This window comes from Nicotiana tabacum, chromosome 15 (genome assembly GCF_000715075.1).
Source record: "Nicotiana tabacum cultivar K326 chromosome 15, ASM71507v2, whole genome shotgun sequence".
In the NCBI taxonomy this organism is placed as follows: Eukaryota; Viridiplantae; Streptophyta; class Magnoliopsida; order Solanales; family Solanaceae; genus Nicotiana; species Nicotiana tabacum.
Window position 1 is genome coordinate 22,351,270 of NC_134094.1, and position 71,958 is coordinate 22,423,227.

A 71,958-nucleotide genomic window follows, 5' to 3' on the forward strand; every position below is an offset into this window, starting at 1 on the left:
CTCATCTTGACAAAAGATGCCTTTGAGACTGATTATTTGGACGGTGTTTTGTGTTCTAGAGAGAGAGAAAGAGAGAGATTTGACCATTTATTATTACAATTTTTTTTAATAATTAGTTGACCTACAAAGTTTAGGAATAATTCTTCGGGTTATCTTAAACCGGTGTGTACTAAGACGGATTTTTAAAATTCTTTTCGTGCTTATGTAGCTTTCATATGTATAATAATTATGTCACTACTTGTAAAATAGCAAGTTATGGGTGACGTTTGGACATTCGAATAGTACTACGATTGACAGCGTAATTTCTTTTTGCACGGCCAATGTAATTTAACCCATCGGTCCAACCTATGATTATGAGCTTGTTTTAAGTGATTTTTAAGTCAAAAGTCATAAATTAGGGATTTTAGCTTTTGATTTTTAGCTTATTTTTATCATTTTAGCTTAAAACAAATGTTTAAAAGTACTTTTTTATTTTATCCAAACATTACAAAATGGCTTAAAAGCTATTTAGCTTAAAAACACTTAAAATAAGTCAATCCAAACGGGCTCTATTCTGATTATAGACATGATCAAAGCTATAAAAAGGTTGATAACTTAATAAAAATACAATTCAAACCCTACCATTTTATTAGATTAGTCATTAATGACTATCCTAGAGAAATTCATGTAATTACCTTATAGTGTGAATGTCGAACTTAAACGCATTACACTAAAAGTGACCTAAACGACGAAAATGCAACGAGAGCACCTCAAGGCTTTCTCCTGATCACCCTTCTTTTAAAGAACATCATCAATTAAATTTTACTTGGTCACAGCTAAAATGTCGCTGATGGGGAGTCACCTTTATTTGTATTTATTTCCATTTGCTCCTTTGTTTCGGGGCAGTGATGTATTATTTTGTGTAGTTACTCTTAAATAGGCTTGTGACTTGTACCACCGGTTTTGGAAATTATAAATTATTAAGAGTTATAGAATTTAAAGTTGGCAAATATCAATATTATTTCAGTTAATGCTAGGCTTTTAGGTTATTTTTTCTTGATTTATATAAACACGTACTGCAAAGTCAACTGAATGGCTGACCATAATGCCAAGTTAAGCAACGAATTTGAATATCAATAATTTTTCAATTGAAGAAATGATTTCTCAGTAATTATTTTAAGTCGAGTCGTATTCATTGACGATCACAATCTCCAAATGACCGTAAGGGGACAACATCATAAGAAAAGGACTTGCAAATTAATTCTAACATCTACCAAGAATTTCTACTTTGGTAGGGCCCAAACCCGAACATCGGGTTATGGATGAAATAATCTCATCCATTCTATCACGTCTGTTAGTGATTGAGTTCAACTTGGACAATGTATATTTGAGTTCTCCCTATTTCAAGTAATATGAACTAAGTATGCACTATTGTGCTAGAATAAAATATGCACTTGGTCACCCTTTGGGTTGTCCAGTTAGTTTGGAGGACGGGATCGATTCACCCTTCAATACCTTCTGGGTTGAGTCTGTCGCACAGGGTTTGCCTAGTGCTGTTTACATCCTCTGTGTGGTTTGCAGACTATTACACGGGAAGAGATTTACCCAGTACGCACAAAGTGCTCACCCGAAGGGCAGAGATTGTAATGGCAGCGTGTTTTCTCTCTTACCAAAAATAAATATGCACTTGGTCCTTGACCTTGACTAAGAGGAGTAACTTCAGCTTAATCACGTCTGATGGAGATAGTTTTAAGGGAACTTTACATAACTGTCACAATTTAAAAGAAATATAACAAATTCGTAGCATGAAATCCAATATTACAGTTGTGGCAGGAAAATATTTATATTTGTAGCACACAGTTCCATTAAAATAGGAATATTAATTATTAATCTCTAAACATAAGCAATTTGAATGGAAAGTCAATAATTCTTTGTACAAAAATCATACTTTTTTTCTCTTTATCTATTAGCTTTCCTTCTTTTTCTTCATCTTCTTAATTTTATTTTCTGCCGAAACCAATATATTTTCTAAATTTGTTCCATTCGTTTTCTTTTTAATTATCTTTCTTAAGTTTTTCTCTTCCTTCTTTCTTCCTTTCTTAACATAAAGATCTTACTTCGATAATAATATACGTTAATATATACAAAACGTATATAAAAATATATATATTGAATTAACACATATAAAATATACAAAAAATATACATAAAAATTTATCTTCAATTAAGATGACACTTACACATGTAAAATATACATAAAAAATATATCTTAAATTTAATTAAGATGGCATATAAATATACAAAAAACATATATATAAAAAATACATCCTGAATTAAAATGGCACTTGACATATAAAATATATTTGAAATATACATTAAAAATACATCTTAAAATAAGATGGCACTTCACAAATAAATATACAAAAATTATATACATAAAAATATATTTTGAATTAAAGTGATACTCGATATACAAAGTATAAAAGACGTATAAATCAATACATCTTGAATTTAGGTGCACATATGCATCAGATTTTAAAAAATGGAGTGAAGAAGATGAATGTTGGGCTTAATTTTTGTAATATGCTAATAATGAAAAAAAAAGTGCTCTTTATGGAATAAACAATAAATGATGCTATTTTTTTAAATAATAGTTAAAAAGGGATCAAGTGTGTAAAAAAACTCTAGTTGGTTTGTGATTTTAATTTGTTATTTAATAAATCAAAGTAGAGGCATCCTCCAAATTATTGCCTTTTTGTTATTTTTGTTCCCCTAAGCGTTTACTATTGACCAATTCCAAGTGTGTGTGTGTATATAAATGAAAACTTCTCTTATATATATATATATATATAGCTAGTGGACAAACTTTAAAATCATAGAATAAAGGGTATAAAATCATCTTTGTGTTATAAAATCGTCTCAATATATTCATTAAAAGAAATCATAATAACTTGAGCTAGAGATTAAAAGTTCATTCTAATTTCAGTTTTACTAGTCCCTGAACGTGCGTGATACACCCATATAATTAGTACAAAAATTGAAAATATTATATTGTTTTGTACATGAATAGTAAAACATTTTGAACATTTATAAGAAAAGAATCGCACTTAGAAATCATAACAATCTGAATATTTAAGCTAAAAAAATATAAGGAGAAGACAAAATATAAGAAATGTAAATCTTAGCTCAAAAAAATTATTATACGCATGTAAAGTTAAAGAGCTTAACTTTATAAAGTGAAAAATTTAGATACATGTACCTTAATAATTCTTTTTCCGGGGTGTTTTGACTCACAGTCAGCTTGAGGCTTGGTCATTTCTGCCCTAACTTTATTTTAGCATACAAATACCTCTTAAACTTAGTTTTTAAGGAGTTGGACAATATTTTAGAGAGAAAAGTTGGCTGTAACAAGCGCAAGCAACGGATCGCAAGGATTTTTCTTTCAATTCTTTCTAGTTTGTATATCAATACTTTCAATTATTAACATGCTTGCTGGCATGACTATGAATAGTTAAATTTCCATCTAGAGTTTCATTGAACATTTTGAAGGACGACTTGCCATTATATTTGAATATAATTTTGCCATTATATTTGAAGGACTGACTTTAAATTTCTCTACGTATTCAATATGAGAGTACGACAAGTTTAAAGACGGGTATAGAAATAACAGAACCTTGACATGATCATATCGAGCGGTAAAAGAAGGTGCAACTAGCAGAATTCAGACATATATTCTGTCTTTTCATTGAGAATACAATTAAGTAAATAAAATTATACTTTCTCTAACCTTTCGACAGATGGTCACACATTAAATAATTTTTATCTTTTATTTCACTGTTTCCTGAAGCAGCTTCAGAACTCCAGCAGAAGACGTGGAAAAACTGAGACACTTAAACAATAATCAAGCACGCTCACTTCAAAGTTCAAAAGAAGGGAAACGATAATAAACTCATGAATTGCTCTGGGAGTCTCTAATCACCTGCAAATCAACATAAACAAAATGCACGCCATTGATGAAAATGAACTCGGAAGAAAAATAGGACAAATAAGATATATTCATCAACCAATACAAACCAAGTTACTGGAAAACTACAACATTTCGATAAAAGCAGAACTGCAATTTGCTGCCCTTCTATCTGTGTATCTGCTTAATCATCAGATAGTGAATTGTCATTTATTCATATTCAACTAGCCTTCTCCACCAGAACAAATTGATGAACTGAACCAAGCTGCTCTGCTTTTTCTTTCATCGTACTAAATGCCAAAATAAGCTGCTCTGCCTGAAACTAAAACAAGAAGGGGAAAAAAAAAAAGAAGAAGAAACTGATCCTTATACTTTATTGCATCCATTTTCTGACTCTTTTGGGGAAACAACTGAACAACAGCCACACTCAAGGGGGGAAGAGGATAAGCATCTCGTATCTGCCATATGCATGCTATTTAACTACAAGCGGATGATAATGTCAACTCCAAAAGCATCATTTATTGAATGGCACCATATCTATCTGGCAAAAAGTACACTTTACCATCATGATAAGTTTGAGAAGTGGAGTTTATTGGGTCTATGAGGATTAAAAAGGAATTTCCCCGTAGGTATCGTTATTTTCAGGTGAAATCATTTCACCTTATACGGATCTCTGCTGGCTGTAGCGTAAGATTCCATAAACATCAATCACACCAGGAGGGAATACAGGGTCTGTTGCCGCTCTTACAGCAACTTTAGCTACTGCAGTGACGTTCACAGGAGGAGTAAACAGTGGCCCAACAAGGGGTATTTGACTCAATGGTTTTGCACGTTGCAGAATCTGAAAATGTAACCAAGAGAAACTTTAACCAAGAATATATGAACATACTAAGAGAAACTATCACAATGCACAGAAATTGCAAAAAATGCATGGATGAAAGAGTCATATAGCACGACCATTCATTGTATGGATCTGACACGAGGCAAGGAAAAAGACTCTTGTTCCCTTTCCAAGCTAATTATTGTTTTATTACTTCAATTATTAACTTTGTACAGATGGGAGAACAGGGTTTGAGGGGCTTTGGATCTTCGGATAATACAGCACATGTTCAATTTAATAACCTAAGGAGTTTCATTAAGGAACGACTGCTAGACGAAACAAAAAAGTAATATCTCTTCGATGTACATTATAAAAGAAAAAATGTAACGGAAGGTGGATAGTCCAACTTTTGTTCATCTTCCAGGAGGAAGAAGCTGTATGTGCAGTAGATGTACATGAAAAGAAGTAAAGAATAAGCAAAGGGTACACACCATCTCTAGAGGAGAACCAACTACACCAAGGGGCAATTTCATGCTCCCGACACGACGGGTTCCGTAGATAAATCCAGGCCTCAGAATTATTCCTGAAAAAAAAAACAAGATAACGACAGATGGGTGTGAATAAATCTTCACACTTGAATCTTAAATCATCAAAACAGAGATACAATAACAAGCAGAGAAAATTTACAACCTTGTGCAATACAATAAAGGTGAAACGCATCAAGTCCAACATTCCATAATGTTTCTATCTATAACAAGGAGTGCTCCTCTATAGTCTATTACCCATGTGCGTTTTCTCCCGTGTTTGCAGAGTCAGGTCACACTAAGCACTAATTGTGGATAATCCTCAAATTTAAACAAGCAATTTTGCGCCACTTGTTAACGGGTCACCAATTCAGCAGATTGTCTTACATCCATCTAAACACTCCTCACATCACTCCTCTGAACCTTCCTCAATAGGACCGATGCATGTTGCACAAGCCACCACTAATGGGGTGGTGAATGTGCTCATGAAGACATACCATGAAATGAACTAAATGAATGGAAAGGGAAACCCCTAAACAAGCTCTAATAGTGTGTTACATTGCCCCTGCAGTTCATTCCCTGTCAGAATGGGTTGGCCAAAGCAAGTGAAGATCGGGACAGGTACATTAAATTGCCAATTTTTATGATCTATTGACAATTACCTGCAGATAAATTATCAAACTTTTGCAAAAAATAATTGCATCGCCCTAACATGAAACAAAGAGCCATTTTGCATGCCTATTACTTTGATGTAAGTCGCACATTTAAATTGACATGTGTGCACCAGAAAGTGGTTAGGTACCCAATGAAAACCAAAATAGCTTACCTCCATAGGGATATCTTGTTAGAAGCTCAGTTTCAGCAGCTCGCTGCATAACATAATACAGACATGAGACAGAAGAACAAAAAGGTCACTTTCAGAAGTTCTACAAATTTTATCACCTCATTGACCTACTTAAACAGTAAGCTCCACCACTGTATGCTTGTGGTCTAACACAAGCCCTAGGCATTTATGTGGCTATATATCATCTCATTAAGGATAAATAAGGAGGTTTAAAGTTAAATTGTTTCTAAATAAGGAAGTATGACATTTTCTTTTATGACCGAGAAATCCGCGACCCTTTGGGCCAACACAACCATCGAAACTCGGGGATGATGGATTGCCCCTCTACCCTTCTCCAATACTCTGTTAGTTCGCTTAGCATGGGCCTCGAACCTTTGACCTAGGACACAAGTCCCTCAACCTTTACCAACTGAGCTAACCCCTAGGGTAAATAAAGAAATATGACATTCTTCTTGGGACCAACTAAAATGGAATGGAGGGAGTACAAATATTATATAAGATACCTTAAGATGTATCTGTATTTATTATAGAACATTTGGTCACTTTACTAGTATGAGAAATAATTACTTATCACATTATATGTAGCCTAATATTCCTACCAAAGGAACCGCAATTATGATGCCAATAATCAAGTCAATAAAAGGTTCTCTTTTATTTGCACATGGTAGCAGAATCTCCACGATCTAGGTAGATTCTCAAGTAACTTCTGCTTATAATTGCGGTAGATCTAGGTAGATTCTCAAGTAACTTCTGCAGATGTTCTTGCTTTTGTCGCCTTTTGTGGTCAGCACCGCTTATTTTTAGTGACCGGCACACTTCTATCTTTGATGACCGATGCCTCTCCTATTGCCAATGAACAACGTTCCTCATCTTTCCTCTCTCTAGCAATCGTCACCACTCTTCTTTTCTCTTCAGAGACAATGCCCGTCCTCTATCCAGCCGCCACGTCTCTCCACTTCCCTCCCAACAACAGACGCCCTTCTCTATCGGGCGATTAGCGCTGTAACTCTTTTCTTTCAGCAAACGGCACCGCTCATTCCTCCTAATGATCAGCAGAACAACTCTCTCCTTCCGATGCTATTCTAGTAGTGAGTAGTGACATGCATCTTTCCGACCATTATTTTGACAACATTTCTTACCCCAGCGACATTTTTCAATGTAATCTAATTCAAAATGATTTTTCCACTTCATTTGAGGGTGTACGTTGAATATTAAGAAAATGTGTCCAGAATAACACATCTTCGTTGGCTTATCAAGAAAGAATAATACGTGTTCATTGAACACAAATATTATATATACTGTAATATTTTATAGAATACTTCAGAATATTCTGTATCTAATTATAAAATATTCACCTACCTTATTTGCATAGAGACATATGAAGAGTCCCTCCTTTACATTGCTCATTAATCAAGTCAAAAGAAGTTATTTCTCTTCTATTCGTTACAACTTAAAATACAATGATTGATCGGTTAAGCAAAATATTCTTCTAACTTCTCACAGCATGGGCTAGGCAGAAGTTGCTATGCCCTTCATGTCTGGAAGGAATTTGTCCTCGAGTTCTTGTATTGTTGCAAAGTATAGAAATCCTTTATTAAAAGAATCGAGCAAACCTCAAGCACGCAGCCACAATTGACGTAACCCATGCAATCAGTTCAGTGATAATCGAGATAAACGTTCATCATTCTTTTAAGCAATAGACAGCAACAAACAACATAGTTTAGGGTGTAGTGATTACTGCTTACTGCAACTGTAGGATCTTGACCATACAACTTCCATCCCAACTACGTAATCTTATATACTGTTCAGACTTCGGATCTAGCAAGACATTTGATGACTGAACGCTTTCGTACAAAAGATGCATCTTCTATCCTGAGCTTATTAGATCAAACATTTCAATGCTAGCATCAATCAAGCAATACAAATTCTATATGCAGCCATGAAAGGATATTCAATGAGTAGGCATAGTTCCATACTTCCATGCCAGAAACCTTTTTCTCTTCTTTTCACGACAGTGGTCCCTGGTTCTGCTACATAATTGGTAGTAAATGACTAGCTCTCTAAATGTAACGATAACTCCATCATCAAAAGTACATCATATCAACACCTGAACACAGAAACGCTTGAACCCATCTAAGCCCAACCACTTCCTTAGAGGATATATTGTTAGAAATCAAAACACTTGTTTCTGTCATCCAACGACTATTAGATGTCACTTGATTTCTAAGTAAACCTCAGAGACGCTATTTATCAGGAAAATTCTTAGAAACCTGGTTGAAGGCTAAGGCAAGGATAATGAACACTTTATGTGCTCACTTTTATCATACATAAAACTTGATAAAATCGAATATACCTATCATTACTTGCATATGAGACACTCATACCCGCGTCCTAAGTTGCTCCACCACGGCAGTTTAGGTGCCGCACCCGTGTCGACACAACACTAGTATGTGTGTGGGTATAGGATCCGTACCGAATATGTTCAAACAATTTGGGGTACTTTGACACGATGGACGGAAAATTTCGAGACGAGATACAATTTGATTCCCGAAATCAGAACCAAAACTAAGGTAAATTTGAAGAAAATAGCATACTTTATCTAGGAAATCAATCTTTAACTTATCTACAACTTGAAAATAAAAAAGAAATCCACAGTACGTAAGTATTTCATAAAATTTCTCATAATTTACCGATATTTTTATATTTTTATTTTTTTGAATTACTTTTAGCCGGATCCCCATATCCGTACTAGGATCCGTATCCCCGATTACATCTCGAAGGATCCGACCTCTAGATCCACACCCGTGCAACTTAACACGCGTCCACATAACACTTCCTAGATGAAACTCCATTATGTACTCAACCCTCCCATTGCAACTGAATATCGCGGGCTCACAGCCACCAAGAAATATTAGTTCTGACATGGTTAAAAAGCTTTTGACTAGAAAATAATAAAATATACTATGTTATAGAAAGGAAATTTATCTTAATCTCTCCTACAACCATGTCATCTAATTTGAAAAGAGGTCTAACAATTGAAGAATGCCAGATTACACTAAAACCTAGAAGCTTTTCAAAAGAAAACAAGTTAATTGAGTTGATATTCAGGACTCTCAGTAACTCTTGGCTCATGCCAAGCAGAAATTTCTTTGGCCGCCGTAAACATAAAAAGCTTGAATCAACAAGAACAACATACCACACAATGTCTTTTACTACTCTCTAAGTAGAAGTTGACATCTTTTGCATATTCTTAATTAGTCATTTGTCTACATCAATCAAAAGTATTGAGCTAATACCTTCCCCTCATAATAACCTTGTAACACGTAATTTGCAACACCAAAGTCTGCAGCGGAGATGTAAACAAATCTTTTAACTCCTGCACATAGAGATAAAGCATATTATAACAACATTACATGGAGCACTCCAGCATGGACAACACATTCGGTCTATCAATACAACAGCGTGGTCCTCTTTTAGCAATAACAGCTTTTAGTTATTTATCCAAAATTGATGCCTAAACAAGACATTCATCATGCAGACTGAAGATCTGATTTCCGGTGCAAACCGATAAAATGCGCATATAGGTTAAAGAGTGTTAGATATATTGAGAATATGTTTTAACCATGTTAGCACTTCTACTTTACGTACTATGCTTTTCTAAGAGTTGTTTAACCTTTTAGAGATTTAAACATCAGCAGAAAAAGGAACTTCTAGTACTTTTTATTTTTATTACTATTTTTATTTTGTAAGATATTAGCTAGCCGACCAAAACTTGTTTGGGACTGAGGCGTAGTTAGTGTTATTGTTGTTGGCACACTGGAGATGAAAAAATCTTACTGTTCATAGGCATAGGTATTTATTTTATTATAACCCTCTAAAAGAGAACACGGGCCTAAAATAAGGGTATGGGGAAAAGAAGGTTATGGATAGGAGGAAGAGTACAAGGAAGCGGATGACTTAAGCTCAAACAGTATATATCCATGAAGTAAAGTTTCTAATCTCGCTCGAGAAATCATCAACTACTTATCATGTATGTAGCACACCCGGTCCCACGCAAAGCAAGAACTAAATCTACCTTAAATATACTAGGAATATACTCTGACCAAACAGACAACCAACAATTATGTTTTCATAAACTCTTGTCCTTCTTGTTAGGACAATGTCTAACGACCACTCATATTTGAAGACGGAGCGAGCAATATAAGAGTTCCAAACTAAGTCGTACTCCTCCTGTCCCATTTCTATTATGATGGTGTTCGACTGAACCCAAAGCTTATGATGTTAATTAGACCTATATATAAAATTAGATATATGTAAAAAAAAAAAAAGGTAATCATTAAAAAAACTAGTTTGACTTTAAAAATAGTGAAATGATTTGAATTCTTAACGGCTATCAAAGTTGTATAAAATAATATTATTAGTGGAATAGTATCGAACGTTCTCATACCTCCCGGGGATGGGAAGAGTGTCATATAAATTGGGATGAAGAAGCTATATATTTTTGCAGTATGTCTATTGCAAAAAGGGTAGTACAGGGAGTAGAAACAGATTGCAGTCACTCTTGCAACTTTTCCCTGTGCAAGATGCATCAATTAGGACTCAACAGATTGCTAGGCTTTCTAATGGTCACAAACCATTGATACTTAGTCTACCATAATCAAATAAATGTGTCAAGATTGACTGAAAACTTAAAACTATCAACAAAAGAGGCAAATTCTTACGATTTCTAGCAATCACAGCCACTCAAATTTAGTCCACCGCAATCAAATAATGTGTGTCTCAATATTGACTGAAGCTTAACCTTTCAACAAAAAAGGCAAAAGCGCATTTCCTATGTGAGAATGCAAAGAAACGGGCCAAAAGGAGAAGATTCATTGAAGACTATGGAGAGTATCAATTCCAACATCATGTCTTGAGCATTGGAATACAATCATGGTACATGGGAGCCAAAATAATTATGGGACTATCCACTTCTCTACAGTCAAACTTCGAAAGAAATGGAACCAGTGAGAAATTGAGTTCCCTTTGGCAGAAAGGAGAGAGGCATATTTACGGCTCAAAAGCTGAAAGATAGAAAGGAATGTCCATATTAAAGGGACCACCAGAAGGTAAGTTCGGTCACTGTTATCTACTCTTATGGACACTAACCAGAAGATAAACTCATGAAATTAATGATCATGCTCTTGGACATGCAATACTTTTACAAATTGTTAATCATTGATTTGATGGCTGCACCAATTTTTCATCTAACCCCCTTTGTTTCCGATCAAATATGCCTATAAAACTAAATTGATCACCAATGTAATTGGGTGGTGCTGAAACGGAGGTAGTAGTTATTAATTACCACGCCAAAGAGGATTAGGTTCTCATTTGAATATCCCGAAAACTATTTCCTAATAAGGAAATGTTTAGGACGCTAGATTACATAGATCAAACTTTCCTCCTACTTAGATAGGCTCACAACGTCCAGTCAACAAGATACCACTCCCCTCCCCCCCCCCCCCCCACACACAACCAAACCCACCCACAATACCTCAGCTCTACCTATTAAAAAGAATGTTGTACATAGAATATCAATCAAACTCACAACTCCCTTTGGGAGACAAGCTTGCTTAGAGTAATATGCTCCTAAAAGATAACAAATACCCTTTCCAACTGTTTAACATCATTTACACATGCTACCAAAATCAGATTCAGGTCCTTACAGGCAATTAACCAACTTTTACCTCCCAGAGGCACCAATATATATTAAAAAATCCAGGTCGAAACAAAGCAATCAACTGTAGAAACAATAAAAGGTGGTTTTATGACAATTGTGAATTCCCAACAGGCATCTCCATCTCTAAGACTTTAAATTTAAGGCCATAGAGAAATAAAAAATTATCTTAAACACTGTACATGGTGCTTTAGTTGGTCGAAAGAGGAAGGATTCCATCTGTAGCAATTAATAAAAGACTTCACAACATTACATATTCTAACATTCAGGTAAAGTTATCTCCACTTCATAGCTAAACTCCTTTTATTGCATTGAAAGATCACAATTTTCATGGTTTAAAAAAAATAATAATAAAGCTAAATGTCATACCAACACAGAAAGGTGCTTAACAGCTTAAGTAGACTTCTATAGCTAGCTAATACCTTCTTCTGAAGCAGCTCTGATGGCATTTATGTTAGCTGTCCCGTTGATTTTATACATGTACGAGTTAGAGCCAAACCCGCCAACGCATGAAATCTGCAAAAATATTTTGCCATCGCATAAGAGAGAAAAAAACCAGTGCTCTTAACTCCTCATATCTATACTATATTAAAAGCACGAAGGCCCTTAGCGAAATGTCGTTCGCCTTTTTTACCCTCTAAAAATAGATTTCACATTGGATAGAATTGTAATTTAAGTTATTTTCCTAATATTTAGGATTTTAAAACCAACTAAAATTTGACTTATTAAATTTTTCCCTATTTAAACTATGTATATAATCCGAATATTTAGGACACTAAAATCAATTAAAAAGTTACTTTATATAGATAAAAAAAATATAACCATGATTGTTCACACGATGGTCCATGTTATTATTAGTTTAGCTTTTAATTCTAATTAAATATTGGTAGTCTTACCCAACTTTTCTTAAATATTTTTTAGAGAGTTGAATGAGGCTGAAACCAATTTTAAATGAAGTAGTATGTTCTATACTACGTGCACATACATTGCTATGAAGAAATTAGGAATGCCGTTTTTGGGTTTTTTAATTTGGCCGTTTAATTATGAGCACGCTTATAAACATGACAAAACAAAAAAATTGATTACAAAAAATTAGAAAAATATACAAGAAAATTATTTTGGTAACAATTTACTCATGAAAATATTTTTAATAACAATTATAATATTCTTTTTGAATTAAATTACACTAACTTTAAAAACGTCCCAATTAAAATATAAAAACTGATTATACAAACACAAGAAAACTAACACAATAAATCCGTGAGAATTGATTGAAAAAATAAACTCTAAATCTGATTTTTACATGAATTTCATATTTTTACTCCTTCTACATAGTATTAACATCTTATGTCAGTTAGATACGTCATGTTTATGTCTTTTTAGAATTAACATAAGAATATATAGCTTTTTGAAAATAAAAATATAATAATTCTAAATCTTCAGAGTTATATGATCTTGTTAAAACTAAAAAGGATGCATAACTTGTAAAATTAAAGCAATAAAATTATAAATCTTAAATAAATTTTATGTTAAATATATTGGCTGAGATGACTGAGAACTCCCGTGGGACAAAGTTTCTTCTTTTATTGAGTTAGCAAAATAGAATCAAGAATCATCAATTTAGGAACTTAAAATTTTTTCTTTGACATATATTTCATGATTCAATCAGAAATTTAATATAATTTTAAAAATAATTGTACTCATTGAGATAAAAATACACACGCAACGTGCGTATCCTTAGACTAGCAAATACTAAAAGAATCAGCTGTGAACATAGTGGCTGTTCAGAAAGTGAAGTTCATGAGAATCAAACTAGTTAGGATAGCAACAAAACTTCATGAGAAGCAGACTGAATCGGAAACAGTAACTTTAACTAAAAAAGTGTAGACAAATATCTCAGAAGACAAGAAAAGGGTAAACATAGTTTATCAATAAGTCTATTAAATTGAATCTGCGGATGAAAAGAAACTATCCACCAGTACAGGTAAATTTAACTGTTTCTGAATATAGTGAAGCTCTATGAATTAATGCCCATTCATTGTCAAACCACTAGAGATCCAACTTACTTTCCTTTGCTCACATAGCGAAAATTCCAGTTTTGAGGGTAATAAGTTAGTGGAGCTGAGGACTAGACTCACACCATTCATATGCATCCAATTATTTATATCAGACTGCCAAATAACCAGCATAAGAGACAAACTCTCTCTCTCTCTGGTACTACCAAACTGACTGATTGACTACTTGCATACTGTATCTAACTTCCTTACACCCTATTAAATGATGATAAACCAGATAGTTCCTTCATAACGTGGTAAAATTGACTGTTCCAACGATTAACATGCACATATCTAAGGAGAAGTTTCAGTTAGAAGAGAACACCAGCAACAGCCAACCGAAATATATCAGCTTAATGAGTACCTATGCTGAAACCCCTCTTTTAATCTTCACTAAGAAGTTCTGTATAAACCAAGCTAGTTTATAAGAGGAGGAGAAAAGACACTAATGCAATTATGCAGATCAAAACCGAATTCACTTTGCAGAAAACACAGAATCCAAGAATGTTTTTTGAATAAGGTATAAGATCCTCTCTATCACATTAGCTGTACCACAGATCAAGATGCATGCTGATATGAGCTCGGGAGGGTCAGCTTCAAGTCAACAAAATGCGAAGCATCTAAGGATATAAGTGGAGAGTGATTAAACATAATGAGGATGCCTTTGAAGTCAAATGATGATGGATAATATGGAAGTTACAAGAAGTTGAAAATTAGAGAACTGGAGCCACTATCCTTGCTCATATCACATGTTAACACAGAGGAAGCTAATTCTGACCTAAATTAAACGACCTACTTTGGTTTAGAAGGATCCCATTTGTTCTCAGTAGATTTGGCCGGAGTCTTATGGTTTTTAGCATAACCTCTATAAATTTTCCAGTTTAAAAACAAACATATTAGCATATTTCACCAAAAAATGTTCTTCAGAAATTACCACAGATTAGCATCTTCTCCATAAACAATTAACAACGCAGCATGTGAAAAATTGGAAGTTGCTGCCATTTTTTTTTAAAGGGAAGGAAAAAGCCTTAAATATGGGCCATGGCAGCCAACAACTTTCTTAGGGGGGTTATACTAAATATGGAGGAAAATCTTGCCAGAAACCACCGAAACTTTCAAATTACTTCCTCTATCACCCAAAAAGAAAGAGATAGAACCAATAAAAGATAGGTAACAACATTTCTGCTTCAGTGTGCTTTAACTCCAGTAATGATTCCAGATAGTATTATTGTAAAAATCAGGGATAGAGGCAGTACATACAACAGATGTTACTCCCTTGAGTGCATCCTTCCATGAATCAGTTGAAAGTAGGTTTCCTGTCAGCAGGAGAAAATGCTTAGAAGGCCCACCAGCACCATACAAAAGAAGAGCTAAAAGTAATTTGCACAATGAGAATAGCCAACCTTGATGCCAAACAACATTGTTAGCCCAAGACTCTTGTATGGACGGCCTTCCTGTTCTACAAAAAGGTCAAAAACATTTATTTGAGCAACAGCCAACAAGACTGGCAATCTAACAAAAATGCCAACTACAGAAGGATCATATCCTAGAGGGGCCTCAGAAGCATACGATATATGATAGATGACACAATCGGACACTCTTAGACTGCCCCACAATCTTTGACCATGTCCAAAAACTATTTTAAGCACATTTATATTAGATATAGCAGGTATATGCATGAACTTAAACAGAAACTTCGTGTGACGCATGGTTTTGCAATGACATAGGGAAACAAAGACGGCAAGAAAAAAAGGAACCTATAAAACTTCATCGCATCAAAATTATGAGCTATACACAGAATTCATGGTAAATAATGACAGTGCTTAGATTTACAGAGAAACCAATTTGGATTTATGCTTGCTAGATCTGATGCTATATTCTTGCTAAAAATGAAGAAAATTTATAAATAGAGGAAGAAGGATCTAGACAAAATATTCATTGATCTAGAGAAAAAGCATATGAAAGACTGTAAAAAAAGCATCCTTTGGTAGGACGACGAGTTCTTGCAGCGGATTAAGAATGCCATGACACCCAAAGAAGCTGGAACACACTGGCGACGATTTTTACAAAGAAGAATGATGCACGATTAAAGGATTAAAATTGAGCTTTTGTTGATTTCACAGTGAAACATGACGATCAGTCAATACTTCTCAAAGGTTAAATCTTTATGTAATGAAATATCAATATTAGATCCCGATAATGCTATCATAGAGACAAGGATGAGGAGAATCATGTCCGTGGTCTGAGGTCAAAGTATAAAGGCATAGTTACAACCACACTTGGGTGGGCCACAGAACCAACTTTATCCAAGTCGGAAAATCTGTTGGCAAATGAATAAGACTTGGAGAATCCACTAACAGGCCTTTCTATAAAAGATGAAGAGAAGGCTCTCTTCGGCAAAAGGAGAAACTACAAAACTCAAGACGGCAGAAACGGTAACGAGCAAGGCTACCGAGAAAAAGGATGAGGAGAGAAGCTCATAACCAGAGGGAGATCAGAAGAAGCAAGATCAAAGAAGACATCAATCCAACAAGCAGGCAAACCATGGTTTCAACAATCGACGAAGGGATAAATGCTACAATTGCGGGAAGAAAGGAAACTACACCAGAGGCTGCTGGTAGAACAACAATAACAACAACATAACTAGTGTATTAAGGTAACATAGCCACGTCTACCCAAAATAAGCCGGATGAAGAAGAAGATTAGGATTTCGAGACTGTTAGAATAGTTGTGTGAATATATGTAATTAGTCCTAGTCTTGTATGTAATAGGAGTAGGTTATGTGTTTTGTATACATATAAATTATAAATAGGGCTCATAGTAACCTAGAATAACAATCAATAATACTCTCTCGTGCTTTCTCACATTGTATTAGAGCATTTGTGAGATAATTATCGTTGCGCGTCATTCCAACAACATCCGGGAGGAAATCAGTCGTCACCGTGCAATTTTCCGGTGACTCAAGAAGTTGTTTACGTTTTACACCGCCGTTCTCCTATCATCGGCGACCAAACCCCAGTGAAGATCTCCAGCAGAAAACTTCACACACGCCGTCATGCACCTCTGACAGTTAGAGTTCCGGCGAGAGTGTTACTTCACGCGCCGGCACGTGAGGTCGTTTTCCGGCATCTTTCAAGTCTGATTTTTTCTTCGCCTGCTTTTTCCGACTCCACCCTTCGAGATTTTGTGGATTTTCAGTTACCGGAAAAGTGTTTTCCGGCGAGAGCAGTGGTCTTGGTCCGTCACTATTCTTGTCACTTTTTCGGCCATCTTGTTCACATACTAAGGTCACCTGTTGATTCCGACCTCATTTAATTTCCACCATTTTGTTGACTTCAATTTGCTTCCGGCATAGATCTGGTAAGTCAGAGCAATTGCGTGTGTCAACTGAAGATCTTCAGCACAAAATTTTCAGCACTCTGAAGCTCGACATATAAGGCTTTGATCTCTCTTAAGTCCATTATAATGTCACCCAGATCTGATGCTTTTGGCTCAAATACTGTTGGATCATATACTTCAAATGTTCCTATGGTTTCTTTATCAGATTATATCGAGTTCCTTCAGTATAAAGCATATAAGCAAATATCTTCTGAGATAGTTTCTATAGCTCAAAGAGGTAATAGCGTGACTTGTGTCTCTCAATCTTCTTCTTCTTCCCACTCTTGGGTCATTGATTCAGGTGCATCTGATCATATTTCTGATAACATTCTTTTTACTAGTATTTCATATTCTCAATCTCTTCCAACAGTAATAATGGCCAATGGGTCTCAAACCATGGCAATAGCAATAGGTCAAGCAAGTCCACTTCCTTCCTTCCTTACCTTTAGATTCAGTTCTTTATGTTCCCGGTAGTCCTTTGAATCTCATAGTCATTAGTCGCTTAGCCAAATCACTTAAATGCGCTGTTTTATTTCTTGATGACCTTGTTTTTATACAGGAACGCAGTACCAGGTGGATCATTGATACCGGGCGTGAATCAAATGGACTTTATTACCTTATCCTTGCTAAATCACATGAACTCACATCTTGTCTTCCTTCAACAACTTGTCCTATTACTGATTCACCAGATTTATTACATAAACGGTTGGGACATCCCAGTTTGTCAAAACTTCATAAAATGATACCTGATTTATCTCACTTGTCCACTCTAGAGTGTGAGTTATGTCAGCTCAGTAAGCATACTCGCTTCCATTTCCCTCGGCGTCCCGATAATCGAGGGGAGTCACCTTTCACTTTAGTCCATTCAGATGTTTGGGGTCTAGTCAGGTCAGTTCTACCTTGGGATTCCGCTACTTTGTCAGTTTCATTGATGATTATTCCAGGTGCACTTGGATATTTTTGATGAAAAATCGATCTGAGTTGTTTTCTATTTTCCAGACCTTCCACGCAAAAATTCAAAATCAATTTGGGGTTTCTATCGGCATATTTCGTAGTGATAATGCCCTAGAGTATTTGTCTTCCCCATTTCAACAGTTTATGAACTCTCATGGAATCATTCATCAAACATCTAAACATCTTGTGCGTACACATCTTAACAAAATGGGGCAGCTGAGAAAAAGAATAGGCATCTCATTGAGACTGCTCGCACACTTCTCATTGAGTCTTATGTTTCGTAGCGTTTTTGGGGCGATTCAGTTCTCACAGCTTGTTATTTGATTAATCGGATGCCTTCATCTCCCATCGAGAATCAGATTCCGCATTCAGTATTGTTTCCCCAATCACCCTTGTACTCTTTTCCCCCTCGTGTTTTCGGGAGCACATGTTTCGTTCATAACTTAGTCCCTGGAAAAATAAGTTAGCTCCCCGTGCTCTCAAGTGTGTCTTCCTTGGTTATTCTCGTGTTCAGAAAGGATATCGTTGTTACTCACCTGATCTTCGTAGGCACTTTATGTTAGCTGATGTCACATTTTTTGAGTCTAGACCTTACTTTACCTCTTCTGACCACCTTGATATATCTGAGGTCTTACCTATACCAACTTTTGATGAGTTTACTATAGCTCCTCTTATGCCCACAAAGGTCTTACCCATGCCAACCGTTAAGGAGTCTAGTGTTGCTCCTCCTAGATCCCCAGCCACAAGAACACCACTCCTGACTTATCATCGTCGTCCGCGCCTAGTATCAGTTCCAGCTGATTCACGTCCTGCACTTGACCCTGCTCCTACTGCGGACTTGTCTCATCCTAGTTAACCGATTGCACTTCGGAAAGGTATAAGGACCACACTTAATCCTAATCCCCATTATGTCGGTTTAAGTTATCATCATCTGTCATCACCCCATTATGTTTTTGTATCTTCTTTGTCCTCTGTTTCCATCCCTAAGTCTACAGGTGAAGCAATGTCTCATCCAGGATGGCGACAGGCTATGATTTATGATTGACAAGATGTCTGATTTACATACGAGTGGTACTTGGGAGCTTGTTCCTCTTCCTTCAGGTAAATCTACTATTGGGTGTCGTTGGGTTTATGCAGTCAAAGTTGGTCCGGATAGTCAGGTTGATAGACTTAAGGCCCGTCTTGTTACCAAAGGATATATTCAGAGATTTAAGCTCGATTACCGTGACACTTTCTCGCACGTGGCTAAAATAGCATCAGTTCGCCTTTTTCTATTCATGGTTGTTGTTCGCCATTGACCTCTCTGTCAGTTGGACATTAAGAATGTTTTTCTTCACGGTGACCTTAAGGATGAAGTTTATATGGAGCAACCACCTGGTTTTGTTGCTCAGGGGGAGTCTAGTGGCCTTGTATGTCGCTTGTACCGGTCATTTTATGGTCTAAAGCAGTCTCCTCGAGCCTGGTTTGGCAAGTTCATGCACAGTTATACAGGAGTTTGGCATGACCCATAGTGAAGCTGATCACTGTGTTTTATCGGCATTCTGCTTCAAATCTCTGTATTTATCTGGTTGTTTATGCTGACGATATTGTTATTACCAGCAATGATCAGGATAGTATTACTAAGTTGAAGCAACATCTCTTTCAGCAATTTCAGACTAAGGATCTGGGCAGATTAAAGTATTTTTTGGGTATTGAGGTCGCTCAGTCTAGCTCAGGTATTATGATCTCACAACGAAAGTATGCCTTATACATTCTTGAGGAGACAGGAATGACAGGTTGTAGACCTGTTGACACTCCGATCGATCTGAATTATAAACTTCTGCCAGAACATGGGGAGCCTCTTAGCGATCCTACAAGATATAGGCGACTGGTTGGTAAATTAAATTACCTCACAGTAACTAGACCTGACATTTTCTTTCTTGTGAGTGTTGTGAGTCAGTTTATGGATCCTCCCTGTGATAGTCATTGGGATGCAGTTGTCCGCATTCTTCGGTATATAAAATTAGCTCCAGGCAAAGGTTTATTGTTTGAGAATCTAGGCCATGAGCAGATCATTGGATACTTAGATGCTGATTGGGCAGGATCAATTTCCGATAGATGTTCTACGTCTGGATATTGTGTCTTAGTAGGACGTAATTTTGTGTCTTGGAAGAGCAAGAAACAGAATATGGTTGCTCGGTCTAGTGCAGAAGTAGAATATCGAGCAATGGCTATGGTGACATGTGAGCTAATTTGGATCAAACAGTTGCTCAAGGAGTTGAAACTTGGTGAGATCAGTCAGATGGAACTTGTGTGTGATAATCAAGTTGCTACTCATATTGCATCAAATCCAGTGTTCCATGAGAGAACTAAACACATTGAGATTGACTGTCACTTTGTCAGAGAAAAGATACTCTCGGGAGATATTGCTACGAAGTTTGTGAAGTCGAATGATCAACTTGCAGATATTTTCACCAAGTCCCTCACTGATCCTCGTATTAGCTACATATGTAACAAGCTCTGTACATATGATTTATATGCACTAGCTTGAAGGGGAGTGTTAGAATAGTTGTGTGAATATATGCAATTAGTCCTAGTCCCGTATGTAATAGGAGTAGATTATGTGTTTTATATCATTGTAACCTAGAATAACAATCAATAATACTTTCTCCCGTGCTTTCTCACAGAGATCTCTTATGCAGTTGAAGAAAACAGTGGAAAGGAAGAGCACTCCATCTCTCGCTCTGACGAACCAGAAAACGAACATGCACTTGCAACTATAAGTGAGAAATTAGTCGACTATGAACATGATTGGATTGGTGATTCGGCATCCTCCAATCACATGACTGGTGATGAGAAGAAGCTCATCAACATTAACGAATATAGAGGCGGTAGAGTAGTGGTGGCTGTAATTAATTGAAAATGGCCAATAACTCATATTGGCAAGACAGTATTTGTGCCTCGTCACAGCTCCAGACAAGTGCAACTTCAGAATTCCTACCATGTTTCAAGTATGAAGAAGAACTTATTGTTTGTATCACAACTAACATCTACTGGCAATTATGCAGTGTTTGGGCAGAATGACGTAAAAGTATACGGGAGCTTGAAAATTACAAGCTTGTCAATCATGGAGGAAAGAAGATTAGAGTCGATATATGTCATGTCAGCCGAAACAGCTGATGTGGACAAGGCTCAGAGTAACGAAACAACTGATCTATGGCGTGTACGCCTTGGCCATGTGAGTTACAGCAAACTGACAATCATGATGCAACAGTCAAAATTAAAAGGTCTTCTCTAACTTGAGATTAGAGGAAACACTGTGTGGTGGATGTCAATATGGGAAAGCACATCAATTACCCTATCAAGAATCAAAGTATCAAGCCATAGAGCCACCGGAACTAGTACACTCAGACGTGTTTGGTCCAGTCAAGCAGCCTTCCCTCAGTGGGTACTAATACATGGTAACATTCATCGATGACTTCTCAAGGTACGTGCGGATTTACTTCTTAAAGGAGAATTCTGAGGTAATTGAGAAGTTTAAAGAGTTACATCATACTGTGGAGATCGATATTGTGAAGGAAAATCAGATATCTCCGTACGGACAACGGGGGAGCATATACGTCATGTGTGTTCAATGACTACCTCAAGGAGAATAGTAAGAGCCCATGGAGAACACAATATAAAATTCAAATAAACAGCCTCATTAATAGTTTGTCAAGCTACACTTTTGATTTATACTCAAATTACATTTTCGATTTATTCTCACCAAAAAAGGACAAACTCCTGCGAGACCTAGAAGTGCACAACAAGAAAGATCCTAAAGAAATACTCATGCTCTAGTATAGCAGATATATATAACAAACTTATCGTGAAAGTGAAGCCAAATACCTGCTAAGACTAGCAACTGTAAGACCACGATCCAGAGCTTCCTTGCAGACATGTGAGCCGACAAATCCATTTCCACCGAGCACAAGTAACTGAAGTGAAAGTTTAAAGAGTCACTTCAAATGAGTGAGAGCAAGCAGCAACATATGACAGTGATATAGTCCTGCTAAAACTTTAAACTGTTTAACACCTTCTCCGTTGGGGGTGGAGGCATATTTACTGTTTCTGCTTCCTCAACTTTAGAGGAGTCATCTCTTTCATTGGACTCAGTTGTTTCCTCAACTTTAAAGGGCTCATCTGTTTTATAGGATTCAGTTGACAAAAGCCGAACATTTCTGGATGATGCAACACTCCTGTTTAAAAAGTTGTAAATCAGCCAAACTAGAACATATTGTCTCCGAATGACTGAAACTATACCTCAATTTTACAACAAAAGAATTAACGGTTTCCCAGCAGAGTTACGCAGTAAAGCAAAATGAGAAAAGAAGTCAGTTCACCAAATGAACAGTCCTAGAGGTGTATAGGTAATCTACAGGTATCTAAACAAAAATAATATCATGACCAGCAAAAATATCTAAAAGGAAGCTCAAGGACTAATATGGAGGTATAGAGATACCTTAGAATTCTATGACCTTATTCCTTTCATGATTGAAAATCCCATGATCATTCTAGTCATATGCAACAGAATAACCTGCTTGCGATGTTTTAGGCTTATTTATCAGGAAATAAATTGAATGCTCAATAACACGTGACATATTTCGACTACACCTTTAATATTGAGGCATCTTTTTATTGTAAATAGTATTGTGGTATCTTTTCTTTGAGATGAACAGTATTGTGGTATCTTGCAGCAAAAATATCTCTCCAGCTACGCATACAATGCATGATTGAATTTTCTTTTTCTTTTAAATTCCAAAACTAGTGCATTTAAGAACCAATAAGAGACTCTATATGGAATCTACTAAATGCTCGGGCGATAGAATGTTTTATCCAATTTGCTTGATTTTTTCTTATCAGTAATCTGTCTTCCGTCTTTGCCCTTATAATTTGAGATTTAAAACCTGTTTTCAGGCAAAACGCTCCTTAACTCAACTAAACTTGGATCAGTCACTAGACACATTATATTTGAAAATTCTAAGTCCTTATGATGTACTACAGCCGATTTTTCATTCTGTAGCAGAAATACTAATGATGTGATTTTGCAAGAAATTATCAACAGTTGAACAAAGAAAACCATTAAAACCAATACTTACTCCCTCCATGTGATGTTGTTTGCCTGGGTCTAAAATAAGTCATTCATTTGTGTGGCCATAAATCATTTATGAAAAATTTTAACTTGTTTCTAAATATAGAAAGTTAACATTTTTTGACAAACTAAAAAAGTAAGTGCATCAAATAAGTTGGAATAGAGGGAGTACTATTGTTCTTTCCTTGATGAACAACACAAAACAGAAGTTAGCCCAAACAAAGACTCACCTCCAAATTATTCTAATTCAAAAACAAAATACAAAAGGCAACATAAACATTATTATCTCACCATTCTCCATAAGCTCAAACACATTAATTAATAACAGCACAAAACAAATCCACACATTTTCACAAAACACAGAAACAATCAACAATACAAAACAAAAAATTAAAAAAAAAACAATTAAAACAAAACAGACGCGAATTCCAGCTTCTTAATTGTGTAATCCTGCACGAAATAAGCTTCACATTCGAACAACTCAAACAGATGAAATGTAAAATTAGGGCTAAAAATGGCTTACGAGAATCTGGAGAGAGAAAATCGAGCTTGGATTAAACGTGACATGATCCGTTCACCTTTCGAGTAAATTGCGAAGAGCTGTGTGTTGAATTGAGAATTCTGTGGGTTTTTTTTTTTTTTGTACTGATGCTACTGCTATGCGTATTTAAAGTTCGTTACAGAGAGACTGATAGAGATTTACGTGGCAATTTTATATGACGGCACCGCAAGTAGAACATGTGGCTTTATATGTGCCGAAGCAGACTATCCAAAAGTATGAGTTTTTAACCAAAATTATCCTTTATGTTTGGGCTAAGTTCATTTTTATTCTTTAAATATACATGTGAGCACATATCTTCCTTCATATTTGTAAAAGTTGAGCAGATTTAGTCCATTTAACGGAAGGACACAAACAGAAGCTAAAAGCTAACGGCTAAGAAACAGATACTTTTCTGAACTTATGCTCTTTTCTCATCTCCATTTATTTCTTTTCTTTATTTGATAGGAGGAAGATAGTCTTTTTCAACACACTAAATTCTTTATCTTTATGGACCCGTTTGTCCATAGATATTTTTTTTCAAAAACATATTTGTTCATGAAATTTTATAAGTTTTTGAAAAAAATTTAAAAATGAGTTTTTCAAAAACCAAAAAATGATTTTGAAAATTTTTAGAAATTTCTGTTTCCCCGCTCACAAAACTGCAACATTTAAAATGTATGTCTAAACATAATTTCAAATTTCAAATATCATCTTTCAACTTAACTTCAAATGCTATTTTTTTTTTGTTCAAATAGTACACTTTTAATGTCCAAACACCTGTTATGTCTTGCTTCCTCAGTTTCAGTCTATTCTGGCCCAACCTAATTTAAAGCTAAAGTTGTGGACTAATATACTCTATTTGGCTAATATACTCTTTCCGATGCCAAAATGGGCATAATTAATTTTTGAATTAAAATAATAGCACATAATGACAATACTTTTTTTCATGCTCTATTTACTCTCTCAAATGAGAAGTTGGTTTATTTTGCTATAGGGACGTCTCTTTTCAGGAAGGGGATTAGTCGTAATGACTAATGAGACGCACCAATACCAATACCAATACCAATACCACTACTTAGAGCTGGAAAGTGGTCCGATCGGAGGATGAGCAAGATGACCTCAAAATTGATCTGGCCTACTTTAGACTGAACATCGATAGAGTTCGGAACCCAAATAGTGTATAATTAGACTCAAGCGATCAAAGTATGGTGAAAAAAAATGAGAAACAAAAACAGGTATAACACATTAATTAAATGTGTTATGCCCATTGTTTTACCCAACGGCGTTAACGTCCACTCCCTCTTTCTTTCTTTTTGAAATACACATGACACAGGAAAAGCAAATAAAAGGAATTTAATGTATAAAAAAAAGTAAAATGTTGGGTGGTGCAATGGTTAAAGGCTAGATTTAAAGTTAGTTTTGGCCTTAATGTCCAAGGTTCGATACAGGCCACCAACAAAATTTTGATTTTCTATTTCTTTTTCATTTTTCTTTTTCTTTCCATTATTATTTGGATTAAGTATTTAGATATAAATACTTTTATATTTATAATTACTTTTCAATCAAATTAAAATAATTTAATATTTATTAAAAAATTATGATTTTTGAATTCATTCAAAGTAAAAAAAAAAAAAGAGAGAGAGAGAGAAGCCATTAATTATTTCATTAAAAAAATCTATTGATATTTGTAATAGTTGTTATTTTGTATTATATTCAAAACGAAATTATTTTTTTATCTTTTTATTTTCAAATTAGAGTTATGAGTTCTATTTTATAGTTAAAATTTTCATAAGAGAATAATATACACTTTTAATCTATTGCTTGAATTGTTTTTATTTTTTAATATTTTACTTTTTAAATTTAATTATTAAAATTTTAGTTATATTTACACTATATGAATTTTATTAATCAAAATTCTAATTATAAATCTTATAATTTTCTTATTATTAAATTTAAACTAATTATAACCATTTAGTCTTTAAAATTATAATCCAAGAATTATTATTAGCTAAGTAATGGATTATGATTTTCATATTCTTATCAGGACAATTAATTAAAGGATTGTTCATAACTAAATGGTTATAATACAATTTAGTTTATGAAAATTTAGTTTAGAAAAATTAATTAAATGGTTGTTCATATATTAAATGGTTATAACCAGTTTAGTTTAGGAAAACTCTTATTAAGAAAAATTTAGTCTATGAGCAACCATTTAATTAGTTTTCCTATTAAGAATATAAAAAATATATTCCATTACTTAGCTAATAATAATCCTAAATTGATTATAATTTTAAAAATTAAATAATTATAATCAGTTTATGTTTAATAATAAGAAGAACCATATTCTTATTTAAAACTTTTTAATGGATAATACAATTACAATAGCCAAGGAATAAAAGGAGAAGTAAAAAATACATTTCAGGAAAAATATATAGAAAATGTAATTAGAATTTTGATTAATAAAATTCATATAGTGTAATATAACTAAAATTTTAATAATTAAAAATAAAAATAAAAATATTAAAAAATAAAATAATTCCAAACAATAGATTAAACTGTATATATTAATTAAATTTCTCTTATAAAAATTTTAACTATAAAATAAAAATCATAATTCTAATTTGAAAATAAAAAGAGAAAAATAATAATTTTGTTTTGCATATAATACAAAATAACAACTATTAAATTAACGAAATAATATAAGGTTTCTCATTTTTTTTGCTTTGAATGATTTCAAAAATTATAATTTTCTAATAAATATTAAATTATTTTAATTACATTGAAAAGTAATTATAAATATTAAAATATTTATATCTAAATACTTAAACCAAACAATGAAAAGAAATGAAAAATGAAAAAGAAATAGAAAAACAAAATTTTGTTGGCGGAAGAAATCGAACTTTGGACTTCTAGGGCCCCACCAGCCCTTCATCAAGCCTTTAACCATTGCACCGCCCAGCACTCATCGTCACTTTTTGTACATTTACTTCTCTTTATATGCAAAAAAAAAAAGAGGGAGATGGACGGTAACGGCGGCCGTTAAGAAAAAGGGACATAGTGCATTTCATTAATGTGTTATACCTATTTTTGCTCCCCTTTTTTTCGCCATAATTTGTCGCTTGAGCCTAATTAGACATTATTTGGGTTCCGGACTCACATCGATACTCCCACCTGCCTTTTTCCCCTTTAAATTTTTTCTCGCCCGCCACAGGAAATCAGATTTGGAGAAAAGTCGCTGGGAAAAAGGATTCACCGTGAGATCTTTTTCTTAACCTAGTCATGCTATTCACAAAAAGAGGGTCTTAGTTTTAGCTTCGGTTTATGTCCTTCCATATAAGTGGATCAAAGTTTTCTCAAACTTAGCAAACTTAAAAGATAGTAATATATATGCTAACATGTATATATAAATTATAAAAATGTAAGTAAAATTTTTAGAGCTTTTGTTACAATAATGTAAGCGTTTGCAAAGTATTGCAAAAAGTCACAAAATAAAAGTGCATCCATTTTTTTCGAACTTCAGTTCTCGCAGTTCAAACTTTAGGAAAATCGCCTCAACTTCATGAAAATTGCCTGAGATTCAAGAAAAATTAAAACTTCAAATTCCATATTTTAACTTCAGAACCAACAATCTAAAGTTGATTCAAAGACAACTAAATTTTAAATTCTTTTGTAAATGTCAGGAATTCTTTAAATATGAGTAAACACGACTATTTGTGTGCTTCCCCTAGGTGCATGTTATGAAAAATAAAACAAATGGCCACTAAAAATATGTGGAAATGATATCAACTAGCCGCTCGTAACACCTCTCTTTAAAATATATCTAGCTTTTAAAAATTATTAAAGTTTAATCCGTTTTGGCAAACTTGAGACTGAACCTCATCCTCCTCCTCCTCCTCCTTTTTCTTCTTCAAACAATCGGGTCTAAATTTGGGCTATGCCAAAGTCTAACTTCATTTCATTGGATATGCTACAAACAGTAAAGCATGTCGGTTTGTGGTTCATAAATCTGATAATCCCGAAATTCACATTAATACGGTAATGGAATCAGATAATGCTGAATTCTTTGAAAGCATCTATCCGTATAAAACTGAATGTGAGTCGTCAAGTGAAAGACCTAAACGACCTTGGGAAGAACCAAAGGAAAATACTCCAAGTATAGAAGATCCAAGGCGTAGCAAACGTCAAAGAACATCTACTTCCTTTGGATCAGATTTTGTGACATTCTTGCTTGAAAATGAGCCTCAAACTTTTAAAGCAGCTATGTCATCTTCTGATTCAGCATTTTGGAAAGAGGCAGTCAATAGTGAGATTCAATCAATTTTGGATAACCATACATGGGAATTGGTAGATCTTCCTCCAGGAAATAAGCCTTTAGGTTCGAAATGGATCTTTAAACGGAAAGTGAAAGCTGATGGCACTATTGACAAATATAAGGCAAGACTTGTTGTCAAAGGTTATAGAACAAAAGGAAGGCCTTGATTACTTTGACACTTACTCGCCAATAACGAGGATAACATCTATTAGGGTGTTAGTAGCAATAGCGGCCATGTATGATCTTGAAATCCATCAAATAGATGTTAAAACAGCTTTCTTAAATGGAGAATTAGAGGAAGAGATTTACATGGAACAACCTGAGGGTTTTGTGGTAACTGGTAAAGAAAAGAAAGTGTGCAAACTTGTTAAGTCACTTTATGGACTTAAACAAGCACCCAAACAATGGCATGCCAAATTTGACCAAACAATGTTGGCAAGTGGGTTTAAAATCAACGAGTGCGACAAATATGTTTTACATTAAAAACACTCCATGTCATGAAGTCATTGTTTGTTTATATGTTGATGACATGTTGATAATGAGCAAAAACATGGCAGATATAAATACTACTAAGCACATGTTGGCTAGCAAATTCGATATGAAAGACTTAGGAGTTGCTGATGTGATCTTAGGAATCAGAATTCACAAGACTCTACAAGGTCTAGCATTATCACAGTCTCACTACATTGAAAAGGTACTTGACAAGTTCAAGTATTTGGATTTCAAAATTGCCAAGACTCCAATTGACGTGAGTTATGCACTTCAAAAGAATGAAGGTGAAAGTGACTCACAATTGGATTATGCAAGAGTATTGGAAAGTTTGATATATATCATGAATTGTACACGACCAGATATAGCATGTGCTATTAGTAAACTGAGTCGGTTTACAAGTAATCCCAATCACATACATTGGATGGCAATAAAACGAGTTTTGGGGTATCTCAAACATACCCAAAATTACGCTTTGCATTATAACAAATATCCCTCCGTGATCGAGGGATATAGTGATGCAAATTGGATCACTGGATCATCTGAAGTTAAATCCACGAGTGGATATATTTTCACAATTGGGGGTGGAGCAGTGTCTTGGAAATCATCCAAACAAACGTGCATCGCCCGTTCTACAATGGAATCTGAATTCATAGCTTTAGATAAGGCCGATGAAGAAGCTGAATGGCTCAGGAATTTCTTGGAAGATATTCCATTTTGGCCCAAACTTTTGGCACCTATTAGTATATATTGTGATAGTCAAGCGGCAATAGGCAGGGCAGGGAGCGTTATGTATAACGGAAAATCTCGTCATATACGACGGAGACACAATACCGTTAGACAACTACTCTCTAGTGGTGTTATCACAATTGACTACATAAAGTCAAGGGATAACGTGTCGGATCCACTTATAAAAGGCATATCTAGAGAGGCAGTTGAAAGATCATCAAAGGGAATGAGGTTAAGGTCTAGGACAAGTCATCATGACGGTAACTCTACCTAGCAGACTGGAGATCCCACGAGCTAGGTTCAAAGAGATCAAACAAAGTTATGAATGACGGTTCAACATTGTCAAATAACTCAACCCATTCTCGTGAAATCGAGGTAAAACATTAAGGCTTTTTAATGAGTCAACAAAGCTTAAAGGTTTTTTAATGATTTGCTAAGTCTGGCAGGATATGACCAGATAGTGTGTCTATAGGATTACACGTTTAGAAATTACCTATGTGAGTGTGAAGTGTAAGCCGCTTCAAGGGGAATGAAAGTAAAGGCCCATTCTCTAAGCACTCATGAAACCAGGCGGTGTTCATGGCTGAAACGAACACAACCGTGAGAACCATAGATGGTTAAGGATTGATTGTGTGACTTATGTTGTCTAGGTATACAACAAAGCTCGACGGTTCAAAGATATCAAATCTACCGATTGACTGAGTATATCCGATATAAGTTTACTACGGAAAGTTCAAAGGGAAACCTACTTATCCAAATGCAATTAATTCTTGCATGTAAAACACACACGCGTCCGTGCATTCCTTTATTTTATAGCCATTCCCCATTCATGTGGGGGATTGTTGGAATTTTAAGCTTGTGTAGCTTAAAGAAGGTGAATGAGAAATGGAGGGAAAATGAAATATTTGAGTTTCCCTTGGGAAAGGGACATTGTCCTATATCGGAGAAAGAAAAGGCTTTTGATGGGTATATATATAATTGCTCTTCTTCTAGCTCTTAAAGAGTTAAGAAAAAGGCAAGCCTCGCGCCGTCATCGTCGTCGCTCGCTCGGCTCGGCTTCGGCTTCGGCTTCGGATTTGGATTTGGATTTGGATTTGGATTTGGTCAAAGATCGATTGATTGATTAATCTTTTTGGACAAAATTCTTTTTAATTATTTAATTAATTAATTAAATAATTAACGAAAAATTCAATCCGGAATAACCCATGACCCGCGACCCGGTTCGGTCAGGCCCGCTTTCTTTTTCGGATTATTTTAAATATATTTTTCCCGCAATATTTCAAACACCCCTTTTCCAACAGCCATGGCTGTTTCTGAAAGGTTGCAAACCTTTTCAAAAACATTGCTAGCAACTCTATAAATAGAGTTTGAATCCCAGAATCTTTCCTTACGAAATTTTCTGAGCTTCTTCTTCTGCACAGTATTTTTCAGTGTATTTTACGACCATTGAGTGATTCCCAGTTTATCAGAGTTTTGGTACCAATACACTGGTGAGTTAAACTAGCTCAATCAACTTTCCCTACTTTGCCTTAGGATCACGTCGAGTAACCTTCCTTATTCCAAGGTTAATCAACGTTCTTCTTTCTCATATTTTATGGAGAAATAGTCATTAACGAGTCCTCTCTTGACCAAGTCTAAAGCGATAATTCTTTTTCTTTTACCATAGCAATCTAATTAGCTCGTCAGTTGAAGCAAATTTTAGACTTCATTTTTCTCAAAAATGGTCGTCCGGTGCACAAAGCATTCCGCCATTTTGGAATTCTGCGTGAATATGAGATGTTTCGTGCACCGAGCTGCCTTTTTCATCAACTTGAGTTTACAGCTATTCGACTGCTCAGAAATACTTCTCATGTAATTATCTTGGCTGCAATCTATACCTTTCAAAGGTTCAATTGTCAATTAATCAGTCAAACGTCCGAAAAAGCCTTCTATGACAGATTTTGCTAAAAGAAGGTTGGTATTTATAAATTTAGAATAAAAGGAATGTCATTTAAGTTAAACTGATGAAATAATAAAAATTGAGTTTTAAGTTATATATCGTCCTTGTAAAAACATTACATTACCAAGTCACCAAAAAGTATTTACAAGTGAAATTCTTAAAAAGTGAAATTTGTGACTTTAAAAATAATATAAATTACAACAAATAAAGATGAGATAATAATATACTTCTTCTGTCCCATTTTAACGGTCGCTTAGCTCTTTTCACATCGATTAAGAAAAATAATAATTACAAGATATAATTTACTAAGTTATCCTTATTAAATATTTTTTAAAAACTGAGTGTATTAAAACTAGTACTCCTTTAATATTAAGGGTATAGTTGAAAGCAACTAACAAATTTAATCCTGAATTCCTAAGATGGCAGTTATTTTAGGACAAATTTTTTGAGACCGTTCGAAGAAATAAAAATTTCTCACACACAATATATATAACTTAAACTCATAAAAAATTGACCTAACACATAAATACGTCCGAAACCAAAATGATGCCATTTTGGATTCAAGACCAAAAATATGTGGAAAAAATTATTGATTACATTTTTATATATAGGTATAGTGCATGAAATACATGCGCTATGCTTATTATTTTGAAACACTCACTTTTCACGTTCAGGTATAGCGCATGTAATACATGTGCTACACATACTTTAAATATATCACAGCCTCTCTTCCCGAAGAAGGGCTTTAAAAATGCCCCCCCCCCCCCCCCCAAATTTGTTTTTAACAAAACTCCATTGGAGCCCACCGGTCCGCATGTGAGCATGGCAAGTGATAAATCAACTATTTCCCACATGAACATAATCGTGTGGATTCATTGATGGTATATGTATTATTATCGCGGTTTTGATGCAAATCTGTGCGAACTTCAAAAATATTTCGGTCGATGTCATATTGAAAATATGTATGCCACTATGACCGCTTCCTATAACGCTCGAATTATTTCATCGGTTGTGGCATAAATTGAACACCTCTTTCCAACAATGACGATGCATTGCGGAATCTATCAACAAATCTCTCCGCCAGCTGCTTGAATGACATCCGCACCATAGCAGTGATTGGCAATCCACGGGCAAACTTCAACAACCCGTTGAAAGACTCTGACATATTTGTAGTCAAAATTTCTCATCTTCTGCCACCGTCCTTATGCAAAGTCCACTTATCAAGCTCATGTTGCATCAACCAACGATAAGCTCCTTCGTCTTCCCACCTAATCAATTCCATTTGCATCCTGAATTTACACTCTTGATGACTTGTTGCAGCAATACACATTAAATCATGTAAGCTCTTGTTCGGATAAGCCTGCTGGAAGTTGGCCTTCAAGTGCCTAGCACAGTAATGGTGGTAGGCGTACGTCTCCTTCCATACATCCAAAATACGCACATAACTTAAAATTACACCATGCCGATCAGATACTAGACAAATACCTGAATGTTGTCTCACAACGTGCTCCTTCATGTGGTTTAAAAATCATGTCCAACTCTTTTGACTTTCATTGGCACAAATAGAAAATGCAAGGGGAAATATGCTTCCATTAGCATCTATTGCAATTGCAATCAACATATTTATATCATACTTTCCATATACATGTGTTCCGTTTATGGATATTACCAGCCGATAATGAACAAAACCATCAATGGATGGTTTCAATACCCAGAACACATATTTGAATATGTATTCTGGTAAGTCAGGACTCCGGTCGTGCTTCCATTCAACAACTGTCCTAGGTTAAAGTGTTGCAAATCATCCATGTACCTCGGTAAAGCCGCAAATGACTTATCCCAATTGCCATAAACAATCTCAAACGCACGTTTATGCCCGTGAAATACCTTTCTTTTGGTAATGGTATACCCATATACCTGCGCAACTAATGTTATACACTCTTTCACCTTGTACCTTATGGACGATTCAATGTGTGGAATAAAGAGAAGGAAAATCAAGTCAACATTCAAGTTAAAACGATTCCCATTGAGTGTGTCTATATCACAAGTGTGCTTACCAATGTATTTCCTCACGATCCACATATTAGTTTTTAACTTTCTCGCACGCAACAACCATTAACACCTTGCTCCCATCTACGATAAACAACCTTATATATTTGCTTAGATGACTCAACAACCTCGATCTCACAATAATTTTTATGCTGTAAATTCGCACTGTCCTGCTAAGGCACTTGTCACCAAAAAGCATATTCATACAGAACTCTGATGGTCTAGATTCATCCCACATTGTTGTATGAATATCATCATGATCCCCTGTGAGGGCATCCACATCCGTCATATTGGACAAGCGATCAATGTAGGTAATCTTCCTTGAATAAAAGGGCTCACGAGACTCATACACTGTGGGTATAACGGTAGGTGGAGTCTACATATACGGAGCATGCTCATTTGTGGCATCATGCTCCCTCGTCAAATCGGGTAGCTCATTCTCACTCTCAACTGCAAAGTGTTGTTACTCATCGTCGCTCTCAGTAGGGAAAGGTGTATCATCTCCAGACTTATCATCGTTGTTGTCATAATCACTATCATCTTCCTCACTCTATGAATCTGCCATATCCTGATTCAATATATCGTCATCGCGCAACTGAGTTAGCACAAGACCATCATGTTGCTCGTTTTCACTGCACAAAAAATAAAACAATAAGTTTCTTAGAGTCATCCCAATATAATATATTAACTTTATCTCTTAAATTACAATTCATAATATATAGATAGCTCATAATGTACATTATCGAGTTGTTGATGACTCGCGGATAGACCAACATGATCCAAACCTCTAAAATTAGGTATATTTCAACTGTTGGTTGGTTCATAACTTGTAAAATTCATATCTGACCGGTAACCCCTTTGAAAGATAAGTTTTAGTACGAATATGATACATAAAAGAAATAATTATACTACAACAAAGAAAATTGAAATTTACCACGGCGTGTGAATTATATAAACTCGGCGACCCTCCATGTTGTTGCATTGGGGAAATATTATGTCCTCGCTCCCCATTCACCCGTGGAGATAAGTTTAGATTTGTCCAGTCTTTTTCATACGGAACCTGTTCGGATAAAACAGCTCCAAAAACACCACCAGAAGATTGAGTGTTATCCATATTTTACGGAACAACAATATTGTTGACGTCTTCAGACTTGGCGTACATTTCTAGTATTTTTAACACAAGAACATCCCGATGTTCATCGAGAGTCCTCAAAAAATCTTGCATAGTTTCATCTTCTTCGATGTTAAACTCGGCATACACTACAACAAAAAGGAGATTTAGCGGCAAAAGAAAAGGCCTTTAGTGGCAATAAATATTGCCGCTAAACATTTACCGGCCATTAGCTTTTTGCCGTTGTACATGGGGTCGTTAAAGCATTTAGCAGCCATTTACAAAAGTGTCGGTAAAGGCAGACTGAATTGCCGCTAAAAATCATACGTTTTTACAGTTTTTATTTAGCGACAATTGTAATGGCCGCTGAATCAGTTCCGAAAGCGGCTTAGTTTCTACCTTTAGCGTCCATTTAATTGCCGGAAAATCTATTTGAATTGCCTTTAAAAGTCACAGCTTTAATGGCAAGTGTTTAGTGGCCATTATAATTAGGGCCGTTCAAAATCGAACCTAAACCGTTAACCGAATAGAACCGATAGCTTATTGGCTTATTGGTATCGGATTATCAGGGTAATGGATGGTGAACGGATTGAGATTTTATAATTAACGGCTTAACGGTTTGGAGGCGAATTACTCAATTTTCTTATCGGGTAAACCATTAACCCGTTAAGAATTTTTGTATTTATACTTTTACCCCTATGTATATAAAGTATTACTGAGAAGTCGCCAGTCACCAGAGCTTAGAAAATCTTTCAGCGGTGCAACGTAACTTAGATGCCTTCTGCAACGAAAATGTCATCTAAGTTACTTAGTTTCCACTTAGATGCCTTAAAAGTTACGTTCCAACAGATTCAGACTATGTACTTGCAGCAGATTCAGACTATGTTGCCTTAGATGGCATTTGGACTAAGTAACTTAGATGACTTTGTAATAACCAAATGAAAATTAAGTGGAAACTTATAAGTAGTTAGAAGTGCATCTGTATTCTGTGCAGTAGTGACATAATTATTTTTTTCATAGCAGAATTTTACCAGCTATATAATACAATTGTTAATCAATACTTTCCAGAAAATATGCATGAAAATTGAGACAGTGCAAACACAATTCCAAGATAGAACCAAAGAAGACATCAACACAACATCTCAATATAGAACTAGAGAAAGAGATCTATGATAATGGCCAGAACTAGAAGTAATTTGTAGATCTCAGATGGTATTGATTTGAAACCGTTTGGTATTGATCGAATGATTGTTAAATTTTTTTTTATTTGACTTAGCCGATAAACCGCCCGATAATCGTTAATCCGATACCAATCCGCCCGTTGTCTTATTGGATGGCTAGCGAATTACTACATTTATAATTCGATAACCGATAAGTCGAACCGTTAAGCGTAATTATCCGCCCGATAAGCACTCCTAATTATAATGGCAACGAAATTCGTCCCGAAAATGGCATAATTTGCACCTTTAGCATCCTTTTCTATTGCCGTTAAATCCAATTAAATAGTCGCTAAAAAGTAACCTTTTCAACGACAAATGAAAGATAAAATTTATTGCCGTAAAATATAAAAGTGTTAACGATAATTATAATTATTTATCTAGTCCTTCTGACAACCTTTTTCTGTTGACGTTGAAACTATCTTAAAAAATAGACAAACGCCACCAAAGATAATACTACTAATTCACAAAAACAAATCATGATATCACGACATATAGAAGAAAATTCATTTCATAATATAAATGTCTGAGAGAAATAAAATAAAAAGTGTCATTGTTTAAATTAAAAAAAACTTTGTCATTGTAACTAATTCTATTGAATACCAACAATAACAATATACCTCAAATAATATTTGCAATTCTTCATCATTTTGAAATCCTTTGCATGCTAAATTTTCAAACTTTATATTGTATAACCTGAAATAATAAAATAAGTGAAAGTCAAAAGATGAAATCAAATGTGAAGCAAAAAAAAAATCGTTAGTCTACATCTAAAATGTGTCAAAGTAGCTGCAACTTCAACCAATTCAATTGAAAAAAAAAGGTACAGGAATTCAACATGAATTGCAACAAAATAAGTACTATTCCAGCTCTCAAAAGTAATTACCCAGAAGCAAACTACAAGCTAGTTGCTATAAAACTGCTATCACAAAAAACTGTCGGCAAAACAGGTATACATAACCAAACTAAAAGCAGCTCAAACACTTAACTGATGGACTTCCAGTATACGCAAAATAGACCACATTATACATACCTTCAACATAAACACACCAACTACTGACTTGGAGAGAATTATGAAAATCTTTCAATGCAAAAACAAAAGAAACATGGGGATAAAGAATTCTCTTCGAATAATTAGTACTATCTCTAAACACAAGAATACCCAAAAATGTACCAACAATACCAACACCATCTTCTGCTGTGAAACATAAGGTGAAGCAGAAGCAGTAAGAGGCTCATGATGATCAGTCTTTAATTTATGGGCAAACCAAGTTACTAAGATATTAGCTGGATTTACAGAAACCTAACTTAAGAATAAAATGTTCAATATTCATTAGCGACTCGATATATAATTAAACTGGTGCATAACAAAATCTATGGAATATTGAGCACAATTTAAGAAAGAAGTAAGATAGTAACAAATTCTAATACAAGAGCATACCATCAGAAGATGGAGTATTTTCGTTAATATTATGCACTTGTTGTGCTTGTGGTACTCATTCATGGTCATTGTTTGCATCAGGGACCTGATTAATTTTAGCAAGTTATATAACATTAATTTCAAAAGATTAAAATGTCTGAAAACATATCTTAAACTTTTGAAGTTGAGTTACCTGTTCAGTTGAAAATCCATTGATATTCTGCGACGATAACTCATTAGGAGCAATTTTGCACATGACTTGTCTCACCCATAATAATTCTTGTTTCATCATACTAATTTCTTCGTTTTGTTTTCCATTTAACTCTGTTAACTTTGTTATCTTTTGTTCTAACCTTCTTACCTTATTAGAAGAATCCTTTGGAGCAATATTTCTTATGGAAAATTTACTACCCCACAGTATAAAAGGAGTTGGACCAAGTCCCAAACCTCGAACATACCCACTTTTTTCATTTCTCAAGACTAGGAAATATACATCTCCTTCCCAAGCAACACTGTGATTAAATGACAGAGGATAGTATTCTTGGTTAGTTTTTATGGATAAATAATAATATCCTCTGTCATTGCAACATAAGAATAGTATTTTATTATTTATCCATAAAAACTAACCAAGAAAAAAATCAAAAGTAGCTAAGTGTGTTTTTAGGACTTATGAAGTTGATACCTTAGCTTTATCAGAGAGCCAATAAGAGACGAGACCAATCCACTGATCTCTAGGTATACGACTTGGTCTATTTTTCAGTAGAATATCTTTGGTCTTATACTTTGATGTATACTAACTTTTTAAATCACACTTGTAATCTTTCTATTTCTTTCCTAGTGACTTTATGATATACTTTTCTCCACGTGTTGGGATAAAGAACTTCTCCTGGAAAAATAAAGCAAACATTTACCAGAAAAAAGTATGTATAACAGAAATCACATATTATTAGATTCACAATAACAACAACAACAACTCCTTACCCTCACAAACTCCACCAATTTCTACTTTTCATCGTTGTCAAAACTTCTCCAACCATCTACATGTAGTGATGTCACGACCAAAAATCCTAACATGTCTTGATGACGCCTATCTCAATACTAGGGAAGCCCAATAACTTCAATAAATCACAATAATCTCTTAAGTTTGAAAATATAATATTTGAATTCAATAGAAAACCTCACAATTTCAAATATAAAATACTCCCAAAATTCGGTGCCACTAAGTACATGAGTATCTAAATAATAACAAAGTCTGACTAATAAGAACATTATCTAAAAATATAGAACAATACTATAACTGAAAGGACAGAGAGTCAAGGTCTGCGGACGCCAAGCAGCTAGCTTGATAGTCTCCAATAGATAAATTCTCAAATCTGGCGACCGTCGTATCCGTAAGTACCTAGATCTACACACGAGGTGCAGAGTGTAGTATGAGTACAACCAACTCAATAAGTAACAAGACTAACCTATGGGATGAAAGTAGTGACGAGCTCAACTTTTACAGTCTAGTACAGAAATAACAGTACAGGAATGTAGGCATGCTTTCCAGTTCAACAGTTAAACTCAGTACAGGAAAAATAGATAAAATCTGCATGATATGAGGAATATGAAATCTCTATATCTATATGCCAAAGTATCTGTTATATGTGATGTACAATAATGGAAACCTCGTGTACTCACACTCTCAGAATACTCAATCATTTAGTACTGTATATGGCCAATCCAGCCCAGGGAATATATATATATATCGACATCAACTGACAATCAGTCACTCAGTACTGTATAAGTCCTATCCAGCCTAGGGGAAGATCCATCCCCAAATATAAATGATTCGGATAAGATCCATGTCCAGGGAAGATCCATCCCTCAATATAAATGCTTCGGGAAAGATTCATCCCTCAATATAAATCAATCGCGCTCACTGTGGGGGTGCAGACTCCGGAGGGGCTCCTTCAGCCTAAGCACTATAATAGCCAGATCTAGGCATAAATAAATAAAATATATTGCGGCGTGCAGTCCGATCCCATAAATATCACTCAAAATCTCCAGTCACTCGGGTTGTCAATGACATGAAGATCAACCCGATATGATGATATGATGTATCGATGAATGGCAATAGAGACTGAGATATGATATGCAAATGATAGATGTGACTGAGTACAAAAATTATAATTTAAACAAATAATTCAACAATAATATGACCTTTGTCGGTCCCAAATATATCGGCACGTAGCCTAAACATGATCTTAAACATGAGTCTCAGCTCAATTTCCTCCAACACGTGGAGGATATGTAGATAATGATATTTATTTAATTATGCAACTCCACAAAATTAATTAAGTCACAATTTCTATGGTGCACACACGCCCATCACCTAGCATGTGCGCCACCTCCGAACAATCCATATAACACGAAATTTAGGGATTCATATCCTCAGAACCAAGTTTAGAAGTGTTACTTACCTCAAACTGTGTAATTTTTTACTCCGCTATGGCTTTGCCTCGCGAATTGGTCTCCGAAAGCCTCGTATCTAGTCATAATTAATTTGATTCAGTCAATAAAAATTATTGGAAATATTCCATATGAAAATACTAATTTTCCAACAAATTCTGAAATTTAACTCGAAAATCGCATGTGGGGCCACGTCTCGGAATCCGATGAAACTCACAAAATCCGATAACTCATTAAATTATGAGTCCAATCATACTAGTTTCACTCAAATCCGACTTCGAATCGACATTCAAATCCCAAAATATTATTTTATGAAATTTCTACAATTTTTCTGAAATTTCCATCTCAAAATACTAATTAAATGATGAAAACAATTATATATTCATGTATATTAACCAAATCCGAGTTAGAATTAATTACCCCGATGAATTTCTTGAAAATCCCACGAACAATCGCTACAAACCGAGCTCCCAAAGTCCAAAAATGAAAAATGAGTTGAAACTCTCGTTCATATAGTACAAATTTTGATCCCCCATTGTGCTGACCGCAACATTTTTGTGCAGTCCGCACATTCCGGGTTATGCGGCCACAATCCAAATTGTGCGGTCGCACTTCAGCAGCCTCTATACTACTAGATTTTAGTAAATTAACCATAACTTTCTCTACAAATGTCAAAATGATGATTGGTTACTTTTATGGAAACTAGACTCAAAGGGCTACAATTTTTGTTTTTGAATCATCTCCAAATTCCTTATAGATTAAAAGATATAAGCTTCCGAATTCGGACTATCGAATCTGCAGAATCTTCTTTCTGTGGCCGCGAGAGGATTTCTGCGGTCCGCACCTGAGGCTTTGCCTCAGCACTCCAAAATGTGCCCCCAAAGTTCCAGAATAGCATCAGAGTGCCGAAATTCCCAGACTCGCTCAAAACTTACCACGAAACACACCCCAACCACTCGGGACCCCATCCGAATGTACCAACAAGTCTTAAAACACGATATGAACTTAGTCGAGTCCTCAAATCACATTAAACAACATCAAAAGCACAAATCGCACTCCAATTCAAGCCAAATGAAAACTAACAATTTCCAACTTCTATATTCAATGTCGAAACCTATCAAATCAAGTCCGATTGACCTTAAATTTTGCACACGAGTCATAAATGACATAACAGACCTATTCCAATTTCCAGAATCGGATTTCGACCCCGATATAAAAAAAAATATCAACTCTCCGGTCAAACTTCCAAACCTAAATTTCTATTTTAGCCATTTCAAGCATAATTTAACTACGGACTTCCAAAAAAAATTCCGGGCACGCTCCTAAGTCCAAAATCACTATACCGAGCTATTGGAATTATCAAAACTCTATTCTGGAGTCGTTCACACATAAGTCGACATCTGGCCAACTATTTCAACTTAAGCTTTACATCTTGGAACTAAGTGTTCCAATTTCATTCTGAAGCCTCTCCGACAAGTCACATATTTATAATTGAACACAAGATAAGCAGTAAATGGAAAAACGGGGTTGTAATACTCAAAACGACCGGTTGAGTCGTTACAAATAAAGTTAATTCTAGAGTTCTAGTGACAATCCCTAGAAAGCTAGGAAGCTTCCGACCGTCTTTCCCAATGAATTGGTTGCGACTATTGAAATGCACATCAATTGTCTTCCCTGGAGGCCCACGAACATTCCTTGCCTCCGAATTATCTAACATGAAAAAGATTAAAAGGTCATGAAATCCACACAGTCGCCTACTATTAATTAACAGTACTAAAGGAAAGAGATCTCAAATATGAAAAACACTTCGAACTATTGATAAACTAATTAATGGCTCTAAAAAAGTGACTGATTCACTGCCTATTCACATTTCAGTTGGTTTTCATGATTTTATTGCCTTAGATAACTCTGTTAGCTTCATGTATTTTTCATGGATCCCGAATTGTATTTTACTACATTGTAAAAACTCACAGGAACCAAAAGAAAAGGACTGAAGCAGCCCCACATCAGCTTAATAAGAAGTCACCAACAGTATTTACAAAAAATCAAATGAGAAGTTACCAGAAAGTAAAATGAAAACTATACATCGTTTAACAAACTATACAGACCAAAGTAGTTAACATCAACAAGCTATCATTTAACATAAAATTTTGCAATCCTCAGACAATAATGTAACTAGTTGGAGTGCTTTCGGTATCCGGTGTTGTCATTTAACATATGATGGTATTGGGACATTTCAGTGGTACTTATGATGGTTAGATGTGAGTTTATAGTAGTGTCACGATCCCAATTTACTATCTTAAAACGTTGTGATGACACCTAATATTTAAGACTAGGTAAGCCTAACACTGATTATTAATGAAATTTAACTAACTTAACTGCAATACATTAAGTAATATCTGTAAGCATAAACTTTAATTCATACCATAATCTTGAACATGATAATTTTACATATAATCAATACAGAAAACATACCTGAAACGGAAGTCATTATAACGAAGCGGAAGTGTTAACTGGAATTGGTTTATCGCCCCTTGCCCTATCTTTCGTTACCATTGACTTTAGTGATGAAAGAGAGAATAGGTAACCCTAATGGGTGGAGAGAGAACCAATTTATAGAAGTTCTCATTTAATCCGGTATGTCCATAAAGTAACCGATCAGACGGACGAAATTTGTCTTTCATTAAATATTAATTATGGGCTTTAATATATTGGGTCATACACATAATAGGAAAAATCTAACATTCTCCCACTTGACCCAATAATCACATAACATTAATATTTAATCATATAAACATTAGCTGCGCATAAACAAACACTACTAGAAAACTTGCAAAAATCGTCCATAAAAACCGACCGAAATCGGTCGGAAATATAGAAAAATTGACTGATTTCAATTCGTTGTAACAACAGTGGTCGCTAAGGTGTGGCAATCGAAGTCGGTCGGTTAATTTAACCTTTGGTTGACCACTTTAACTGAAAGCTTTTGTTGGAAAAATAAATATACCGATCGAATCTCTGTCGGTATTATTTAAATTAATTTTTATTTATTTTTCAAAATAGCGACCGGGTTCAGTCGAAATATAATTATTTGATAATTTTTTATTTCTTTTTAAATCTTAACAGACCGACGGAAGTCGGTCGGAATAATTAAAAATAAATTAAAAAATATATTATTTTCGATCGATTTCGATCGGTATTTTCAAATTTCTGCAGATTTCACATTGAAAATACCGATCGAAGTCGGTCGAAAAAATAAATTTCTGGGTTTTAATATAAAAATTCCGACCGTAGTCGGTCAGTTTTCTGGGTAAAAATCTGGCAGAATATGCCTGCTTTTAAACTACACCACCTGCCAATTATAACCAATAACTACCCTATAATGGCATCATTACATTTCTTCCATTTAACCACAATTAACCAACAATAACCACAACAATGCTAATAACAACAACCACAACAACATCCAACCATATCTTCTGCGCTTCTTCGTCTGAAACGGTTGGTCGCTCGCCTTGCTCATTCGGTGGCAAGCTCTAAGTGTACTCCTCCATATTAATCTTGTAGCGACCCTTTATTTAGAAGATATTAACTATATAATATTATAAACATTAATTTCAAGTTATAGTAGTTATGAAACTTACATATGTAGTCTCCGACCGGTCCTCGACCCATCTAGTTGGATCTGTCAGTACCTTCTTCTTCCGGATGTGAGTCTCCATATAAAACTCATCATGAGTCATCTTCCTCCCATATTTATTTTTCCTACAAATATAATAAAACATATTAACTAAATTAAAATATATAAATATAGTTTGATAACAAATAGAATTTATTTTTTTAAGGAATTATCAATAGTCTCCTCGCAGTCCCCATGCTCCTTGCACCCACACAGTGCAAGGAGCCACCCTTCTCAGATGCTCGAGCTTTCTTTCCCTGTTCACTCTTCTTCTCGAACTTCTCAGTGGTCCATTGCCTCAACAGATCCTCCCATATATGCGGTAGAACCCCTGAAGGCTTCTTGCTCTTCTTCCGAGCAGAATTGAAGGAATCATATAGTCTTTTACGGCATTTGAACTCAAAATTTGCAAGAATGGCACTGTTATGCCGGTCTTCCGAGGCACACTTAGTCTGCAATTGGAGTGTATAACATTATATAAAAATATTGTTAATATAATATTTAAATAGATAAGAATTGTATTGAAACCTTAAATTGGTTGAAAATTTGCCCCACAAGCTCCGATGGAAAGTCACTCCAAGTCGCATAGGGTGCATCATACAACCGGCCAAGATTTTCAGTGATTATCTTTGTAGTCCGATGATTAGGTATGAACTTGCAACATAGAAATTATATTAAATAAACAAGACTAGCCATTATAATTCAGCAAAAACAAAGAAGTAATAAATAAATAATGATCATCCTATGATAACGATCATACCGCACATCCTCTGGATCATCTTCCTCCGATGAATCTAAAGCATGCGCGGAAGGGGAGGCATCTGGCTCAGCGCTACTATCTCAAAAGCGAAGTCCATAAATGCTAGGAGATGAACTCCGTAGAGAGGGAGTCGGGGTCGCTGATGAAAATGGCTGCGATCCACACCCCTACTGCAATCTAGACCCCTGTTGCGATCCAGACCCCAGCTGCGATCCGGATGGCTGAAATCTAAATGGATGTGATCCAACTAGTGATGAAGCAAATGGAGCAGATGACGGACGTATCACCACATAATCATGTGACTGTTGACTCGATGGACCAATGTAACTATATGCAGGATCATGTGGAGGAAGCGGGGTATAGCCCTGTGGTGGAGAATGGTAAGAATACTGCTGGGGGACAAATGGTAGGTAGTCTAATGAGTAGATGGATATGGTGGAAAAGATGTGTGCTTAGAAGATTGCTGCCGGCCATCAGTAGCGGAGGGATGCAAGTGTGGAGTGGAAGGAAGAGAGGGTGTAGCACCATTATCATGATCAATAGGCCCTTTATTCTTCCTAAACCTACCTCGACCCCTACTGATCATCTGCATAAATTAAAGAAAATGTTAGAATTGAGAATATAAATCTATTTAAGTTGAGAGAATTTGAAAAAACTAACATGCTAGTCGTCTTTGAAGTATCCTTCCTCGTCCGAAAATTCTTCCTCTTCACTTATTTCATTTTCATTAGGTGTTCGTCCTCATTTTATATGATTGTTATTTCTTCCATATCTTCTTCTTCTAATATGCATTGAGGATGCTCCAAGTCTTTTTCTAATTGACCATCCACCATTTGGTTAACACTTGAGGTATCCTTTTGGTGAGCAACATCTAGCACATTCTCAATTTCCACCCTACCAACATGCTTAGTTTTGATTACAACCAACCAATCAACCTTATCCCTCCGCAATGGATATTGAGCATAATACACTTGCCTAACTTTTTTTGCAATTATAAAAGGATCATAGCGATCATGCTCCCTCTTTTTATTAACCTCAATTATGTAGTACTGCAAGTGTACATTTATACTTCTTCTAGGTGATGGGTCAAACCACTTGCATCAGAAAAGTATGATCTTCTTATTTGGCCAACCTGAATATGAAAATTCTAGAATCTCTTTGATCACATCATAATAATCATTTTTCTCATCCTGGTTGCCTTCACCACCTTTGACACACACTCCACTGTTATTGCTTTATTTTTTTATACTTGGAGCATTCCTTGGTGTGAAATTTATAACCATTCACAAAATACTTAAACATAGTTGTAACCGTAGATGCAAGTCCCCAAGATATATCTTTCAAAAATTGATTAACACTGTTGTTTGGATTATTGACCTACATGTAGTGTTAAATAAATCACAAGTGAGCAAGTATATTCACAAGTGACCAAGTATGTATAATCACATGTGAAAAAGTATGTAAGATGCACTTGCACACTCTTTAAACCATGCCTCAAATGTATAATATACAACATCATAGCCAAATTGGCTCACGAAGTCACTGAGCGACACATTGAAAATTTTGTTAGTTGCATAAACTAAATTAAATAGTAGTCCATGTAAATTAATCTTACGTCAACACTTACTTAAGAAAGGATTGAACTTCCGGACAATTTAGCAACACATGATTTGAAGCTAATTTGTACCCCATACTACTTAGGCCCCTTTTTGTTCGATCTTTAGAACCTTGGCCCGATTGATTGATTATGGACATTAGTGGATATAATGGATCAATCTTAATCACGACATTGTGCCGACTGGGCCTATTTCTAGCACATGGCACATGACTGTCGAAGTAGTAAGAACAAAAATGACAGTTTCCTTTGCAATATAGGCTCCGCATATGGATCCTTCAATCTTATTCCTATGTTTAACAAATCGTTTACACTTGCCGATAGTCTTGCACATTGTCATATTAGACAATAACGTTAAAGAAAATTACAAGAATAAATCAAAGTTTGATCATTACCTCTCGAATAGATATATCCACCTGCATTGAACCGGCCCTCCAAGTCGCGCCTCGTGTACAAGGTAAATTGGAAGGTGTTCCATGACATCAAAGAAACCACACGGAAAAATCCTTTTCAGCTTATTACTGATTACAGAAATGTTCTGATTCATTTGAAATAGGTTTTCTTCCCTTAATGTGGTAGAACATAAGTCTTTGAAAAACAAACTTATCTCTGTGATGGGTTTCCAGATATTTTCAAGCAAATCACAAAATGCAATATGGATTAAGGTTTCCATGAAGATATGACAGTCATGACTTTTCATATGAGTCAGCTTTCCTTCAACCATATCGGCACGTTTCTCATGTTCGAAGCATAGCCCTCGGGAATCTTTAGGTTTGCAACCCACTCACAAATCTTCTTTGTTCCAAAGTGAATGTGCAGCTGGCCTTGGGCTTGAACACCTTACCATTGTTAGCAGACTGCAAATGTAATTTAGGTCGCATGCAATATTCTTGTAACTGTATTGAACAAATTGTCAAAATAGTTCTTCTCAATATGCATGACATCAAGATTGTGTCGGGAAAGATTATCATTCCAATATGGCAACTCCCAATATATGCTATGTTTTGTCCAGTTATGAGTAACACCATATCCAGAAAATCTAGAAGGTGTGGCTTCGGTAACTTTAGTAGTGAAGTTCTGAACCCTCTTCCAAATTTCCTCACCGGACAAAATTGGAGGTGGCAAATCACGTTCAACTGTATTCTTTTTGAATGCGTTCTTCATCCTTCTGAAACTCATAATCAACTAGCAAGAACAGACGATGACAATCAAACCATGACTTCTTTCGGCCGTGTCTTAAAGTGAACGCTTTACCATTTTTCATGCAGTAAGGACATGCTAACTTTCCAGCAGTCATCCATCTAGACAACATTCTATACACAGAAAAATCATTAATGGTCCACATTAAGTTAGCACGCAAGTTGAAATTTTAATTAGTTTATATATCATATGTCTCAACTCTATCATACCACAACTGTTTTAGCTCATTAATCAGAGGTTGCAAATATACCACAACTCTTTGGATTGCGGGGACCGCGAATAATACAATTTAAAAAAATATATGGACTAGTCATACATATTTCAGACGGAAGATTATACGGTGTAATAAAGACTGGCCAGCATGAATATGGTGTTGCAGAAACAGAAAGTTCACATATATCTCTAAATGCGGACCAACTCCGCAAAAGCGAAGGCACATATGCGCATTCTTCACCGCAGAAGCGGACTTGGCCAAGCTGGGCGAGGACCGCACCTGCAATAGATTTTTCCGCAAGTGCGCCCCAATGTCCGCATAAGCGAAAATCGTTGGATCAGTGAGGTTCATTTAATGTCGGGACTTAGGCTTTTTGGCTCATTTTCATTCACTTGGTTGGCGATTTTAGAGCTTTTTGAAGAGGGGTTTTCACCTAGATATTGAAGGTACCCAATATAAGTTTAATACATAGATTGTAGATAGATTTTAACACGAAAAATTATGGGTTTAGTTGAAAAACCTAGGTTTTGATTTAAAAAAATGGGATTTAACCGCGAAAATGATTATGGAATTTGGTGAAAATTATATATTTGAGTTCGTGAGGTTGTGGGTAACAATTATCTTCGAAAATTTTCGAAATCCAGTCACGTGATCCAGGGGGTGAATTTTAGGAATCTTCCAATTTGAGTTGGGTAATTAATCTAATAGTTAAATTATGAACTTGTGAGTGTATATTGATTATTTATATAATCTTTAGCTAGTTTCGGGTTGTTTGGCACCAAGTTGAGGATTTAAAGCGGAGTTTTGGACCGAAAGTGAGCTTGAGAAAGAGGTAAATCTTTTACCTAACCTTGTAAGAGGGAACTCATCCCCTTAGGTATATCTTGTTGTGTATTACTTGTGTGGGGAGTTACGTATGCATTATGTAACGAGAGTCCGTGCATAGCTATATTTTATGATATGTCCACTTTTTATATCACTTCTACAGTATGTATGTATATGTGTCCTTTTCTAGACTTACACATGTTTAGTGACAGTACCTATATTCCCCACTATATTTGATCGTAGGGAACTAACAACTGATAAAAAGGTGGCAGCTATTGCCTGTACTTCTGCTTAAAGGTGGCAGTTCATAAAGCAGACCATCTAGCTTCACTTTTAAGTTGAATAATTTTTCAACTTTGAAATTGCAGAAGGTAGTATGATTTTACAGTCAGGGTATACATGGTTGTACAACAACTTTTAGACTATAAATTTAAGCTTGTGACCTCAACTTTCTTAAGATTAAGGAGCACTAATATAATAGTTGTTGTAGAGTTGATGTCAATAGCAGTTAGCACATCATCCAAGTTTTGGTGGACTGAGTTATACTTGTGTAAGTGTTGGTGGGTGATAGTAGGTATCTCATGGAATTAGTCGAGGTGCGCACAAGCTAACTTATACACCACGGTTTAATTAAAAAGTATCATTCATTAAAATAATTTCGTTAACTCGGATAATTATCACGCAAAAAGTTTTTGGTGATGGAAGGAAATGATCCAGTGAAGCGGAAAAGAAGAAAGAATTGTAGTATGATTCCAAAGAACTGAAGCAGATAGTTAAGACTAAATTTATGTATTATTTTGTATTTGGTAGATGGATCATCGAAGTGCTTAATGAGGAAGACAAAACAAACAGAATACATATATAGTTGCATTACATAGCCTGGATTAAGTTAAAGAGGAAGTATAAACTAACAGAAATATCAGTTATAGCTCTTGGCTAGTATTTGCTGAAAATTGCTTATGTAGACGGACAATGATTATCCCATGTGATAAAAAATTTATAACTAGGAGATCAGATGACTTTTTACTTGCGAAGGGTACTCGATTTTCTATTTCTTGTTCTTGTGAAGATCACATCTATATAGAAGATTTATACTTCAAGTAATTTGAGCAGGACATATGTTACTTAAGTTATTTTCAAGTTAGTGATATAGAATCTGATTCTCTTTAATTTGCAAAAGCTTATAACTCTTATAGCCTGTTTTTAAGCACGAGACTGATAGAGAAGGATGTCTTTTCCTTACTGATGGAGAGCCATACCGCAAGTAGATGTATTTAAGTTGGATGAGAAAACATGATTGCAAGCACATCGTCACGAGCTTTTCAATTGTGAATCAGAGGTGATTGAAGATTATAAAAAGTGAGTGATATTTATTTATAAATACTACCTTGCCTTATCTATTTCTAAATATTTGTATATATTACTTTATTTGATAAGTAAATTGATATAGGTGAGTTACATAAACGGAGAACGTATTGCTGAAATCAAGAGATTACGTCGTAACCACCAAAGGGCACATACACATACACATACATAATGTACAAGTGATACAAAATGATAATCATTGCGTTTGCAGGTAACAAACAAAAAATTAGATTGCAGTGAAGGTTACAAGTGAAAGGCTATTAGAAGATAATAGATAGCCATCATAATAATATTCAAAAACAAAATCATATTCTGGAACCATATAATGTAAAGTATAAGACAATTTTGGTCCACAGAGTAACTACCAATCTGATTATCACTTACAAAATTTTCAACTCGGAATCTTTTCTTGAAGTTCTGTTTTTAATCGATTAACTCGTCAACCTATTTTTGACACAATGAAGAAAATTTTACACCTCAACCAAATATAGAAATTTCTGATCACAATTATGTCCCTTCAAGAAAGAGGTAGAGAGTGTCATGGGAAAGGAAAATCACAAAGCACTTAATTTAGAAAAAAGTGAAACAATATTTATTTGTAAAAAGAAGCCATTTTCACAAGGGGGTTAATGCCGACAAAAGCCACACTTGACACTACGGCAATGAAGATTGAAGCAAAGCAAACCAATACTAAAATTGACGACAAAACTTCAATTCACATGGTATATAAACAACCATAACATAGCAATTTCTAACCAAAACCAAAACATATCAGATTGGTACGTTTTTCCCATCCAAACTCTACAAGGATAATTATTTGGAGCAAAGAAGAGACAGAGAAGAGATAGAGCAGTGATAAAAAAACTATTTTCTGAAAAATATTACCTGGGGTTGGTGGCGTTATGGTGAGATAGAGGATCGACCATAGGGAGAAAAACATTACAGGGGATGAGAGATTTTATATTTCTGAAGTATTTTTTGAAGTTCTCACAACTTAGACGGAAGGAATTGGAGGGAATAGGTTATTTTAGCTCTAAAATTTTGGAGGGGAAGATAAAAATAATAAAAGTTGCTTTTAATTGTGGTTATTTATTTTTATTGCCACTAAAAAGGTGTGTAATAGCGACGGATGCTTATTTGCCTCTAATATTTTTCGTTTACAAAATTATTTAGTGGCGATTCATTTATTGCCGCTAATTAATTACCACTAAAAGTCTCTTTTGTAGTAGTGATAACAAGCAACCCCTTGCGAACTAAGCGAATAACGCTATCTTTTAGTTACTTTAATATTAACCGAATATTTATTCACACTCATTCTTTTACAAATCAAAGATATCAATCTGTCGTACTCAAATGTGAGTGACAACTTAACAATTTTCTGTGGATAACAACTATAGTGTACCGAGTTATTCTTCACCACAACCTCATCACCCCAATATAATACAATCCTAATTTTTCGCTCTTCAGACATTGTAGCAAAATTCAAAAAATATTGATGAATATGAAGTGATACAAAGGATGCTGAAGAATAATTTGTTCAGAATGATTTTTTGAACAACAAATGTTCACCCTTAAGTAAGCAAAAATTCAATATGAGGGGATGACAATTAGTAAGTAGAGGCGGATTCAGAATTTGAAGCTTATGAGTTCCTACCGTAAATTTAAATTAATATGTAATAATATTTGGGTTCACAGTTAAATATTTACAAATATTTAATAAACTTTTTAATATAAATACAGGGCTTACGCAAAAGTTATTGGGTTTCCGGGAACCCGTAGCCAATGCTCTAGATCCGCCCCTGTTGGTAAGTATAGCGCATGTGATATATGCTCTGTACATATACCGCATATAAAACATGCGTTATACTCACCAATTATTATTGGTCAGCAAATTGTAAGCATAGCGCATGTATTACATGCGCTATACCTTAACGAGGTAACTGACAGTTAAGATATAACACATTAAAAATATGTGCTATATATAAAAAAGTTATTAATAATTTTTTTTTACCTAATTTTGTGTATTGAGTCCAAAATTGCATCCTTTTAGTGTCGGACTCCTACCCAAAACGACGGTTAACTCTAATGTCACAAGTCAAAAAATAAATCAGTTAACAGTTGCAATTAAAGGACTTCACGGGCACATTTCGCCGCGTCGCCCACTTTCACGCCTCTCCTGCCGCAATTTCAATATCAGCATTGGCTTTATCTACACTTGACACGAGACTTTGCAGAAAACAGTGCCACAATTATTTCACTTTCACCTATCATTCAACTACTCCCACCAAGAAAAATTGAGCCAATTTGCTAACATCATTTCCCATAAAAGTGGTTTTGCCAAACACACTTGAATCCAACAGTAAGAATATATACTCCCTTTGTTTCTTCTTTCACTTTATTCTCCTTTCTAGTGGAGTATCCAGACGCAAAATAGCAGTACCTTTATGTAGTTTATTTAATTACATAAGCACTATTGGATAAGATCAAATCCGACATCTTTCTTTTCAATCTAAAAAATCTCTGTGTAAATAATGTTTTCATTTATATAACATACACTTGATAGCAGCGGGAGAGGTCTAAAATCAAGTGTATTCTTTTTCATACTAGTAGTATTAGTATGTATTTTTGTATTTTCTTATTCTTATATTTTTATTATTATATATTATCTTTTACTTCGACCATTTTATTATCTTATTGTTGTTATTATTTCTTTCGCATGGCTTTTACCATGTTTCTTTTTTGCTATTGTTGTGCTTATACTTTCGTTGAACCGAGAGTTTATTGATAACAATCTCTGTAATATTTTTAATGTAGGGTAAAGTCTGCGTATATACTATGATCTCTAGACTCCATTATATGATATTGCATTGAGTGTATATTGTTATTGTTATTGTAAGCACTTGTATCTTTGTATTTTCATTTCGTAAGGAAATTGAAGATTTTAATTTAGTTTTATGAGTTTTTGTTTTTATCATTAAATTAGTTTAATTATTTGAAACAAGATAGCTAACAAGTCTTTTAAGGTGGTTCAGGTATTAAAGATAATTTTTCTTTTACATTAGGCTTAAGAGTAATGTACTCCAAATATCTAACAACAAAAATATGGGGGAAATGCTACATGGGCGAAGATTTAAATCATATAAACTGATAATATTAAGTATTTTACACTATTAATGTAGTTTAACCTATTATAACAAGTTCGTAACAAGTTCGATTATAAAAATATATTTCGCATTGTCAACGCATAAAATTTGAACTCTATGGATAATGTACCAAAAATTTCAAATAACATCAAGTTGTCATCGAATTTAGGACAAGAATAGATGTTTCTATAATTTTGTAAGTTAGAGAGAACCGTCTATACTATTCTTCAACTAGATGGGAGGTAGCACGATTATATCTTTCGTTAAACATATAAAGTCATTTTTCTAAAATTAAAAATTTCCTTTCCAACTTATAAAGGATGTCATTGTAGTTTTCTAACAATTTTACTAAAGGTTTTTCATTTCATGAATATAACTAACAACCCGTTCACCTTACTACCTTTATATATGCAAGGTAATGAAAGAAAAACATAGTTAACAAGAAAAATAGAACTCTATTACTCCATAAACTTAAACTCTTCCAAAATGGTAGCTAAGTTATCTATTTTTAAATTGTAAATATTTATAATATACAATACTAAATACATTTTCTAAAAGAATACATTACGAGGCTAATATATTGGAGTAACTATTTAACTTTAGCTCACTTACAACTCATTACTTCAATTGCATTAATCTTATGCTGAAATCTAATCATCCATATATATCCTTCCTCCGTTTCATTTATTTTATATGGTGATATTTAAACGAACACAAAGTCTATAAAGAAAGATAAATCTTTGGCACAAACTTACACTATTTAGTCTTAAGCACCCCATAAAATTTGTACGACGACAATATAATAAAATATTTAAATCTAAGGAGTTTCTAAATATAGTCATATGAAATATAAAATGGAACATGTTTGAGTTCTGTGTATGTAGGAATGTTTTATCCTCGAGACTTTCCGACACGACTTTAAATTTAGTCGAGTAGATACCGAATGAAACACCAAAAACATAATAAAATATAAAATGGAACAGAGCATAGAATAGTAGAAAATAAATTTACACTCTTTCTCATTCTCAACCAATAATTTACAATTCCCGTGATCTCAAAACTGGATATTCAAACAAAAAAGGGTGATAAAACCAAAAAAGAAAAGAAGAAAACAGAAGAAAAGATCACACTATATTTTGAGCTCACTGGTTTTGTCCATGGCTATGTTGAGAATCTCCATTACTCTCTTCTCTAATCTCAATCACCACTTGTTCTAATTTCTCCTTCTCATCACTTCCCTTTTCCAAATTTTCCTCACATTTATTCAAATTACTTCCATCACCTAAAACAGTACCAACTTTACTTAACATTAACATAGGCGTAGCCAAAAAACTTGGGTTCAAATCTCCAGCCATTATAACAACAATCTTCTCCTCAAACTCCGGCATCGCCTTCACAGCTCCGGTCGCCGGTTTTTCACCGGCGCCGGCCTCAGTATCATCTTGTGACTGATTATCGTCATGTTCTCTTAAATGGGAAGAGAGTTTCCAGTAAGAACAAGCTAATATTAATAGAGCAAAAGCTATTAATCCTAACATGGCTGCTAATCCGCCGAAGAGATACGGCACCGGAGAATGCCATGGCGATCTTTGAACTATCGCCGGCGGTGAAAATGTAGCTTTTATCGTTGGTGATGAAGTTGTAGAAAAACCACTTCCTGTTCTCATTTTCTTTTCTTTTTTGGAGGTTTTTTAAATCTCTTTGGGGTTTTAAAAAGGGGAATGAGAGAGAGAATTAAAGAGGAAATTAAGTTTTAGAGGAAATTGAGGACTGTTTTCTCTTTTTTTTGCTTTAGCTTGAGAAAATGCAGAGTGGTGAATGTGTATTTATAAGCAGAACAAGGGGAACCTGTGGAAGGGGAAGGAAAGGAGAAAGGTAGAAAATTCCTAAAAGGGGAAGTTGAAAAGTTCAGAAGAGAAAATAGAAGGTTTTACTATTCATGAATTTTTAAAAAGGGAATGGGCATTGAGAAATGAGAGTTACAATTTTGTTTTTTTATTTCATTCTTAAATATTGGTTGTCTTAATAATTAGAAAATAGATTCTTTTTGGTTCCTGTTCGGCGTTTGATATCCGACTTGAGGTCCCACTAGTTTGGATTAACCTTGGAAAATTTTACTACTTTTTATGTAAATCAAAAGAGGAGATGGTTTATCGAAAATAACTTTTTATCTTTTTAAGATAGGGTAATGTCCGTATACACACTACTCCTCGCAGATCTCACTCGTAGGGTTACAATGGGTTTATTATTATTGTTGTTGACTTTCTAATCTTCGAAAATAGTAGAAAAAGATTTCGTACACTTTTTAATCTATACTTTCATCCAACGATAAAAATTATCCATAATACTCGCAACATCTATTCGCAACACCTATTTGAAAATATTAATAGACAGAATTATCTAATACAATTATTATTAGGGGATATATAGCAAATGAATAATCAAAGTACACAAACTGACTCGAACACCACCATTATCGTCACGGATACGACATGTGCAAGGCAAAAACAAGAGGGAAGTCTGATCCTTTCTTTTTTGCAGCTTTGCTGGGTGCAATTTGTTGAATATTGATGATGAATCACAAGAGTCATGACATGACAATGGACCTAAAAACATGAAGCATGCTTTGCGGATTCTATTTTCCTGTGCTATTACAAAATTCTTTCTCATGGCCAATTTCATTGATACCTCTTTATATGTGAAAATAATTTGGTTTCATTTTCATACTATAACTAGCTTGGCAGGAAAAAAGGCTCTTCTAAAATCCCATTCTCAATAAAACCGAACTTACATGAAATTGCTTAAATTTGTCAGACTCTTCCTCTTTGCGTTGAGCTCTTTTTTTCCTCTTTAACAAAATTATTCAAGTTATTTAAATGCATAAGAATAAAATTTCATAAATTTGGCACACCCTTCCTCTTTGCATTGAGCTCTCTTTTCCACTTTAACAAAATTATTCAAGTTATTTAAATGCATAAAAAGAAAAATGCATAAATTTCTCACACTCTTCCTCTTCGCATTGAGCTCTTTTTTCCTCTTTAACAAAATTATTCAAGTTATTTAAATGCATAAGAATATCAATGCATAAATTGGTCACACTCTTCCTCTTTGCATTGAGCTCTTTTTTCCTCTTTAGCAAAATTATTCAAGTTAATTAAATGCATAAGAATATCATAATGTCCCTATTTCATGTGGCAGAGTCAAGATTTTTATTAAGGAATTCAAAATATAAAAAAATAAAAATTTGAAGAAGCCAAATAGAATTCAACATCCAATATATATATATATATATATGCTCATGATTTGTACTACGGAAAAATGTATAAAATTCAGTAAATTACTATTGTTTATTTGACTTGTTAAGATCATTGGAATTGGATAGTTACTAGTTGGCTTACCTAGCGGGTTGGGTTAGGTGCCATCACGACTAGTGGATTTGGGGTCGTTGCATAGTGCATTGCTGAAGGCTGCTGGTTCTGGTGTGATCGCACCTGCGGCTGGTTTTGCACAGGTGCGATGGTCGCAGAAGCGACAAAGGAGTCGCAGGAGCGAAGGTGTTGCTGGGAGCAGGAGTCCGCAGAAGCGGAGGATTTATCCGCATCTGCGAAGGCACAGATGCGGTGCGAGAGGTGCAAGAGAGCGAACATATATATATATATATATATATATATATATATATATATATATATATATATATATATATATATATATATATATATATATATTTCGGCTACGTGTATATACTGTAATTTTTTGGCTAAGGTTCAGATGAATCCCTTTCAACAGCAAATTATCTAATTACATTCAAATATTAATGAGCTTAAATGTGTTTGAGTTAGCAAAAAAAGTCCATTTCTACCCATTATTATATGTAAAATTCAGACATCTGTCACATCTCCTGATGAAGTCTAAATGAATACAGTTACTCACTAATTACTGTGTTCTGAGCAAGGATAAGCAGGTGCGCTTTTTGACCACCTTAAATTAGCAAAGAGAACATCATTAAGACAAATTACGTAGTCCAGAACCTAAATGTTGTTATTTTTGACTCAAGAGATCAAAATTGGTGGGGAAAAAATGAACATAGTTTAATTTATATATAGTGCATGTTGCGCTATATTTTAATGTCATTTTCCAAAGGCGTATCTAGGTTAATGGGTATGGGTTCACGTGAACTCATACTCCTCTCCCTAAACCATGTATAAAAATGTCATATTTTTCAAAATTATTTAAATATATATGTGTATGCACCCATGCTCAAAAACTCCTATGATGCAATTGTTATTGAGTGCACCTCTACAAGTGACATTGGCAGTTCAAATCCCACTCCAAATGATCTTGTTTTTCGGTACGGGGTATAGATATATATATGAAACTTACTAAAATTTTAAAAAGAATATAATTTTGAACTTATAATTTCAAAAGTGTAGTGAGTTCATGGTAAGAGACTAAAGTTAAACCCGTCAAATGTAAATTCTAGATCCAGCTCTTCACAACAGTGCACTCATCCTCTTGAAATCCTGGATCCGCCTCTGTTTACCCCGTTAAGGAATACATGCGCTATACTTAATTAATATTCATATACTAATCAATTACAAATCAGAGTTACCAATTTGTCGTACTCCAATGTGAGTGACACCTTAACAATACTCTGTGGAGAAACTATAGTGTATCGAGTTATTCTGCACCACAGCCTCACCGCCCCAATATAATGCAACCCTAATTTTTCGTTTATCAAACATTGTAGCAAGATTCAAAGAGAAAAGGTATATATTGATGAAGATGAAGCGATGTATAAAGTTTGATGAAGAACAAAAGAAAATTCGGTTCAAATTTACTCAAGAATGATTTTTTCAAGAATGAACGCTCGGCCTTAAGTAAACAACTATTCAATGCTTAGGGATGGTAATTGTTCAGTATTGCGCATGTAGTATATGCGATATACACATAGCGCATATATTACATGCGCTATACAATAAATTTTTATGTTTGTTCAAATATTGAGTATAACGCATGTAATTACATGCGCTATATATAAAATTGAGTTCATCTCTTTTCTTCACCTATTTTGATCTCTTGAGTAAAAAATAGCAACATTTAGGTTTCGGACTCTTGCCAATGAACAAACTTAAAATACTTACATATTGTTAAAATTTAAGACAGTTTTAATTCTTAAGACCTAATATAATTAATTAAAGACCGACACATTTTAGAGTATGACCTAGTGGTCAATGAACATTAGACGATTTATTTCTGTTGCCTAAATTTAGTTGATAAAATAACCCGATAACTACACTAATAGAAGGTAGAGTAATAAGATTCAGGTGAAACGGTCGAGGTACGCGTTAATGGTTTCCGCACAAAAGTTATAATAAAATAAAATAAAATTTTTGACCGTAAATCTTAGATTGTTTATGAGTCTAATATGGAAGCGACAGGAGGATGTTGTTATTGACACCAGCCATTAGTATATTATTCATAGAAGGGAATTAATCTGTCTCTATAATGATGAAATGCAATACAACATTATCTGATTGAAAATGAAAACAGATCCTAGATTTGGGCCCACCAAGTGGGCCCTTAGTTGGGCCTAGTGGCAATAGTTAAGTCCATATCTAAGCAATAGGGAAACCGCACTCAGGTTTTTCAATCATTAAGCAAAGTCCAAAGAGGTGAATAAAAGAATAGAATTGGTGGGTAAAGTGAAACATATAAATCACTCATTATATACCATTATTTACTTTATGATTTGATGTTATTGTCTCATACATATCCACTAAACCAGTAGAATTTAAAAATAAATTTTGCATTTCTTTTGTGAAAATTTCTACTCTTTTGACTTCCTATTTTATGTGAAGATGTTTAATTAGATACCGCGTTTAGAAAATTTTAAAAAAACTTTTGATATATGCCAAAAGTATATAAAATACCAAAATTATCATTTTAGGTGTGTGATAATTAGAGTGGCACATGTCTTTTTATTTTTTCTTTCTTTAAAAAAAATAATTTTTTATATTAAGTGGGTCAGAACAAGTTATGCCACTGAGGGTAAAATAAAGATGTTAAGATCAAATAGTTTGCAAGAAGAGCAAAGTATTATTTTTAGGACAAACTAAAAATAAAAACGTATCACATAAAATTGAAAAAATATTTTTTTTAAAAAAATCTGTTATAATTTGAAAGGAAAATTTTAATGGTCCTATCAGATATAAAATAAAGGAAAACTATTTCATAAATCATTTTTTTTCTGATACTTGATTAATGTACAAGCCAGCGCACTAGAAGTTCCCAAATAGGTGACTGGAATATTACAATAATAAAATTTTTACTCCTTATTCGGATTGAATTTATGTGTACTCATTAGAAAGCTGGTGTAGTTATAAATGTATCATAAATTGTGATGTGATGGATAAGATCTCTCTACCCTTAATTAAAAGTCTTGCGTTTGAGTCCTAGGAAGGAAAGTAAGTCTAGCAGGGAACACTTCCTTCTTTAATGAACTTCATGCGACCTCGATCCGAATTAATCAAGGCCTAAATACGAGTACTAAACATCGAATAGAAAATCAAAAATAAAAGAACCAATAAATGGAGGCATGACCCAAACAACTAACGACACATGGACATAAATGGTAAGAATAAGAGTCATCGCACAAGAAACTTGTGCTCCTCTTGGATGACGTAAGTGTTTCCTTCTATTTTATTGAAAACATTTCTTTCAAAAAGAAAATATTTCAATAGTTTAAAAGATGAAAAAAAGTTTGCAAGGACAACTTGATCCTCTTCCCTAGAGATCTCAGACGAGAGAACCCTAGGAGCCCCTTTGACTTCAATTACCGTTTATGTATGATCCATATCAAATCTAATTGATTTATAAAAATAAACACCAAACGAATTAAAAATACCTAAAATAAAGACATGTTGATATTTTTTTTTGATGAATTCATTCTGCAACCTTAGACTTAAAGAGTAAATACAGATAAAAATTATTTTGATTTACTTGTCTTGAAAATATTTTATGGTCTAGACGTCGTAGAGAAACATCATCAACACATATTATCCGGAAAAAGTATTTTTTTAGAAGCTTCTATAGTTGAATATTCACCGTTAATAGTTAATTTGAGTGAAATGCATATGTCTATCATTGGAAAAGCAATACTCTTCATGTTCAATTTTATGTGAATTATGTCCTAAGTATTTCGTTTTTAAAAATAATATATTTTTATATTTAAGATAATTAAACTTTAATCTTATTATTTTATTATTAATGAAAAATTTTTATAACCACACAAATAATATGACATGTTTAATATTACGAGTTCATATATATATATATATATATATATATATATATATATATACTCATTATTCAAGATGAGATGCGTCCTAAATGCATTATGAATTATGTCATAACTTAGCATATTAAGATTATTATTATATAAAGCTAATCATGGTCGCCGTATCTGAGTTAAATACAAATCACAAAGAAATGGCACTAATAATTTTCAAATAGTGGGCATTTGCTTTTTGCGTTGTCTGTTCTAATCATCCCATCTGCACGCCCAATTAAATAAAAGAGACTAATATATATAATAATTATTATTATTATTGTTGTGAGTGGATAGGGCACAAACAGTTCAACAACAAAAAGAAAGAAAGAAAAAACAAAGATATTTGTTATGTGCTGTTGTACCCTATGTTTGATCGTGCAATCGTACTATGGTGAGCCCTACATTGCTCTGTGACCTGTGTAGTAGAGTTCCAATCTACCAATTATATTTTCTTGAACTATCTTATTATTTAATACACTCTACAGTGGCTCTATAGTGTCAAAAATAGGGTGAGATATACGTCGCATTACATATTTTTATCTTCCTATACATTATTTAAAATTTTATTAGGTTCTACTCAAGTTTTAATTTAATTATATAGACATATACAATTTACCAATTATATACACTTTAGGAATTAAAGGAGTATCTCTTTATATTAGGAATTGAATAAGGAATCAATTATTTCTTATCCTTATTCTCTCTCCCTCTGTCTCTCTCTCGCGTCTCTCTGTCTCTCAATCTCTCATTCTCTGTTCTTTTCCCAATTTTTTATTCCTCTGATGTCCTCTATTTTTTATCATTTCATGTTGTATATATTTTTAATGAAATTTATCAATGAATTTCAATCGTTTTACTATAGAATTTTAACTTAGCAATTTTCTTTCATGTTGCACAATTGGTGTTCAAATTGAAATTGTCAATCAATAAAATTTTGAAGGTGTTTGACTCTCCACCATGGATAACCATTAAAAAGCTTTGAAGCTTTGAATTCGAATTTGAGTTTTTAAAAACCATTATTTATTTGGATTGGATGTCGTTGCAAACACTTGAGAATAATGTTTGGACTTTATATCTCAATTTTGAGGGTGTTTGATGAAGATTAGACTTAATTTTGGCTTACTTTCAGATTGAAACTCGAAGAAGAAGAACACATGTGTCACGCCCCATCCTCAGGAGGTGCGACCGACGCTCAACCGAGTGAACCCGGCCGAGCAAGCATGTTAGATACTTTCTATCCAATTTACCCATGATCAAGAAAAGACGTGATTTCATTAATTATATCATAGTAAGCTCATTCATACAATCCTAAATCGTTTCATTAGTCATTGCGCCTTTAATTCTCAAAATACACATTTCTTAAGTCTTAGAGGAACAAGTGATCCACACAATATATACTTGTTCAACATTCCCAACACCCATACACAACCCACAAAGTGTCTATAGAGCCTCTAAAAATACAAAAGAGAGTAAAGATAGTGCCGACAATAAGGCCCCGGCTATACCTCAAAAAGTGACCATAATATAAACAAAAAGGTACAATACATGACCCCAGAATGAAATGGGGCTCACCGAGTCCCCTGAGAAGATGCCTCTAAAGATACAAAAGAGAGTAAAGATGGTGCCGACAACAAGGCCCCGGCTATACCTCAAAAAGTGATTAGAATATAAACAAAAGGTACAATACATGACCCCCAGAATGAAATGGGACTCACCGAGTCCGCTGAGAAGAGGATGCAACACTATTTGTAATCAACGTTGTCTGCTATGTAACCACCTGCGTCCATTTAAAGATGCAGCGCCCCGGCAAAAGGGACGTTAGTACCGTCGAATAACACTAGTATGTAAAGATAAACATCAACTCAATAGAATGAATAATAATAATACAAGAAGAATAGTAAAGAATTCAATAAGGGCTTCAAATAATAGTAAAACAACAAGTTAAGGATCATATACGTTTTCAAGACAATTTCCATATTATTAGGTTAGGTGACCTTTAGTACCGATATTTCATAATTCATAATACCTCCGTATTCTTACACGGAGTCCGATCTCGGCTCGATCGGCTAGGCTATCTCATTTGAGACATTACCACAAATTCATTATAATTTCCAGCACAGTGCCACCATGTGTGCGGTATGGCGTCCGATCACGGCCCGATCGGCTAGTCCATCTCGTTTGAGACATCAACCATTTTCACAATTTCATCCACAATACCACCGTGTTATTACACGGAGTCCGATCTCGGCCCGATCGGCTAAGCCATCTCATTTGAGACATCACCCATATTCAATCAGTCATCTTAATTCATATTTCTTCCCCATACTTTCAATATAATAGCACGAGTGGCCCCAATTATAAAATTATTTTTGGCGCTAGGCCGTATTTCATAATTCAAGTTCTTTTTCACATTCCAACATTATTATTATCAGCAACAATATGGCTTCCTATTCAAGACGTTAAATTCACATATGAGCAATTTGAGAGTCTTAGGCACATAGAGGCTTTTCATACAGTTTGGCATAATAACTTTTATTTTGATCTTGACATGAAATCTTAACATTGCTAGCACATATTTCACATTTTGAACACATCCTCAAATAGCAAGATAACATGATAAAACATTTAGAATAAAGATTGAACTTACATCCTTCAACACAAACACATTAGAAATCGCCAGTTCTATAATGATCAAGGGCTTACTCAAATTACATGAACATCGTGGGGTTCGATTCTAAGAAGAAGGGGGTTTAGCCATCATACCTTAATTGAGCTTCTTAAAACTCTAAGATGTTCCGGAATATTAGGAACTTTAATCTATTTTAGCAATATAATAAAATTGAACCAAAATTAGGAAGATGGACATAGTTTTAGCTCATTTGAGCATATTATCAAACACTAGGTGTGCATCAATATTTTAAGCCCATTTTTGTGGAAGATTCAATCTTTCCCCAACCCATTCTCTATCATTTTTAGCTCACAATCTTCCCATTTACCTTAGGAACACATGCATGCAAAGACAACAACCTCCACACCCAATAATTGCCTTTCTAATTACCCCATTTTTGCAAAATTTCGAAATTGAGATTTAGGACATAGATTCTTACCTTTAGGGTGAAAACTTCCTTTGTTAATCCTCAATAATTGAGCAAGAATTGATGGATAATGGTTGAAGGTTGCTCCCCCACTCTAAGAACTCCCCCTCTCACTCTAAAATATCAGAAATGTGCTCAGAATGGTCTATGGGGTGTGTTTTAACGGAATAGGGTCGGGTTTAAAAAACCCAAAAATGAAGCTCCAAAACAGGTTATGCGGTCGGATAATGCGACCGCATAGTGTTTATGAGTGTCTGCGAAATGACCACGAAAATAGGGGCCAGAACTGGAAAGGAACTGATCTGGTCTGTGTTCACTATGCGGCCCGCAGACCTGTTCTGCGGTCACATAATGCACCGCAGAACGGTTTTGCGGTCGCATAGTGCACCGCAGAACCTCCCTCCGAAAAATCTCAAGACGGGATATGCGACAAGAATGCGGCACACGAAATAGTTATGCGGTCGCGATGGCCGCGAAATTGGGCATAAAAAATGCCTCAGAAATCTGCCCCACTCTACGACCAGTCTACGGTCCGCAGAGTGGTTCTGCGGCCGCAGAAATACGTACTTCTGCCCAATATTTTCCTTCAACTCCCAGCGCACGGTTCAATCCAAAAAGTCCTAAATTAACCTCTACGCCTACTTTGGCATCACGAAACTCGGGTTTTTAGGAAAATATTTACTAGGCCTTACAACCTCCCCCACTTAAGATCATTCATCCTCGAATGAGGGTCAGGGTCTACTATTAGCACCTTATGCAACTTAGTTTTCATACCCTACACTAGCAACCCCAAATTTAACTAACTCTCTAAATTTCCAAATATTTCGCCAGAGTTTCCATGTAACTAGGCCTATCCACATGTGAGATAACCCTAGAAACACATCCTTAAAACATATTCATAAACCAATAACATAATATAACTCATAACAACACCAACCATGGCCTCGTGTAAACAACATATAATCAAAAGGAACACCTATACATTAACTGAACAAGTGATACAAAATTCATAGGCGATATGTTCATAAAATAAAGGATTACACAACTATTCAAACAAGTAAGGATACTTCTTCTTCATTTCTTCCTCGGCCTCCCACGTGGCCTCTTCAACCTGTTGATTTCGCCATAACACTTTCACGGAGGCAATTTCTTCATTCCTCAACTTTCGGACTTGCCTATCAAGAATGGCAACTGGAATCTCTTCATATGATAATTCTTCATTAACCTCAATGGTCTCAACCGGCACAATAGATGGCGGATCTCCAACTACCTTCTTCAACAAAGACACATAGAATACCGGATTTACTAATGGCATCTCGGGTGGTAGCTCAAGTTTGTACGCCACCCAACCGATCCTCTAGATAATTTTGTATGGCCCGACATACCTCGGACTCGATTTCCCTTTCTTCCCAAACCGCAAAATACCCTTCATGGGGGAAATCTTCAAGAATACCCAATAATCTTCTTTGAACTCTAAGTCTCTGCGACGGACATCCGAATAAGATTTTTGACGACTCTGAGCAGTTTTTAACCGCTCCTTTATGATATTAACTTTTTCCATAGCATGATGTACAAGGTCTGGCCCTATTAACTCTGCTTCCCCAATCTCGAACCACCCAATGGGAGATCAACATCTCCTACCATACAATGCCTCAAATGGTGACATTTGAATACTTGCATGAAAGTTGTTGTTATAAGAAAACTCTATGAGTGGCAAATGATCATTCCAGCTACCCTTGAAATCAAGAACACAAGCATGCAACATAGTCCGCTCTGCTTGCCCGTCGATCTGTGGATGGAAGGCTGTACTAAGATTCACCTGAATACCCAAACCTTGCTAAAATTTCTTCCAAAAATTTACCGTGAACTGAGCCTCTCGATCGGAAATGATAGAAACTGGAGTTCCATGCAGCATGACTATTTCCTTGATATACAACTGAGCATACTGTTCCGCTGTGTCGGTAGATTTAACAGGCAAGAAGTGTGCTGATTTCGTGAGTCGGTCCACGATCACCTTGAGTCAAACTTGCATGGAGTACATGGCCCCACAAAATCCATATTAGTCATCTCCCACTTTCACATTGGAATTTCTATGTTTTGTGCCAACCCACCAGGCTGTTGATGTTCGGCCTTCACTTGTTGACAGTTCGGACACCTTGCCACAAAGTCCGCCACATTCCTTTTCATGTCATTCCACCAATAGACTTCTTTGAGATCGTGATACATCTTTGTAGAACCTGGATGCACGGAATACCTAGAAGCATGAGTCTTGGTCATGATTCTTTCTCGGAGACCATCTACATTCGGAACACACAGTCGCCCTTGGTACCTTAGTGTACCATCGTCCATGCCAAGAGTAAAAGCCATAGTTTTATGTTTGTGAATCCTCTCATTCAACTGTACCAACAATGGATCGTTGTACTGTTTCTCTTTGACTTCCACAATAAGTGATGATTCAGCCCTATTTTGTACAATCACCCCTCCTTCATTAGAGTCTGTAAGACGAACTCCCAAACTAGCCAATCGATGGATTTCCTTGGCCAATGGCCTTTGATATACCTCCAAGTGTGCTAAACTACCCATATATTTCTGGCTAAGAGCATCTGCCACAACATTGGCTTTCCCCGGGTGATATAGAATATCGATGTCGTAATCCTTGAGTAACTCAAGCCATCTTCTCTGCCTCAGATTTAGCTCCTTTTGTTTGAAAATATATTGAAGACTCTTGTGGTCCGTGAATACCTCTACATGGACCCCATATAAATAGTGACGCCAAATTTTCAATGCAAAAACTACCGCCGCCATTTCTAAGTCATGTGTTGGATAATTCTTTTCATGATTTATGAGTTGCTTAGAAGCATAGGCTATAACCTTGTCGTGTTGCATTAATACACACCCAAGCCCAATTCTTGAAGCATCGCAATATACCACAAACCCTTTTGTACCCTATGGCAGGGTCAACACCGGCGCCATAGTCAATTTCGATTTCAACTCCTAGAAGCTCCTTTCACAAGCATCGGACCATTGGAACTTAACTGCCTTCTGAGTCAATTTAGTCAACGGAGAGGCAAGAGTAGAAAACCCCTCCACAAACTTCCTGTAATACCCTGCTAAGCCCAAGAAACTGTGAATCTTGATTGGCGTTGTAGGTCTGGGCCAATTCTTTACTACTGAAATCTTTTGAGGATCAACCATGATTCTTCTCTAGCGACAACATGACCGTCTAGACAAAATTCACATTTTAAAAACTTCGCATACAATTGGTGCTGATAAAGAGCCTGCAAAACTACCCTGAGATGATCGACACGGTCCTCCCGACCTCGTGAATACACAAGAATATCGTCAATGAACACGATCACAAAGGAGTCGAGGAAAGGCTTGAAAACCCGACCTCGTGCACTATGCGACCACATAGGAGTTATGTGGTTCGCGAAATGACCGCAAAAATGGGGGCCAGAACTGGAAAGGAACTGATCTGGTCTACGGCCACTATCCTGCAGACCCGTTTTGCGGTCGCATAATGCACCACAAAACGGTTCTGCGAACGCATAGTGCATCGCAGAACGGTTCTGCGGTCGCATAGTGCACCGCAGAACCTCCCTCTAAAAAATCTCAAGGCAGGATATACGACAAGAATGCAGCCCGCGAAACAGTTATGCGGTCGCATAATGGCCGTGAAATTGGGCATCAAAAATGCCCCAGAAATCTGCCCCACTCTGCGACCAGTCTGCGGTCACAGAATGGGCCGCAGAAATGTGTACTTCTGCCCAATATTTTCCTTCGACTCCCAGCGCACTGTTCTACTATTATTAACCTCTACGCCTACTTTGGCATCACGGAACCCGTATTTTTAGGAAAAATTTTACGGGGCCTTACAACATGACATACAATATATTTACGAAATTGTTATAAAGTTGTAGTATAATTATATATAAATAGTAATTATATATTTTTTTTATTTGAATGTTGTATGAAAGTTGAAAAATAGTTGTATACTGTATGAATCTCCGTATAAAATTTATATTTAAATTATCAATACAATCTTTTTACATAAAGTTATTGATATGTATCAAAATTGTATTAAGAGAGATAGTTTTGATTGAAATTTTAGAGAGGAAGAAACACACACCACATACAAAATATATATAAATCAGATACAAAATATACAAAAAGACATATTGTATAAAATTTGTATGAAAATTATATTTAAGTTGTATGATGTTGTAGATGTATATTAACTGGGTAAAAATAATATATGAAAGTTGTAGATACGTTGTAAGTAAGTGTATATTATATAATTAGTTGTATGAAATTTATTTTTAGTATGTATGTTGTTATAGATATATCAATTTATATTAAATTTGTACGAAATTTATTTTTAAATTTGTATGTTGTTGTACCATTAAATTGTATAATATTAATTGTAAGTACGGTGTATCCTTTTTAGTGATGATTTAAATATGTTTCGTTAATTTGTGATAGATTAGTGTATTGGCTAAGTTAACCAATCAAGTGAAGCAGAATATTTTACTAGCCCCGCACGATAGTTATTAACCTCGTAAAATCTTTGGACAAATTTTGATACACATTAACAACTTTATGTAAAAACATAATATTGATAACTTAGATACAAATTTTATACAACGATTCATACATTATAAAACTATTTTTTAACTTTTATACAACATTCAAATAAAAAAAAATATAACTACAACAGAATACAATTTACATACAATTATACTACAACTTTACTACAATTTCGTAAGTATATGTTGTGTCATGTGTTCTTCTTCTTCTTCTTCTTCTTCTTCTTCTTCTTCTTCTTCGAATTTCAATATGAAATTCAGTCAAAATCAAGTGTAATCTTCACCAAACACCCTCAAAATTGAGATATAAACTCCAAACAATATTCCCAATTGTTTGCAACAACACCTAATCTAAACAAAAAAATGGTTTTTAAAAATTCAAATTCGAATTCAAAGCTTCAAAACTTTTTAATGGCTGTCAATGGGAGAGAGTCAAATACTTGAATACTTAAAACTCTTTATTGCTCATCGTCGAGGAGGATTTTCATCCAACTAATTTCAAACCTCTCCGATTACTGTCATAACAAGCTAAAAAGCTTGTTGATAAGGAAAAGAGATAGTTATCTCCTAACACTACGCTAACACCAAAAACTGTTAGATACCAAAAATATCTACTAAGCTAATAAAGCTAATTATGGCTTAAAATAAGTAATACACAGCTGGAAGGATTCTTATTGAAAGAGGAGTGGAGAGAAAATAGGAAAAAGATATAACCAAATCCCTTAATTTAAGGCACTAATGATGGATTGTATATAATTTATAAGTAATCATTGTTTAGGGCGGGTAATATATAAAATTAGGATAATTTTGATAAATAAGAATCAAATATTGTTTATGAAGGAAAAAATCCCCTACTAGATTAACGTCATAAAATGGCACTATTCAAAAAGAGGATTGTGATCTGCGCATAAGAAGCCCAATTCGATCTAAAATTTACTTCCATTTAAATATGAGAACGAAAGTAAGGAGACAAAATCTTAAAACAAAAAACTAACTAAATAAAATGTGGATTTCTAAATCTAAGAGGGCCCTAAAATCCATTTTTCTTGTATTTAATTCGTTTTGTTTAGTTTTGAAGATAATAGTAAATATATGGGAGAGTGAAATGACACAACATTTGGAATCAATGAGAGAATAAAAGAACACAAAAGAAGATCATGTAAATGCACTTAGGAAGCATGGAATATATGGCTGACCTCAAATTGCAAGTGTAATCTTGAGCTAGATTCAAGGATTATGATAGATTTTTAGGCTATTCTCATCCATTTGAAAAGTGCCCTTTAAATGAAATATATACTATAATATTGAAAGAACAACAAAAGCTATTCTCTAATAGTTGTTACAACTGCAAAGTCAACTTTTTTCCTTTTCTATCCCTTGTTAAGTTGGATCCAAGGACTGATATTTTACTATACTACTCCCTTTATTTTATTTTACTTGACGTAATTTGGAGTACGACAACCAAGTTGATTATTTTTTTTAATGTGAATTCGAAAATAAATTTTTTATATTTTTTTAAATAAGATTTATATATTTAGAAATTATATAAGAAATACTATAAGTCACAATAGTTAGCAGTTCAAAAATATTTAAAAGTATTTATTAAAAACGTGGTCAAAGAAAACCTTCTTTGACTCTCCAAATAGTAAATGTGTGGTACGATCCTAGATAAACCGAGCAAAGCGGAGAATATTGAAGATGACCCGAATTATCTAGTGGACCTTTGATTCGCTCCAAGTCCAAGAATGCCCGAGGTATACACGCTGAGGAGCTGCATGGTCTTCAAGAATTGACTAAAAGATGTTTGGAGGATCACTTGGAGGATTTATGCAAAGGATACTATGTTTGGAGTCTTGAGAATTGAAGAATCAAGACCCAAAGTCAGACCTTGTGACACAATTTCACCAAAAGTTGGTTACGGTTCAAGAGGGGGCAGAAAAGCTGAAGAAAATAAGGTTCTTGAATTCATCACGGTTCAGTTGTGTGCGTCACGGTTGGGGTTATAGTTTGGCCTGACGAGTTTTTTTGGGACATTAACTTTGAAACTTTTCCTAGTTTACCCATTGGGTATTTATAACAGCCCAGGGTTATTTTATTAGCAACTTCGCATATTTTGACATAAGAAAACTCTTGAGATCGATTTTGGAACCTCTTTGTTCGAGTTCGACTTTGGATTACCTATTTTCAAGACTTGGGTTCTTGATGGTAATCTTCTTCTCCTTTCTTTATATTTAGGGTTCTAATTTGTCGTTTTCGGGAGGCAATCAGATAGCTTTTCGATTGTTGCTTGAGACGTTCACTTAGGATTCTAGATGTTCTTCTATATTTTCTTATTCAGGCTACTTTTGATTATCTTAATCAAACCTATCATTAGTGTTGCATTAATTATTGTTATTTTCATATTTCGTTGTTGTGTTTATCTCGGATCGTATCAATGTGTCAAATAAAGTGAAACTGAGAGAGCATCTTTTTTAATGACGATATATTCTATTGATTATTAAAATTTTAATTTTTAGACAAGTTGCCTTGATTCTGAGGATCACATTTGTTTTGATATTGTCTGTCATAAATTTGCACAAACTAAAAAGATAAATTAGTTTAATAAGTAACTTTAATTTATGTCTAACTTCAGTCTTTTTGTTGAAAAATTTTAGGGTGTGTAAGTAGTTATAATTTTTAATATTTCTGTTTATCTATTAATATAGACATGCCATATATAATTTTTTTCTCATTATTATTTTACAGGTAAAAGTAATTAAAACATATATACTGAAAGATTATATGTAATTTACTGTTTTGGTTTTACTAGACAAGATTATGCACAATCAGTGAATCTATTTACATGGTTCTAGTTGATACAAGTATACAACTACACTAAAAGAAAATTCCAAATCAATCCAAGGAAATTGGAACATGCATGCAAGTTGCTGTCATATCTGAAAAATTCTTCAGCTATTTTCTTCATGTCCAAAACCAAAGAATCCAGAATCTGGGGTAGAGTCAGGATATAATCAACGGTTTGGTCGAATTCAGTAATTTTAATTTAAATATTAAAAAATTAGCTAAATATGTATATGAATTAGTTAAATTTAATATATTATTAACACTTAATATTGCTACTCTAGATTTTAGAACTCATAAAATTTAAATCTTGATTCCGCTTTTATCTAAAATAAATAAAAATCTGGTTGACCCTATTAGTATCGTCACATCTCTACCTAGTGGGAATTAATTAATGAATATGTTCTAAACAAAATCTCGAGACGTTAACCTATTCCTTCTTCCATGGGGCATCTTTAGGGTGACTATCATGATATTTTTCCATCGTAGTTTTTATTGTAAAATGGTTGATATAATTTTCATATTTGCACATTGGAATAAGTTTTACACTATCTTTTATAAATTGAACACAACTACATTTGTTCAAGTGAGTTCAACTGAAACTTTTCCGTCCGGAAAATTCAGTATTTATATATATGAGAGCTTCAGTCATGTTTTTTTAAAAATATTAATTTGACCGGAAAAAATGATCAAATTAACGCTTTTAAAAAAATACTAAAATATATTTATTAAAAAAATCTACGTGAACAAAACAATAAAAATAGATACACGTGGTAGCATGGAGTTCTCATCCTCATTGATCTAGAGTCTCAAATATCCAAGTATATAGGGTCAGGGCTCAAGGGCATTTGAGGCCTAAGGCCAAAGTCAAATGTGAGGTATAAGTATTTAAATTTTAAAAAAAATTTAAATGATATGTATGGAGTAAAATCAATGAAATACCAAATAAAAACAATACTAGAAAGATATTACCCGATTACTGATTCAGGAAGTTTGAAGAATGAAGACTTTGAGTCCAAAATATCTAGTTGTTGCTTGTCTACTTCAAAATTCTTGCTGTAAATTTTGAAAACTATACTATATTTTTTATAAAATAATAGAAGTATAGAACTATTGGAATCTTAAAAATATTATTGAACACTTGAACTAATAAATTTTTGGAGAAAGAAGGTGAAAATTAAAATTTTGGAGAAAGAAAAAAATATTGGAGAAAGAATTCAAGAAGATGAGCAAGAATAAAGAGAAAGGAAGAAGATATGTAGGTTCTGGAATACGAAGAGTAAGATTGAAACATTGGAAAAGAAGGAGTAAAAAATAAAATTATTAAATCAATTCAAATTGAAAATTATTCATCTATCATTTTTAAGTAAATCAATTTTTTACTTTATTTACTCTAAAAGGTTTTCTTTTCATTTATATGAAAAACACAAAAGTACTACTACATATTATTTTTTTAAATACCTATAAAATATATATTATTTCTGAAAAATGAGGCCCCTCAAAATTGGGGGCACATGTCTTACCCACCATACTGTTAGAGCCGGCCTTGTATAGGGTAATTAGGACAAAAACATAGTTTAGAGGTGTACCAAATATATATTACTCTATAAGAATATTGAACTCTAATCAGGAACATATAAAGGATTTTACAAAATAGAAATTTATAGCTAGCATTGTCCTAGCTAATTAACCAATAAATTATGTT

The 71,958-nt window shown here is 34.6% G+C and overlaps 2 protein-coding genes and 1 long non-coding RNA gene across 7 annotated transcripts; all 3 read right to left on the minus strand.

Annotated features, from left to right (window-relative positions):
* Nucleotides 1-3,636: 3,636 nt before the first annotated feature.
* Nucleotides 3,637-24,060, minus strand: LOC107824193 (uncharacterized protein At1g32220, chloroplastic). Of its 3 annotated transcripts, none has more exons than XR_012699163.1 (11): nucleotides 23,866-24,060; nucleotides 22,287-22,449; nucleotides 22,100-22,188; nucleotides 15,304-15,359; nucleotides 15,161-15,216; nucleotides 12,269-12,362; nucleotides 9,427-9,506; nucleotides 6,113-6,155; nucleotides 5,254-5,345; nucleotides 4,053-4,783; nucleotides 3,637-3,957 (listed from the first exon to the last, which is right to left on the minus strand). XR_012699163.1 is itself a non-coding variant. In XM_075230661.1 (11 exons), exons 1-10 carry the CDS (start codon nucleotides 23,907-23,909, stop codon nucleotides 4,604-4,606), a joined length of 897 nt encoding a protein of 298 aa, XP_075086762.1. In that variant the 5' UTR covers nucleotides 23,910-24,060; the 3' UTR covers nucleotides 3,901-3,957; nucleotide 4,603. The 3 variants fall into 3 exon arrangements, 2 of the variants coding, with proteins under 2 accessions (XP_075086762.1, XP_075086761.1); XM_075230661.1 differs by having other exon boundaries at nucleotides 3,901-3,957; nucleotides 4,603-4,783; XM_075230660.1 differs by lacking the exon at nucleotides 3,637-3,957 and having other exon boundaries at nucleotides 4,126-4,264; nucleotides 4,603-4,783.
* A 16,956-nt stretch (nucleotides 24,061-41,016) lies between these two features.
* Nucleotides 41,017-50,320, minus strand: LOC107831377 (uncharacterized). Of its 3 annotated transcripts, none has more exons than XR_001658345.2 (5): nucleotides 50,144-50,320; nucleotides 46,050-46,967; nucleotides 43,808-44,625; nucleotides 43,245-43,731; nucleotides 41,017-43,172 (listed from the first exon to the last, which is right to left on the minus strand). It is a non-coding gene; the product is annotated as an uncharacterized LOC107831377 (long non-coding RNA). The 3 variants fall into 3 exon arrangements; XR_012699164.1 differs by lacking the exon at nucleotides 46,050-46,967 and having other exon boundaries at nucleotides 43,808-43,933; nucleotides 44,040-44,625; nucleotides 50,144-50,295; XR_001658349.2 differs by lacking the exon at nucleotides 46,050-46,967 and having other exon boundaries at nucleotides 50,144-50,295.
* Nucleotides 50,321-53,393: 3,073 nt separating this feature from the next.
* Nucleotides 53,394-54,339, minus strand: LOC107831368 (protein GLUTAMINE DUMPER 1). Its single transcript, XM_016659138.2, has one exon. It carries the CDS (start codon nucleotides 54,066-54,068, stop codon nucleotides 53,544-53,546), a length of 525 nt encoding a protein of 174 aa, XP_016514624.1. The 5' UTR covers nucleotides 54,069-54,339; the 3' UTR covers nucleotides 53,394-53,543.
* Between the last annotated feature and the right edge of the window lie 17,619 nt (nucleotides 54,340-71,958).

What these genes read in the sequence shown, in the direction of transcription:
- LOC107824193 (XM_075230661.1), bottom strand. Translation starts at nt 23,909, where the DNA reads ATGTCACGTTTAATCCAAGCTCGATTTTCTCTCTCCAGATTCTC. An exon ending in TCAAGGGAGTAACATCTGTT is followed by an intron (nt 12,363 to 15,160) that starts GTATGTACTGCC and finishes ATATTTTTGCAG; the next exon opens with ATTTCATGCGTTGGCGGGTT. An exon ending in AAGGTTATTATGAGGGGAAG is followed by an intron (nt 6,156 to 9,426) that starts GTATTAGCTCAA and finishes TATGTTATGCAG; the next exon opens with CGAGCTGCTGAAACTGAGCT.
- LOC107831368 (XM_016659138.2), bottom strand. Translation starts at nt 54,068, where the DNA reads ATGAGAACAGGAAGTGGTTTTTCTACAACTTCATCACCAACGATAAAA.